Source organism: Asterias rubens, chromosome 3, assembly GCF_902459465.1.
Source record: "Asterias rubens chromosome 3, eAstRub1.3, whole genome shotgun sequence".
Taxonomy (NCBI): Eukaryota; Metazoa; Echinodermata; class Asteroidea; order Forcipulatida; family Asteriidae; genus Asterias; species Asterias rubens.
The window spans coordinates 9914393-9986481 of NC_047064.1; the positions used below are offsets into that span (position 1 = coordinate 9914393).

Sequence of the window (72089 nt, forward strand, 5' to 3'; positions counted from 1 at the left end):
GAAATGCAGAGACCATCTAATGTGTGATGTCAGATGATGTCAAGTTTCCGAATAATTACACAAATGTTTTCCTTCCTTGTGTTTTCCGATCTCAGTGAGTCTATACATTGCCTGTATAGCAACCGGACTTTGTGTGAATTCACCGGTACCAATCTACTTCGAGCTGACGGCAGAGGGCGTGTACCCGGTATCAGAGGCTAACAGCACTATGGTGATGGCGTTTATGAATAACGTTGCATGCCTCATCTTTCTGCTGATTTTTATGATTCCAAATATAGGTGAACAGAGTGGATGTAACTAGAGAAAAATCACAGTTATGTGTTACGGGTGATACATTTTGCGCCTTGATCAAGGCTATGCTAGCCCCAGCCCTAGTGCTCGCAGTCGCCCCAGGCTTGCTTATAAGCCCATAGCCCCAGCACCTGCCCTAAACCTTGCCTACTAGCCCTAGCCCCTAACAAAGCCCCTTTTCCAGCCTAGTCCTAGTGCCAGACCCTGTGTATCCCCAGCCCTGTACACCTAAACCTAACCCAATCCTAGTATGTATGGGGTGAACAAATGGTTGTCGGAACACACGCGCGAGACGGATCCTGTATGTGGGATCCCGTATGTGGGGTCGAGACCTGCTGTTCTTCAGTTCTTCCCTTTTCTGAAGAAATTCTGTGGGATTCCATAACAAAGAAAATCTTGTGAGAGCATTATTCAAAGTACCCCACAGGTTGGCGTGTGTAGAGCATGGTGCTTGGACCTAGATCAGTCACCCTTCTGGCATGCGCTGCTGCCCAAACTTAAACCCGAAACCCTACAATATTTTTGAACATGCTGTTTCTTGTGTTTCTTGATTGTCACATTTCATCTGTCCATAGGTGTGACGTGGATGACATGGTGTCTACTGGGCTCAGTTGCTATCTGTATACCATTGCTTCTCATGTACAAGGAACGCTATAATCGCCTGGATTTGGACACGACAAAAGATACTCGTCATGTCGACGCCTAGTAAAAACCTTTACTTGCAGCCCGCCTTGTAACATGAACATCTTACAACACCTTCAAGGCTTGTGAGTTAAGCTTAGCCCGCGGAGAGTGGCCTCAAGCCAACTGCCGAGGCATCTCCGTCCATGACCGCCTTTCACCTACATCCTACATTCATACGGAGACAATCAAAAGTACAGCTGCCAACTGCACTTTGGCCCAATCAAATCTACCGGTCTAGCTGCTTTTGTCCACGGCCTGGATTTGCAGAGTTCATTTGGTTTTACCGTAGTCAGCGATATTATCCCAACACGATGTGTCCGCAACACAAATTACTGGGGTAGAGATATTATCACTTTAACAAAACTGTTTTGAATCAGATATTTACCCGGTAGACTCGCAATTGCCAAGTCCCTCCAACTGCACTTTGGCCCAATCAAATCTACCGGTCTAGCTGCTTTTGTCCACGGCCTGGATTTGCAGAGTTCATTTGGTTTTACCGTAGTCAGCGATATTATCCCAACACGATGTGTCCGCAACACAAATTACTGGGGTAGAGATATTATCACTTTATCAAAACTGTTTTGAATCAGATATTTACCCGGTAGACTCGCAATTGCCACATCCCTCCGGGTCGGCTTCCCAATCAGTCAATGTTGCACCCTCTACTGGCAACGTTATCTATATCGCCAATCAAGGCTCTAGGAGCCATAGCCTGAACATCCGACGTCACATTTTGAGGCTCGTGAAAAACACCAGAGACCAGAATCAAAAACTGCCGTGTGTTTTAACCTTTGACCTCATTAATTTCACATACGCAATATCGCTGAAATCCGGAGCGAATAATGTCCACAATTAAGTAATGCTTAAAAAATTATGTACATGTACTTTTTGTTAATTGTTTTAACCTCCTCGCATTATGTGAAATGAAATATGATGTCCACCTATTAAATTATTTTCCGAAATACTTTTTTTTTTCCGAGTAATTGTCTGACAGTGTACTGTTCATCATATCTGACTACAAAAATTTTTATATTTAAAAAAAATTTGCAACATTTCATCTGCATTTAAAATCATTAAAAAACTGATTTGAAAATAACAACACAATTTTTTGTGAAAGCTATAATATAATAAATTGTTGAGTTCTTGTTTGGGTTGTAAAATTGTTTTTGAGAATGTGCATTTTCAATTCAACTTGAATCCTTGATTCTGATTGTTCAATCCATACTGCAACAAGGGTGAAATAACACACACTGGTGGTTCTGTATTCTGGTCATTAAGGGGGGGGGCACTTCAGAACTAACAAGTCACTACAGAATTAACCTTGGATCAATTTGAGCGGTGTAAAAAACATTTTGTCAACACAAAATAAACCAACAATAAACACTGATATTCCTTATTTCTTTATAATACCTGGTTTATTGGATCATGCGCCATTGCCAGAAATAAAACTATACACTTGAACTGCCCTGTGCCACCGCCTGTTTAATCTATGCGATACTTCCAGAGTTGCTGGCAATACGGGGCCACAAGTCGGCACATTCCTTGGCCACGGGTCCTGTGATGGCAGAGCCTGTTAAACCACAAGAAAGAAAGAAGGGCAATTAGTATGGTTAGCTTAGAGCAATTCCACTGCAGTTTACTCACTAAAACTACAAATGGTCAACTAGACTTTAGTCTCCACTTCTTTGGGGCAATCTTAATTTAACTACATGTACCAGTGATCATCTACAAGTCTGGCAATATTTTTTTTAATCAAATAATAAAACATGAAATACATGTAGTAATAATTTATTGAATTCATATCAGCTCTCTACAGCACCATCCTGTTTGAGGGCGGTAACAATAAAAATACCACAAGAAAACTACCCAGAAAAGGTTTAAGAAGTACACCAGTAAAAAAATAAGCAAAATAGAAATCAAAGACATTTTGAGAGAAAAAAGTACATGAACACCATATAACTGTAAACAAAAACCCAGTCAATATCCCATTCCACAACAAGAACAGGCCGTCTATAGACTGAAAACGTTCCCTTGTACTTTTCTTTAACGGTACAGGCATGTTTCCTGGTCCTTGGAAAAAGTAGGAACATTTTAATTTGACAAATTTTGACAGAAATCATGCCTGATGTTGCAAGGTCACAATTTATGGCCGATTTTTAACAACTCACAAAGGGTACAAGCTTTAATTGAAGGTATTGCACAAAAATTAAATCTATATCCTTTGAAGGACATTATTTCACAAATCAGTTTTAACAGATACGTGTACTCAACTCAATTAACATTTGTTTCCATGTTGGTTAAAAAAAAAGAGAATAATAACCATAACAATTATTTCAGTCAGAGACAGACCAGGGCCCAATTTCATAGAGCCGCTAAGCACAAAAATTTGCTTAGCATGAAATTTCTTCCTTGATAAAAACATGATTACCAACAACATTTCCTTTTGTTGCATATAACGTGTTACTGGTCTTCAGCTGATGTTTGCTGATCCTGAAAATCATGTGGAAATTTGGTTGGTAATCCTGTTTTTATCGAGGCAGACATTTCATGCTAAGCAAATTTTGGTGCTTAGCAGCTCTATGAAATTGGGCCCTGGGCCCAATTTCATAGAGCTTCCGAGCACAAATTTTGCATAGCATGAAATTTCTTCCTTGATAAAAACAGGATTACCAACCAAATTTCCATTTGTTGCATATTGCTTGTTACTGGTATTCAGCTGGTGTTTACTCATCCGGAAACTCATGAGGAAATTTCGGTGGTAATCCTGTTTTTAATGAGGCAGAAATTTCATGCTAAGCAAATGTTTGTGCTTAGCAGCTCCATGAAATTAGGTCAGGGACAGATCAAGAAAGTATTTAATGAAAATGAAACGTAAAAAATACAACGCGATGGATATGGAGCAAGCAGATACAGGGCATATACGGAAGCCAGAAAGGCTCGTTTCGAAATGCCTGACAAATAGAACAAATAACGTGGTATAATAACAATAATGAGGACGGAAATTGGAATAAAAGAAACAGGCAGGAATGCATACAAGAAAGGGAAATAAGATCAGTATTAGGAAACCAGCAGTGTTCTAAAAGAGACCTTAAAGAGACCCGCATAAGTTCAAGTCTAAATACATTGTTTTTGCAATTAAATTATTTGTCGTTTACTTATTAACCCCTTGAAGGCAAGGCGTCTATGGCCGTTAATCTATTCCAGAATGCTGTGGACTGTGTATGTGGTAAGCCGTGGAATGCAGTCTGGCCAGTACAGCTGTGGGGAAACAAAGGCTACTATGCAGTCATGCGTGTAAGCTGGGCATTGAGGCCTGATCATACCAGCGTCAAGAAAAAAAAAACGGAAAAAAAAACAAACAGGCAGCACTATTATGTGGCCTTACAATGGGGTTTAAAGAAGTTAGTTGTTTTTCTACCTTAATCCCTTGTTTAATAAGCCCTGTATACTCAATACTTTCCAGAGTTTCGAGAACAAACAAAAAATCACAGGCAAATCCAAGGGTGGGACTCGAACCCAGAAACACAAAGGTCATGGGTTCAAACCCCAAGTGATTTGCCTATGGTGGGTTTTATTGTCCACTGAACTCAAGAAGAACCAAGATACAGTGCTTAATACATATCGGTGTAAGGATAATTTGTTATTTATCAGTTCTTGTACCTTTCATTTCTCCTTTGACGTTGACTATGACCCCCGCATTGTCTTCAAAGTACAGCACCACGCCCTCCTTCCTCCTGAATGCTTTTCTCTGCCGTATAATGACCGCCGGCATGACTAGAAGAAAATTGAAGGAAAGAAAATGAAAAATTTGCAATTTGAAAATAAAAAATAAAGATTGTATGTGGCGGGAAAAGGAAGTGAAATTTGGACTTGGTCATGTCAGAGAAACAACGCATTATATCAATAAGAAAAATTGCACAAAAGTGTGATAATAACAATAATGAAACATAGCTCATAGGCGATCCACTGGACTGGTCAAACATACATGTAGCTCTTAGGTGGCAAAGTAGGTTGGTCAAACTTAAAAAAACGATACAGAATTGGTAAGAAACAAAAACCGTGAAGATTTACATCAAACTACACGGTCTAATGATGATAGTAAAAAACATCCCTTGAAATATTTCTGTTTGAACTGTCATATTTGATAAGAAATAAATAATCTAATTTTGTGTTAGGAGTTTATCGCTCAGTGAGCGCTTTATTCATTTTTGTTTGGGCATCAATGCAATGCAAAATTTGGGATCGGTTTTCCACTAAATACTCGTCAGTTTAGGTATATATGATGGATTACATGAAGTGCTTACACTGCCATCAACTGTTTTGTAAGCAACAACCAAATTTGTAATGTTCCTTTGAATTAGGAATCAAAGTATCATCTTCAATATAGATTTAAATAAAGGTTTGGCCGACAAGCCTAAAGGACTCATAAAAAAATAAAGTTTGGGTGAGGCCCGAATGCCACATGATAGTAATCACAATGACATTAGTGGCTTCTGAACCGAGTTGAACCCCTTCACTTCCTAATAAGTGCACTGGGTGACTGGGTTTCCTTTACATGCGTTATACCAACACACAGGATCAACGGCCTAACAGCCAATCAGGTGGAAGAAACGTGGCTCATTCAGACATACCCTTTTTCCGAAGTTCTGGCTTTCCCTTCTTCACTGTAGATACGAACATGTCACCACATCCTGCAGCTGGAAGTCGGTTCAGACGACCTTTGACACCTTTGACGGCAATGACGAACAGGTTCTTACCACCTATCAACAAATTTGAACATAATAAAAGTTGATCCATCAATGCAATGTGAACCAAGTTTGTGTACAAACAAAACAAATACATTTCTTTGTTATTTTTTATTATTTATGGTGTTGAGCTAATTTTTGAAGGCCTGAAAGGGTATATTTACTGGCTGTGCAACACCAACATTACTTCAATACAGCAGGCTTGGACACTTTGTCTTTTATTTCTTTCTCACTTTGGAAACTGGTCTTTGAAAACTTGAAGGCTCTAAGAGATTTTGAGAAAATCTAAGAAATCGCATGCCTGCTGTACTCAGTGGGCCTGCATTACTCATCACTGCACGGCTACAAAATGCTGGTTTGATTTGTGCAACAAATTACTCTACCAAGCTAAATTGTTCTCAAGAACTATCTCTGCCCTCACACGTACCCAATGACCACTGGCAGGCCTGGAAACTCATCTTTGAACAAAATGAAAGGGCAAGGCCATTTCAATTTTCAAAGGGCACTTACATTGGAAAATCCTTAAAGCCATTGGACACTTCCGTTTAACAGTATTTTCCAAAGGCCCACACTTGGTGTATCACATTTAATATATAAAATAACAAACCGGTGAAAATTTAGGCTCAATCGGGCATCGGAGTCGGGATAAAATAACGGGGAAAACCCACCCTTGTTTCTCATGACATGTATTTACAGTAAATCCGTAATTCTCGTTATCGAGAATTGATAATTGTTTTAATGTTTTCCCAAAAAGTAAAGCATTTCATGGAATAATATTTCAAGAGAAGTCTTTCACCATTACCTTCTGTAAGCCCTGTAAGTTATTTGTAAATCTGTGAGCGTTTATTTTTATTTCCTGTTCCGACAGTGTATAATGGCTTCAAGTCAATGGGAAACCTTTGAAGGGCCTGAAGGCCAAGATCTTGGGCTACAAAGGCCATGGTCTCTGTAGCCTGCATGTAATTTGAGGCCTGCCCTGGGTGCAGAAAAGAAATTATAGTTTAAAAGTGTCACAATCAGGACTTACCTGTGTTGTCAGCGCAGTTGACCACAGCGCCCACTGGGAGACCCAGCGAGATGCGGAATTTGGAACCAGATGCACCACCACGTCCTGAGTGGAAAACACACACAATCATAATTTAATTAATCATCAAAAACATCTCCAAAATAAAAAATTTAAAAAATGGCATACTGTCTATGAAGTCCAGATTTTTAACAGTCAATTTTTAGCCATGAAACTTGAAATATTTTAGCCCTTCTGTAACCCTTTAATAAACTATATTAGTATTATAGCCCTGTTGTGAGGACAAATTGCACTATAATCTATTCTGTGTATAATTTTCTCTACATAGGTGCCAATCATTAATAAAATTTCAATTTATGTTTACAAGTTGCTATTTATAACGGATTAAAAAATCTAAAATTCATTCATAATTCTTCATTTACATAACTTTACTTTTGATGTGGTCACAAAAAAACAAATAATTATGATCCAAAAGTAACATTAATCAGACAATCAATAAACGTCATAAAAAGCAGAGTTCTGTTTTTGTTGTAAACAACATCTTGTATTGTAATGATTGCGTGAGCGCATGTGCCCATGCGAGAAAAGCAAGGCAACTCTGAACTCGCACCAAAAAACTGAAGCAACAAAATTAGTGATAAACACAACTCTAGTTCACTAAGTGACTATGGAGTAGGCTATGGTATGGTATGGATGGACTCTCGCCTCGGACCGAGACATATACCAGAGTCTGTTCGAGTTCAGGAAATTAGCGTTAGATGTCGGTGAGTAACAATAACATGAAGCTGTCTGTATTTTTAATTTGTTTATTAAAAAATGTCACATGTGGTGGCAGGATATGGAAATAGAATTCACTTTGTTGGGATTTTTTTTTTTTTTAATTCACTTTGGGAAAAGTTTCCGTATGGCGCCACCACTTTTTCATTCGATATGAAATAACATAGTATCTAATTTACCTCAATGAGATATCCCTTTTTCTAAAAATGAGTGAAAAAGTGGTGGCGCCATACGGAAAGTTATCCGTTAGTTGTTTAATGTTACTTATTTTAGTTAGGCATGTATGTTTAGTAATTTTATTTGTGGCTGGGTGTTCATAAAAATCATCATAGCAAAGAAATTGTAGAAGGAGATTGTTCAATGTTTGGCCATCGTTTGGCTGGCCTGTTGCTGGCCTGGCTGTCACATGCATGTGCTGTGGTGGTTGGCAAGTTAAGTTTACAATTACTGGAGTCAGGACGTAAAATAAAACCCTGGATTGTATAATTATTAATTCTCAGTTTACTCCAACTATTACCTAAGAAATCATAAGTCTCCTAGACATATGTCTTTTTAAATTACATTGTTAATGGAGTAGACGATACAAACACACACTTTCTAACATGTATGCATATCCTATGGCCGTGCAATAGTCGCAATGGTCGTACAACCCGAGTGCAATGTACGCAGCGCTGCTGTGTGTAATGCCGATTACTGTAGGTTTCTAAACGGCATAATAGAAAAAAAAAAGCTTTTTAAAAGGGCGTTACACAAGTTAACCAATAAACATTTATTTACGGTTTTGAAATAAGTAGAATCTTCAGATATCATAGTTTCCCCATATATTTGAAAATTTCACATATTGAGCCACATAAACTGGATGATCACAGATTAGTAAAACCAAAGTAATTTGCCACAAACCTCTCTTCGACATGTTGGAGTAAAGAGAGCGAGTCTACGGTGGGTTGCCGCTTGAGGGCGCTATACATAATGTTCCTATTTTTATTGGCTGCATTTTTTTGCGCTGCGCTGCAGGACCGATTGACCGTGGTTAGGTCGCTTTGACAACCCCCTTCACAAAACTATAATTATAACAACATTAATTATACAAATAATAACAACATTAACAATGATAATAAGAAGAAATTAATTAATAATATAAGTTCATTAGTAAAGATAAAAACAGAAACAAAACCATAAAAAAATAACTCAGTCCATACCACTGGTCCATGCAACTTTAGAATCTGTTTTTTTCAACACCAATATTAGTAAAAAAAATTAAAAATACTAATAAATTATCAAATTATTTTCACTGACTCACCATTATAAAAAATACTAATAAACTACCATTATTATTTTCACTGACTCACCACTGATAATTTTACCATACGTGGGACACTGGGGATACTCATTTCTCGGAGCGCTATATTAATAGCGCCCACAGACAGACTGATAGTAAAGATCTCGTCTCCGGCCTTTTCAGCGCTTATAAAAGTTATAGACCTACCATCTTATTGGTATTTTTTCAGTGAACAATCTGAGGGGGACGGTGTAAAAACAGTTTTGTGTGTGCAATTTATATATATATATTTTTTAAACATTGAATTACGAGAAAGGCTATGTTACTCTGGTTATTAATTAAAATCTCAAAAATCCATTTAATATAGGGGGAAGACGGACATCTCCGCCTCCCTGTCGCCATTGATGAATAACATTATCATTATTATAACACCCCTTACAAGTATTCTGCCCTTTCATTGGTTTAGAGCGCGTCACATGACATGTCTTAGTTTTGCTAGAAGACGGCCGTGTGATAGTGCGTCGGTTTGCCGTGCGCTAGTCTGAAGACTAGCACATGCTGGCGTGCAGTATATACCCAGACGTCCGTTGCGTGTACGAGGATGATAAATTAATGGTCTGTAACCATTTCGGATTGCACGACACTACATGCCATCTTGTCTTCTTCCTCCAGCCCATGTGAACTTCCCATCAATAGGGAAGAATTTCAGACAGACGGATTTCCCTGGGACACTGGCCAAAACAATGTTCTTAATATATACATGCCCCGCATTAAAGGAACACGTTGCCTTGGATCGGTCGAGTTGGTCTTTGAAAAGCGTTTGTAACCGTTTTTTTTTTTTATATAAAATGCATAAACAAATTATGGGTAAAGAACAGTAAAAGTAGAATACAATGATCCACACAAACATGCCACGAAATTGCACGGTTTTACCTCGTCGACTAACACGGTCGGCCATTATGGGAGTCAAATTTTTGACTAAATGGCCGACCGTGTTAGTTCGCAAAGTAAAAGGAAACCACGCAATTTCGAGGCAAACTTGTGTGGATCATTGTATTCTACTTTTAAAACATCTTTCCAACCATAATAAAATTATGCATTAAAAAAGAGATGGGTTACAGACGCTGTTTATAGACCAACTCGTCCGATCCAAGGCAACGTGTTCCTTTAATTATTTCACATGACGGACATGTGCGAGAGACTTACATTATTTTTTTTTACTCCACAGTGATGCCTTTCTCGGAAATCGCTCATTAACTGGCAACTTCACTGGGAATCACCAAAAGAAAAAAGCTTTGTATAGGCATATAAAAGGGACCAACGGATGGGATTAGGAAGCCTGAATCGTCTTCTTCTTATCCTGCCGTTTTAGGACAGTCCACCACATCACGTATTGTGGTTGTTTTGTGCATCGCCCGGATGACTGGATTCAGAAAGTTTCTTTAAGCGGATTAAACTCTTTCCCCGACCGCCCACTCATCACCTACAGTCTTTTTTTCAAGTGGCCAAGGGACATTGGATGCAATTGAGGTTGCAATTTTTGAAATCCTTGGTTTTAATAGTAAGTTTCACAATGATCCTGCAACCAAAATAGCGAATGTTTAAGGACCTTCACGTGACTTTATCGTTTACCACTTTGCAACAGAATTGAAAACGATTCTGAACACTTTGATGGAAATGATGTACTCTTTTACAACACTTAAATAAACATACCGTGACGTCATCACACAATGGGTTATGTTTTTGTTTTCTTAACAAGTACATGTATAATTATTATTATCTAATGATCGACCCCAAAATTGCATTGTAAGGAATAGGGCGCCCTCCCTCATCCATATAGAGGTGAAACAACCGCTATTCGTTGAAGCCAACCAGTTCTAAGCAACAAAGAAGATAATTAATCAGTCACATAATGGTTCATTTATACTTTCTTGTGGATCGTATAAAAGACAGTCAAAAAATGCCTCAGTGTGTACCAAAGTTTACCCTGTATAAAGCACACGCTGCAATGGGAGCCTTTGGAACGCTAGGTGGCAGCAGACCTACCATGTAAATTTCCATTGTTTACGTAGTTTTGAACATGCGCACATTACCGAGAACAATGGAATTTACCTGGTAAGTCTGCTGCCATTAAGCGTCCCAAAAGTCTCCTATTGGTTGTCTCCAAGTTGCCTTGCGTGAAGGAAACAATGTCAAATCTATTTCCTCACGTAATCGGCAGATAATTGATAACACCGGAGGAGGTATTTGAGGAATAAGGACAGCCTAACAATGCTATCTCCCAGGTCTATACACACTAGAAAAATCATGGGATTATAATCTTTGGAGGACAAGATAGAGTTTCATTACTGCCATCTCACTGATCCTGTTGATTACATACAGCACACTATTGGTAGTAAATTATTACTCAAAATAATTATTGGAATATCTAATTTACTCGAACGAGCAACGGAGAGCTGTAGTATTTTAATAATCTTGGGTGGAAAATTACTTGTTTCTTAAAAACTAAGTTTACTTCAGAGGGAGCCGTTTCTCACAAAGTTACACTATCAACATGCAGCTCTCCATTGCTCTTTACCAAAATTACCAATAATGTCCTATACCTTGTTCAGGAAAGGGTCCATGTATATACTTTTTGTAGGACATAAAAAACACAATGTCCACAGATTTACATTAAACTTATACAGTTTAATGTTGAAAGCTTTCCTGAAAGTATTAAGTGCTGAGGTTCTGTAGTTTTTGAGAATTAAGTAAAACACTGTCTTGAAAATAACTTTCGTCTCAGTGATCATGAGACGAAAACTTTTTTAGCAGGTAAAAACGCATTTTCATGACATTGTTTTACTTATTTATCTAAAACTACAGCACCTCAGCAACTAATATTTTTAGGTACGCTTAATTCTACTTTCATTATGTTAAAACGGTGTAAGTTTAATGTAAATATGTGTAAGTTTAATGTAAATCTAAAGCCATTTGACACTTTCGGTAAACAGTGTTGTCCAATGCCCACACTTCGTGTACCACAACTTAAATATAAAATAACAAACCTGTGAAAATTTAGGCTCAATCGGTCATCGGAGTCGGGAGAAAATAACGGGGAAAACCTAACCTTGTTCCCCCACACGTTTCGCCGTGTCATGACATGTGTTTAAAATACATCCGTAATTTTCGCTATCGAGAATTGATAAATTATTGTTTTAACGTTTTCTCAAAAAGTAAAGCATTTCATGGAATAATTATTATTTCAAGATAAGTCTTTCACCATTACCTTCTGTAAACGCTGTAAATTATATGTAAATATGTGAACTTTTAATTTTTTCTCTGTACCGAAAGTGTATAAAAATCAGACCTATGAAATTGAATACGAAATTGTTTGTGTTGTTTCTCGAGGAAGTGAAACAAAAACCAGTTTCAGTGTTAAGTCATTGTCTTCACCGTATGGAGTGATACAGCAATTTTCATGGTGGTATAATGAGACAAATGCATTTTTTTTTGGCCAAGTCGCGATTGATGGTTTGTGTCGTAATATAACGGATATAACCACATGTGTATGTTCGATGTTCCATAAAGCCACCCAAAAGATGATGCGCCACTCTGCCGTAGTGTGGGGTTTAATGACCCCAAACTTTCACCCACCTACGTAGTCTTGGTTCCAAGACCTTCGCATGGTTTAATTCACAGCGATTGCTCCCGGGCAGCGCGCCGTAGCGCCCGCTAGCTCTGCGTACGTCTATCGTTGGTTCGATTTCCAGTTCCGCAAAAATGAACCGAAATCATGAATTCTAGTTCCACCGAAATGAATTCGAGAACTTAAAGAAGGTGCACCATCTGTCGGGTAATAATATCGTTATACGAGTATGAGAAAGTGACGTCTTGTACAAAGACTAACCACATATATAGCTGGTCCCAATACCATGCCAATACTAAACGGAAACTAGTGTTATCGGAAAGCCATATGAGTACCGATGCGTTACAACAGTTCAAGCCTTTTCTATTTACTGGAAAGAAGTGCTATAAATAACTAGCATTAGCAGCAGGTTCAAGAACCAGTGTGAATCGGCGCAGCAGAGTGGATAACATCACTGGAAAGTTGTGCGGTATGTACTAACCATTTGTTACAGATGTCGTTAGGGCGCAAACAATGATTATTATCTAAATCGGAATTAGATGTGCCTGTATACATTTTCTATAAAAAAACATACCAATACAAGGTTGTTGTCGGATATATTTTGTGCAAGTTCATGGAGCGCTAAAGTGATGTGAAAGTACATTGTGATAGATATCGCTTGACTTGGACAATCATTAATCAGAATCCTTTGCCTATAACTCATTTTCTATAAAAACAAACCAAGTAGCCATACTGTACTATGGTTTCATTTGTTGTCAGATATTTTGTGCAAGTTCATGATATGATTTGAAAATCGATACTTAAAAGGCAGTGGACACTATTGGTAATTACTCAAAACAATTATCATCATACAACATTACTTGGTAACGAGTAATGGAGATAGGTTGATGGTATAAAACATTGTGAGAAACGGCTCCCTCTGAAGTGCCATAGTTTTCGAGAAAGAAGTAATTTTCCACGAATTTGATTTCGAGACCTCAGATTTAGAACTTGAGGTCTCGAAATCAACCATCTAAACGCACACAACTTCGTATGACAAGGGTGTTTTTTCTTTCATTATTATCTCGCAACTACGACGATCGCTTGAGCTCAAATTTTCACGAGGTTTGTTATTTTATGCATATTTGAGATACGCTAACTGTCAAGGCTTGTCTTGTGACAATTACCAATATGTCCACTGTCTTTAACGGAAACTGGAAAACGCTAGCGTACATTTTTTTTAAAGGAAATTGAGGGTATGCTTGACTTTTTCAGAACATTGAATTCTACGTAGTGTCAACCTTATAATAAAAGCACGCAGTGGAAGTTTTAAGACAAAAGTGGAAAGAACGGTCAATCGGTCAAATTTTTTTTTCTGTTCCGAAAGTGTCCAATGGCTTTAAAGACACACTATTGGTACTTGTCAAAGACTAGTTTTCACAGTTGGTGTATCTCAACATATTATGCACAAAATAACAAACCTGTGAAAATTTGAGCTCAATCGATCGTCGAAGTTGCGATATTATTAATGAAAGAAAAAACCCACCCGTGTCTCACGAAGTTGTGTGCTTTCAGATGGTTGATTTCGAGACCTCAAATTAAAAATCCGAGGTCTCGAAATCAAATTCGTGGAAAATTACTTCTTGCTCGAAAACTACGTTACTTCAGAGGGAGCTGTTTCTCACAATGTTATTATACTATCAACCTCTCCCCATTATTCGCGATCGTAATCAAGGTTTTATGATAATACTTATTTTGAGTAATTACCAACAGTGTACACTGCCTTCAAAAGGCAAAGGGACACCTGGCCAGATTACCCCCCTCCTTTTAGCGGTGTTGTACCATTGCGCATGATTTTACCCGTGGCTATGAAAACAGCTAGTGACACAGATCTCAAATTTGGCCCCCTGTATGCCTCGCCAATGTCCATTTATACAAATAAACTTCTTCGAATAACGCAACGATCGTGAATCCTGTGGTAGTTTTTTAGTGGGCCAATTCGATGGCATTAAACCTGGGACAATAACTCCTCAACAAAATATTCAAGATCACGCATGGCTGACCAAGCCTCAATCCGTATTATCGGGCTACCTAAATTATTCACGAATACCGCCTATTGTTACTTTGTTGTGACGTCATTTATTTTGTTCATCATCAGAGTACACCCACACAGAGTTTACCCAACTTGGTATCACCACCCCGTCGTACATTTTATTATACGACGTATAGTATCGTACGTGTGCTAAACTGTAATACGCTTTATACATGCTATCATAGTGTGCGGTGTATATGAACGACACGGATTCACTCATAACTGTTTGTCTGCATCTAACTCACTCAGAAGTAACACAACTTTGCTGAGGATCTACCATTGCAACGGCCAGTTTATATTCTGGACGAAATCAACATGAACACACGTCAACTTCCGCTCGGTTCTTTCCTGTGTGCTGTGTTCATCCAACAAATTCTGCTTCTAATGGTAGCGCCCTCAACGCTGACGACTGTTTCGGCGGCAACAACAAGCAGGAACGCCGACGACGATGGTTCGTTGTTGATTGGAGCGTTCAACATCCAAATACTGGGGCAAGCCAAATTTAAGAAGGTGGAAGTTGTCGAAACACTGGTGAAGGTGAATTGGGGGGAAAAGTTTCCGTATGGCGCCACCACTTTTTAATTCGAAATGAAATAATATAGTATCTAATTTACCTCAATGAGATATTCCTTTTTGTAAAAATGAGTGAAAAAGTGGTGGCGCCATACGGAAAGTTATCCAATTGGGGAATTGGTCAACAACTTTTGACAAACTTTTACTATTTTGAATTGAATTGTGAATGGAGGGCAATATTTTGCTCCCCTGGAATAACATCCAATAGGTAACGACGAACACAGTTGTTTCTAAACCGTTTTTCGAAACGAAACTCATCCACCCCAAACTTCTTTATGGCGCGACTAGTTATAGCAGACAAATATGAATATCATAAAAATAATCTCCATTCTGTGACTGATAAGAGAATGATTTTCCCCTGAAGATTCTGAGGCGATATGATTTGGTGCTGATCCAGGAGATACGTGACAGTGCACAGACGGTTATTGGACAAATTCTGGATGCCGTCAATTCGTAAGTAACTTGATTTGTTGTAACTTAACACCACGGGGAAATTTCTTTTTAAATAAATAGTAAACTTGCGGGTACAACCATGTATATTAAATCTCTTTTGAAGGAGTGTTTGCACTAAAAAGAACCGGTTTGGTCTGGACTTTCCGAACAGAATACTCTGCTCGTTTTCAGGAGGGAAAAGGGTGCGATTAGGAGCTAAATCCATGTTCATATAATTTCAGGTTATTAAAATTAAAAAATTGCATTTGTATTTGCAGGGGTCTAAGTGACAAGTACGAAATGGTGGTGAGTGAAAGACTTGGACGTACCAACAGCAAGGAGCAGTATGCGTATTTCTACAAGTAAGACATTATAATAATAAAACCCACCCATTAAAGCCATTATACACTTTCGGTACAGACAAAAATTAAAAGTTCACAGATTTACAAATAATTTACAGGGTTTACAGAAGGTAATGGTGAAAGACTTATCTTGAAATATTATTCCATGAAATGCTTTATTTGTTTAGAAAACATTATAAACAACATACATTCTCGACAGCGAGAAATACGAATTTATTTTAAACACATGTCATGACACGGCGAAACGTGCGGATACAAGGGTGGGTTTTCCCGGCATTTTCTCCCGACTCCGATGACCGATTGAGCCTCAATTTTTACAGGTTTGTTATTTTATATATAAGTTGTGGTGCACAAGGTGGGGGCCTTGGACAACTCTGTTTACCGAAAGTGTCCAATGGCTGAAATGTACAGGCATAGTCGTTTTGGGGAAACTATTTATTATCACGTGATGTCATTGTAAACCACGCCTATTTCTCAGATGATTAGTAACAGCAAGAAGTTGAGGGGGGGGGGTAAGGACAACATTATTTTACAAGTACAGTACAGGATACGGTGACGTTTGAATGTTTGACAACGTTTAATCTGGAAAAGGGTAGCGTGTATCAAGGAATCCAAAACAATGGCGGTACTAATGAACAAAACCCATAGATGAATACCAACTATAGACGTCTTCATCTTGGTGTTGTTCCTCGTATCGAATAACAAAAATAAATGCTAATCATCAATTTACAAATAGGAACCAGACTATTTTGTTCTTCTAGCCTCGCTTTGCCAACATTGATATCAATGGGAGAAATTCAAGATGGCTGCACCATGATAAAGGTCTATAGCAGTAGATTATTTATGGTACAGTTTATGTAGCAACTGTACAGGGAAACGTTCAGTGAGTCTTAAAGGCAGTGGGTGGCACGGTTGGCTTGTGCGTAAAGCGCTCGCCTCTCACCAAGGTGACTCCCGGTTCGATTCCCGGTCGGGGCCATATGTGAGTTGAGTTGTGCGTTGGTTCTCTGCTGTGCCACGAGGGTTTTCCAGACAATCCGGTTTTCCTCCCTTAGGAAAAAATCAAACACTTTCGATCTTGGCTGTGCTCGTGGTCATAATGGGTTGATGTGGCTGGCAGCTGAATGCGCCCTTGCATGCCTGCTTCTCGAACCCGTTGTAGCCGCGTCCTTCGCAATTCAGCTCTTAGCTGCGAGTAAGGACGATTAGCCCCCAAATTATTATCACTATTGGTAATATTACTCAAAATAATTATCAGCATAAAACCTTACTTGGAAACGAGTAATGGGGAGAGGTTGATAGTATAAAACATTGTGAGAAACGGCTCCCTCTGAAGTAACGTAGTTTTCGAGAATGAAGTAATTTTCCACCAATTTGATTTCGAGACCTCAGAGTTTGAGGTCTCGAAATCAAGCATTATTATGAAAGCACACAACATCGTGTGCCGAGGGTGTTTCTTCTTTCATTATTATCTCGCAACTTCGACGACCAATTTGAGCTCAAATTTTCACAGGATTGTTATTTTATGCATCTCGACATATTATGTCGAGATACACCAAGTGAGAATACTGGTCTTTGACAATTACCAATAGTGTCCATTGTCTTTAAACCTTTTTTCTCAGAAATAATGCTTTCTATTGTTACTTTATTTTTCAGATCAAGTTAGTTTGGGAAAGGGTATTAAATGTCTAAGGGAATTATAATAAAGTACGGCAGTACTCATGAAAAAAACATGGTTGAGTAATAAAGACCTATATGTATTTTGGGTTCAGTTTCTGATTGGTTTATCTATAGCAGCTGTATTATTGAAAAACATTAAGTCTTAAACCATCTTTTTCATTTTTATTTTCAGACCAAGTAAATTGACTCTGATTACAAGTTACGTGTACAATGATGAGAGGGGCGATGTGTTTGAGCGGGAACCATTTATCGCATATTTCGAGTCTCCAACAACAGGTAAAGTCATTGGTACACACTGACCGATCCAAAAATATGTCAGACTGAAAATGCTGTCAATCAAAATTGCATTCAACATGCTTAGTTATTTTCTGTACTTTAAGACAATGACACCTTTGTTAAAGGCAGTGGACACTATTGGTAATTACTCAAAATAATTATTAGAATCAAACCTTTCTTGATGACGAGTAATAGGGAGAGGTTGTGAGAAACGGCACCATCTGAAGTGCCATAGTTTTCGAGAAAGAAGTAATTTTCCACGAATTTGATATCGAGACCTCAGATTCAGAACTTGAGCTCTCGAAATCAACCATCTAAACGCACATACCTTCGCAAGTTTGATGACCGATTGAGCTCAAATTTTCACATTTTCGTTATTTTATGCATAAGTTGAGATACACCAACTGTGAAGGCTATAGTCTCTGACAATTACCAATAGTGTCCACTGCCTTTAACTGTCAAAGACCGTCTTCTCACTTGGTGTATTTCAAAATAATAAAACGCACAAAATAACAAACCTGTGAAAACTTGAACTCCATTGGTCGTTACGTAACTTCAGAGGGAGCCGTTTCTCATTGTTTTATAATTATCAAAAGCTCTCCATTGCTTGTTAACAAGTGATTTTGTTTATAACAATCGTTTGAGTAATAACCAATAGTGTCCACTGCCTTTGGGCAGCTCTGTGAATTTTGGCCCCAGGTTGTTAATGAAGCAATACCCAAATGTTCTTTAATCATATTTTTGTATCCCATTATTTTTGTCAGCTGTGGACAGATTTGCGATGTTTGGTATTCATATCAAGCCAGCCGAAGCTGTCGAAGAAATCAACCGACTGGTTGAAGTTTACGATGACTTCGTAAACAGATATAGACAGAAGGTAATTAGACCTTTATCACGGTGCAGCCATCTTGAATTTCTCCCATTGATAATCATTGCTACCAAACCGAGGTTATGGAAGAACTAACTAGTCTGGTTCCTAATTGCAAAATGATTGTAGCATTCGTTGTTGTTTTTCGATACAAGGATCATGACCAAGATGGTGGCAGCATGATACAGTTCATACACGGGGAGTAGTTGGGGGGGGGGGGGGACATGTGTTGGCTTTATATTATATGTACGTCGGATTTAACTGCAAATCTCAAGAACCATGCAGGCCATGTGAAATGATGCGAGGTCAGAGGTGATTATGTCCGTGAGCTCAACAGCATATATCTGGCATACTCCAGGAGCTCGTAGTGTGACGTCAGATGTTCAGACTACTAAAAATGTCCCAACTGACAGCCGGTGATGAACGGACTTCAGAGGAACTATAGTGTCGTTTGATGGTGGCGATGTTGGGGAGGGGCCATGGCGCTAGGGGGCCTAAGACCTTGCATCTCGTGATTTCTCTTGATTTGTCTTCCCTGGCTAATGTTTTAATGACAAACATGATTCAATATATGGTTTACAACTTGGATTTTAACAATTTAAGGAGATTTATTTGGGGGGAAGTTTTTATAACTTTGTTTTCTGTCTTTTAAGAACGTCATCATCGGTGGCGATTTTAATGCAGATTGCGGCTACGTGTCAAAGGGCATCCTAAACGACGGCTTAATACTGCGTACAGACACTCGATTCAACTGGATTATTCCCGATGACTTAGATACCACAGTGGCAGCTTCAGACTGTTCATACGACCGGTAAGCTAATGGACTCTTGCAAAGTGCTCAAAATTGGAATTAGAGTATATGCTTGGAGACTGGGTTTTTATCAAGACGACTCGAGTGTCAGTGGTAATAAAAAGTAAGTACTTGAGTTCCAATGAAACGTTTCTCGAATAGTATTCGAATAGTACTCGAGTATGAATACCAATCAAAACGGTACTTAAGTAGTACTCGGGTACAAGTACCAACGAAACAGCAAGTAGTACTCATGAGTACCATGTACGAGTACTACGCAGGCAATGTTCGTCAAGTATAACTAAAACTGCACTGCAGGAAATATCCGTACAATTTACGGCACTTATACATACCTCTGGCAGAGTGGTAGCTAGGGTGCCAGATAAAGTGCCGTAAGTTACACGGTGGAAGTGTTGTAAACTACCCCTTCAAGGCACTTTACCTGGCACCCTTGCTGCCAGGTAAAGTGCCGTAAATTTTACGGATATTTTTTACAGTGTGGTACGATGTTTGTTAAAACTTAAGATTGAAAACGTTTTTTCGATAATCATTCGTATTTGCTCATTATGGAATCCAAACAATGGTAATTTTAATATAGACCTACCTTGAAGTATTATAATAATCAACCGAATTCATAAAAGGAAACAATGAATGCAACCCATTTTGACGGATTTTGCTCCGATCCCCTTTTAGATTTGTAATTGCTGGAGACGAACTCAACGACAACATTGTACCGGGACGAACGGGTGCTTTTTACTTTGATGAGCAATATGGTTTGGATTCAGGCGAGGTATGTACCCATCAGACACAAGTCATTTCCCCATTTGTAAAGCTTGCAAAGAAAACACAAAAAGTTCAATGAATTATGTCCATAGTGTTTGGTGTTTTATAATGTCGCATATGGCCCTACTTTGTTTACTTTCTGCTTAGATGTTTTTTTTCAAGTACGATGCCATTGTGGTTGAATATTATGTAGTTTTCTGATTACAATTTCTGTAATTAATATTATGTATTTCCAGTAGTTTATTTATGATTGTGCTTTATTAATTTTGTTTGTATTGCATGTATTCAAAATGAATTTCCTCCATGGCACTAGTACTAGCAAACGCACTCGCCGTTACAAATGTGGTCCTGAGAATGGTACAGGTTGGGGAATGCAGAGCATCACAAACCGATAGTTTTATGGCAATGGCACAACACGGGATTGGGACTTGAGTCAAGTCTAGATATAGACTTGTCCATTGTTGATAAACACACCGCGGTGGTTTGTATTGACGGCCGATTGATAGTAAAATCTGTTATCGTAGTAACATAAAGTTTTAACCAGATTCAACATTTTCTGCGGGCTCTCAATAATTAAAAGAAATATATACCATGATTGGCTGCTTTGCTTTGAAACAAATTTAACACTACTGTATTGAATATCTGTTACTTCGGTATAAATTATAGTGATCTGGTTTTTGTTTTGGCATTTAAACTCGAGCTGTGACGTTGAAAAAGAAAAGGTTTAGTTTTGTAAATAATGGTGCCAAAGTTAACGATATCGGGTTTATTTATTGACCAATCTTACAATTTAGTTTTAAATTTTATGTAGCAATTTGTTAAGATTTTTGAAAAAGTTGCACGCTTATAGTTGATTGTTTATTGCATGGAAAAAATCCGCCAATGATAAACGGTAGTTGAATAAATACAAACAAATGAACTTGTAATACTTAACAAAAATATTCGTATAATTTACGGCATTTTACCTGGCAGCTAGAGTGCCGGGTAAGGTGCCGTAAATTCCACTGTGAAACTACCCCTTCATGGCACGTTTTACAAAACACCCACCAACAATTTTCGGCACTTTACCTGGCACCCTAAAGCTGCCAGGTAAAGTGCCGTAAATGTTACGGATATTTTTGACAGTGTGTGCACAATGCGAGAATATGACTGTAGTAGGCCTACATTTGTTATCCTAAGGAAAGACGTCGATTTGATAATAGCGTTGTACCATTACCGAGGATTAACAGTAACTAAACTATTTTCTGTGTTTTGTTTTGCTCGTTTTCAGACCCGACTCGTGAGTGACCACTACCCTATCGAGATGGTTATTCAAGGAAATCTGACGTACGTATGACAACATTAATATTAACGAGGTTTAGCTTCACGTTACGCGAGTAAACGCGTGAACATCGGAAAATTATGTTGTTTCTTGGTGACGTCACCACGTGGGGCTTGTTTCAAGCTCACCTGCACGCGCGTAACCGACGTACGTACGAGATGGTAGCATTTACGTCGTATTCTAAAAAACATGTTGAGGTGTGGTTTAAAATGCCACTTTCATCTTACGTGTTTATTATTAATAATGTTTAACAGATTTTTACTCATTCATATATATTTCGTATTATATTGCATTTGTTTATTGCTGTATTACTTTGTTAAATACTTTGTGAATGAACATTGTTTGTGTGTGTTTTGGACGCATTTTGAATAATTATTTTGATTTCATATTGCATATAAAGGCATATTTTTGTGTAGCCGGAGGTATTTGAATTGAAGGCATTCGGGCCAGGCAGTTCTGTGAAGATTAACTTGTTTACATCCTTGCATTTGTTTATTGCTTTAATACTTTGTGAGTGTTCAATGTTTGTATATGTATTTTTTGATGCATTATGAATAACAATACTGATTTTGAGACCGACTTATTGACCTGGAACATACAGTTACAGTAACACGTTGCCTTGGATCGGACGAGTTGGTCAACAAACGGTTTCAAACGCTTTTCAAAGAACAACTCGTCCGATGTAACACAATGCAATGTAAAGTTTCCTCCATAGCTGCTGACTCGAATGTCATGTGTCGAAGGTGTGTCGTTCAAGCCGATATATTTACTGTAGGCCTACATAACCAATTAACCATAATACAAACACCTAGGAATGTTTGTCTGGCTGAGTATAGAAATAATCATTTATCTTGTCTGAGTTGAGCGTACAGTGTAGTTACTGGTAGTTATATTTGTTTCTTTTATTCTTGTAAAGTAAATAGAGCTATAATGGATATAAGGATTGTGTGCGTAGGTTGATATGCACCTGAAGATGAAACACGCATCTAAATTTTTGCCAAATAATATATCTTTCTTTATAATTGTCTAAACTAATTGTTTATAAGGCATTGGACATCTTTGGTAGTTACTCAAAATGTATATTGGCTGAACGAGCAAAGGAGAGCTGTTGTAAAACATTGTGAGAAGCGACTCCCTCTGAAGTAACGTAGATTTTTAGAAAGGGATAATGTCTCTCTTAAATATTTTAATCTGAAAAACACTTTAATAGGCCTGAAGCTCATTTTCAGGCATATGAAAGCACGCACAGTAGTATTGTGCAACAAGTGTGCACGTGTTGTAACTTGTAACTCCAAAGACTAATATTGAGCAAAACATTTGACATATTTAACTGTTACTTTATTTTTTATATTGTGATTAGGCTGGTTGGGATACACCAAGTGAGAATACCGGTCGTTAACAATATTATTACCAGTCGTGTCCAGCCAATTCATCTGCTAACAAGGCAATTTTTCATCTTTTCTCAGACCTGTGTCGCCATTATCGCACACCACCTCTGGCACCGTAAGTTGTTCCGGCAGTTTCCGTGCCGTGGTGTGGCTGTGCCTCCTGGTCGTCGCGGAGGAGACCGACCCGTCGGTGTGCATCGGCCGTCTGGTCGAATCGCTCACAGGCGAGGGTTCCGGCGTGACGGACCGCTGCACCGAGGACTGGATCAAACGTTATCTGGAGTTGTCCTAAACTGAACAAGGAGAGGCGGGGTTGGTGTTGGGGTTGGGGTCAGTTCGGTTGCTCACGGGTGGACCAGGTCTGATGGTGACGGAGGGTAGTTGATATATTTAGGGGTTCACTGGTCCATATAGACTTGATGACAATTTAGCGCTGCTCCAAACACACATTTTGCCGTTCATATACTAATAATATCGAGGTCTTATATAGCGCACGTATCTACCAAACAAGAAAGATAGGTTATTGCATTGCAGTGACGAATTCTGAGACCCAATTATTCAGCACCCAAGGTGCTACGGCGCATACAGCAGCCATCGTATGATAATGATGAAGGTTATTTCACAAGGAGGGCGCTGTTTCATGCAACAATGAATCGGCTATCGGATAGATTAAAAGCCATGATCAAAGATTTTGAACCAAGTCTGAGGGCTCTATTATTCAAATTGGGGAAATCGTACACCCAAACCCCCTCCCCCGCCGGGAAAACCGCCCAAAATAACATGCACACAAAATACCCATTCTACAAAACATTGATATTTCAGTGCGCTAATGTGGTGTTGCTGTCGCTTTAAAATTTATAATTTTTTAAGGACATCTTGTATATTAAATGTCTAAAACATGAGTTTAAATTTGCGGACTCATTGTTGTTTTACAGTTGTTTTGAGTACAACTTCAAATTTATGGTGGTGGTTTTGTTGTTGACAACATCTAATTGTATAATTGATCAACATTACAACATAATTAAACAGTCTAAAGCAACGTTATTTAGTTATTTGATTATTTATTTTCATTTGGAAACTAAAATATGTAGTGGTACATACAGTACCAGCAAGTGATGAGCGAGTGGACTTTTACAGATACATGATGTAGATACCAGCTTTGTCTGGTGTGCCATGATGCGGTAATGTTTCGCTGGGATGTGTTTTGAAAAAACGCTGCGAAGTTTCGCAGCGAAGTGTACTAAGCGCCCTATAATTATAACTATAGGACTCCCATTTAAACATGTTGGAGTGTTACAGTAAATACATGGCAAAATAAACTGTGACATATGTATTGTGTTCCACAGCAAGCGAAGTTTCGACGCGGTGAAGTGTACCAGGCGCCCTATCATTATTACTATAGGACTGTCATTTAAAACGAAATGAGTGACACAATAAATGGGGAAATTAAGTAATGACACATGCCTCTTTCATAACAGTAGGGGACTTTTGGAACGCTTGGTGGCAGCAGACTTATCAGGTAAACTCAATTGTTCTCGGAACTCAGAACTAGGTAAACAATGGTATTAGTCTGCTGCCACCTCGCGTTCCAAAGTCTCCTATTCATAATGGAAACGAGAAGGAATTCAAAAGTTTTTTTTTTAACTAATGGAATGCCCAAATGGGTCGTAACAGTACTTTGTGTGTACCGTCGTGTAACGAAGGACAGGAAAGTTTTCATTTTGTTAAAGACAGTGGACACTATTGGTAATTGTCAAAGACCAGTCTTCTCACTTGGTGTATCTTGACATATGCATAAAATAACAAACCTGTGAAAATTTGAGCTCGATCGGTTGTCGGAGTTGCGAGATAACTATGAAGGAAAAAACACCCCTGTCACACGAAGTTGTGTGCTTTCAGATGCTTGATTTCGAGACCTCAAGTTCTAAACTTGAGGTCTCGAAATTAAATTTGTGGAAAATTACTTCTTTCTCGAAAACTACTCCACATCAGAGGGAGCCGTTTCTCACAATGTTTTATACTACCAACCTCTCCCCATTACTTGATACCAAGTAAGGTTTTTTGCTAATAATTATTTTGAGTAATTACCAGTAGTGTCCACTGCCATTAATGACAGAAAACATTTGAAGAGTTCGCTGCCATGACTGTTGCACACGCGTCTCCAATGGCAATAGCCAATGGTAGAATGCTCATCTTTAAACTGCAATACAATCATAATACATCAATAAGTTATAACTAATATATACACAGCCTTTTTAAGACGCCTAATACGGTTATGCAAGTACACATTCAGTATTTTACTGCAAGTATATGTGGGACTACATTTAAATTATGAGACCAGCTCCTTCTTTAGCAACATGTAATGATTTTGAACAGCGCAATATGCAGCCAATCAAACCAGGAACACCGGTGCGAACCCCTTCGCTTTTCGATAGGTGCACTGGGTTATTTAACGTGCGTTACACAACAGACGGGGACAACGGGTTTACGTACCTTCCGAATGACAAAGCATCATGGTTAAGTGTCTTGCTTAACGGGCGTTTCGACTGAGATTTGAACCCACACTCTGCTGTTCAAAAACACTAGAGCTTGAGTCCGGTGCTCTTAACCAATAGACCACAATTTTCACTTGTAAATGTACTTTTTGGCTTGCTTGGCTGCCAGTGCAGTGAATAAATAAACCAGAATATAAATGCGGAAATTAATCCCAATTCAAGGTATAAATAGACGACAAATCTATCTCGTTAATAAACATTGACACATAATGTCTGAAAAATAATGTGGATGTACAACTGTGATTCCAGTTAAGTAAATTACAAATAAAAAGTTTGTCTTCTTTTTATGACTTCGTTTTTCTGTGGTTTTGTTCTTTATATGGAAGGAGTTTTAGACTCCTTAGGCATTAAAAATAAATTTTGAAAAACCGTGACCCCAACTTGACCTCTAGTCGTGGGACCATATCTTAAAAACTATACAACCGATTTTCAAACATTTTCAGGTAGAGACTCCTTAGGCATTAAAAATAAACCTTGAAAACCGTGACCCCAAGTTGACCTCTTCTTCCGGGTTAACCGGAAGTGGGACCATTTCTCAAGGACTACACAACCGATTTTCAAACTTTTTTCAGTTATAGACTACTTATAGGCATTCAGTATTGAACTTGGGTTAAATTTATTCAACACTGTGACCATAATGCCATGTTGACCTTTACTTTTTGTGTTCAAGCTCCTTTTGATTTAGTACCAGATACAAGACCACGTAATCACATGTCATAAAGTTGTAATGTGTGTGTTTTATTGTAGCATATAAAACTTTCATTAACAAAACATTCGGGAACAGCTGTGTGATTGTTTACAATCACTATCTCTAGTTATTATTATTGTTATCGTTCTAAATTCTTACCGCACTCGTTGTCGACACACTGACCGGGACAAGCGGAGCAAGCTTCACCTGCCTTATATGGCTTCTCTCCTTCATAATTCCCCCTGAAACACAGCACAAAGCAAACAAACAAACACATGAAGAAATCTGGTCATCAATCGTCATACATGTATTTCTAAGAGTGTTAAGACTTGATATATGTTTCCTTGGCAAATTTCAGTAATAAATCATTCAATTTCATAACCACGCCTTCAAATTCACGCATTTTTCCAAGATCAACTCAAACAAAGATTTCTGTTTGATATTAAAGGCAATGGACACCTTCCGTTATTGTTAAAGACAATTCTTCTGACTAACTTGGTGTATCTCAGCATATGCATAAATTAACAAACCTGTGCAAGTTTTTTACTCATTTGGTCATCGAAGTTGCGAGATAACATTGAAAGAAAAAACACCATTGTCGCACAAAGTTGTGTGTTTTCATATGTTTGATTTCGGGACCTAAACATTTCTGAGGTTTCGAAATCAAGTTAAAATATTTTAGTGGAAAATTTTCTTTCTCGAAAACTACGTTACTGCATAGGGAGCCTATTGTTATAGTGTTTTATAATCAACAGCTCTCCATTGCTTCTTGCGGCGCCTGATGAAACTGAATGATAATTTTTTTGACCGGTAAAAAAATGTTAAATTGGTGAAATTGACTTGCTCCTTTTGACTACTCATTTGGTCATCGAAGTTGCGAGATAACATTGAAAGAAAAAACACCATTGTCGCACAAAGTTGTGTGTTTTCATATGTTTGATTTCGGGACCTAAACATTTCTGAGGTTTCGAAATCAAGTTCAAATATTTTAGTGGAAAATTTTCTTTCTCGAAAACTACGTTACTGCATAGGGAGCCTATTGTTATAGTGTTTTATAATCAACAGCTCTCCATTGCTTCTTGCGGCGCCTGATGAAACTGAATGATCATTTTTTTGACCGGTAAAAAAATGTTAAACTGGTGAAATTGACTTGCTCCTTTTGACTGCTGATTCAACGGAGCATTCATTTTCAAACCAAATGTAATGAGCCCGGTGATGAAAATGAATGGATTTTTGTTGAAATTGGCTGGAAATAGTTGTAAAAACAAAAACAACAACAAATAATAGCAAACAAATAATGCTTCACACCTAACTCGTGCGGTGTACGGTTGGCCTAGCCTGAACATCAGGGCCCAATGTCATGGCTCTGCTTACCGTAAGCACAGAATCGGCGCTTACGGAAGCAGGAAATTCTGTGCTTACGGCAAGCGTAATTCACGGGTTTGCGGCGAATTTTGGCTTCTGCGCGTGCGTACTCCACGTTATTATAGGCATTCTACGCTTACAAGGCTGGTGCAGAAATTTGGCTCTTGCACGTAAACGGGGAATCGCAAACGTAAGCGCAGAATTTGGCGGTAAGCAGAGCCATAAAATTTGTCCCTGACGTCGCACTTCGAGGCCCGTGAATAACGCAAGAGAGTGGGCTCTAGCCTAGGTCAATCCCCGTCCATCTTCACCTTTCACCTACATTCATATGCAGACGACAGCAAGTGCAGCTGCCTTACGTCACCCCAGACCAATCAAAACACAGATACAGAAAGCTTACGTAACTGACTCACCCTGGTCCATAGTTGCACGTAACTACCCAACCATCGTCAAATGCGTTCTCGACTGTAGGGCAAAATGCCCATCCACATCCAAGATCAGTAGTGTCAGACCATACTTCCTGTAGTTAATCAATTTGTTGTAAAGATACAAATAAATACAAATGTTAAGCATTATGGGTCTTGTTCTGCCGTCTTGATAGCTTGAACATCACCAGAGAGTGGCCCGATGCAGCCTGCGTCAATCATCGCACATAATTGCCTTTCACCTATCATTCATTTTACTTACGTTGTCATATCCTGCGTAGTACATGGCATCATTACTTGCAAGAACATCTGTACGTACAACACAGTGCACACAACATGCAGACGACCGAAAGTAACATTTTACATAATCTGTGTTTTGATTGGTCCGAGGTAATATTTGTCAGCTGCACTCACACCATCTCAGACCAATCAAAGCACAGCTATGTAAAACTACGCCTGAAATCACTAGTAGTGAAAAGCAATTGGTACATGTACCTGTCTTTCAGGGGACCAGTTTACAGTTTTTATGAACCACGCTAGTGGTTATAATTCGCCGACAGAGGGCGCAATCTCCATGGCTCGGACGGGCGGGCCAATTACAAATCATAACTATAGTAGCGTGTTCACGGTTTTGACAAAGGTACCTCCGCTGCGCAGGGCTGAACAATCGTTGGAAATATGCATGCGCAAAGTTGTTGACATTTCAGTTTCAAATGTTAGCACCGTAGCTGAGAGTATTCAGGATGGGCTGAGTATACAGTGCTTACACACATCGGTGTTTATGGGTATTCGGTATTATCACCTGTGCAAGTTTCCTTCTTTAAAATCTTTGCGATTACCGCTGCTGTAAACATAGGATTCTAACTGCCTCTACCGGAGCAATATCGGTGGTCTAGTTGGTTAGACAGTTTCCTAACATTGCAAAGGCTATGGGTTCGAATCCCACCCGAGAAATATCCCTGTGAACTTGTTCACAGAGCTCGGGTAAGTACTGTACAAAATATCCATACAATTTACGGCACCTTACCTGGCAGCTAGGGTGCCAGGTAAAGTGAAGTTTTGTAAACAACCCCTTCAAGGCACAACAGAACTTCAAACGTGAAACTAACACCCTCTAGCTGCCAGGTAAAGTGCCGTAAATTTTAAGGATTTATTTTACAGTGCATACAGTGCTGCCACACATCGGTGTTTGGGTAGAAAGCCATATTCTTTATTGAAAATATTGCAAAATGTCCATCTATTCAAGCTATTAGTATGGATTAATCATACCTGTGTGTAGTGTCCGCATACTCCTGAGCATTCGTTACCATCGAAGTCGAAGTTTGCAACCTCGTCGTGCCAATATTTAGAAACCACTTGGCCATCGGGCGGAGTTTCCACCGTGCCTGACGCGACATACAAGTTTTGGCCAACGTAAGTAAATGTACTAGTGATACCGTCTGGTTGGCCGTGAGCAAAGACACACTTCTCAGACCAGGCCTGAGCCATGTTGGCTAGGTTGTCGTTCCAGACCTGTGAAGGGGTTGGGGAACAAAAGCACATCGCTTTAACTTTGCACCTGGGTGTTGTCATTAGTTGCTTCAAAAGGGTTAGGTTAGGGTAGGTTTAGTAGGTTAGGTCAGCGTTAGGGTTAGGTTAGGGAACAAAAGCCCCTCGCTTTACCGATGTATCTACCTGTTGTCATTCAATTGATAGACAAAGGGTTAGGTTTTAGGCCCAATATGCGTGTGCTTTCAGATACCTAATCTTCAGACCTGAGCCCAATTTCATAGAGCTGCTTAAGCAACAAAATTTGCTTAAGCAACAAATTCATTGCTTAGTAAAATCAGATTACCGGCCAAGACTACACTCAATTGTAATGCTAAGTAAACAACAGCTTAATACTAGTCATAAGCAATGTATATGGCAGGAAATGTTGGCCAGTTACATGTGTTAAATAAGCGAGCTAATTTCATGCTTAAGCAAATTTTTTGCTTAAGCAGCTCTATGAAATTGGCCCCTGAAGTATCTTGATATTAAATTGAGTGAGAAACTATCTCTCTCTCAAAAACTACGCTACTTTTTTGTAAAGGTCCTAGGTAGCTGTTTCTCCAGCATTTTGGACTTAACAAAAAAAAAGGGCAGTGGACACTATTGGTTATTACTCAAAATAATTAAAGCATAATAACGAGTAATGGGGAGCTGTTGATAGTATAAAACATTGTAAGAAACGGCTCCCTCTGAAGTAACATGGTTTGTGAGAAAGAAGCATTTTTCCACAAATTTGATTTTGAGACCTCAGATTTAGAACTTGAGGTCTCGAAATCAATCATCTGAAAGCACACAATATCGTGTGACGAGGATGTTTTTTCTTTAATTCATTATTATCTCGCAACATCGATGACCGATTGAGCTCAAATGTTCACAGGTTTGTTATTTTATACATAACCTGAGATACAAGAAGTGAGAAGACTGGTCTTTGACAATTACCAACAGTGTCCAGTGTCTTTAAATTTGTTTACCATTTTGTGCATATTGGCAGCTGGCGGTGATGTGTCTCCGCGGTAGGAGTTATGTGCGTCCAGGAAGGCATCTCTTTGGGCGGAAGTGAGAGCCGCCCTCTTCGTCCTCAAGAACTTCTTAGGGAGGCTGTTGGTATCCTCTGCTTGGATCCTCAGGACCGCAACTAGAAAATCATACAAGAAACAAAGGATACAATAATTTGTTTTCCTGTAATTTTCGGCAGAAAGCAGCCTATATCCCTCGAAGATTTTAAAGGAACACGTTGCCTTGGATCGGTCGAGTTGGTCTTTGAAAAGCGTTTGTAACCGTTTGTTATAAAACGCATATGATTAGAAAGATATTTTAAAAGTAGAATATATTGATCCACACAAGTATCACTCGACATTGCGTGGTTTTCTTTTTACCTCGTCGACAAACACGGTCGGCCCTTTATGGGAGTCAAGAAAAACAAGCAATTTCGAGACAAGTGTGTGTTTGGATCATTGTATTCTACTTTTAAAACATATCTTTCTAACCATTATGCATTTTAAGTAGGATTTGAAACTTTGCATGGTGGAAATAAGATATAGAAGAGTTTGCGGTAACACCATGTAATAACAATCTCTAAATGAGTTGGGGTGGTTCTGAAAAGAACCGTTGGATTAACTCGACGTTTCGATCAGTATGCTCTGATCGTCTTCTGGAGAATGCATTCTCCAGAAGACGATCAGAGCATACTGACGATCAGTATTTGTTATTACATGGTGTTACCGCAAACTCTTCTATATCATATGCATTTTATAACAAACGGTTACCAAACGCTTTTCAAAGACCAACTCGACCGATCCAAGGCACCGTGTTCCTTTAAGGGGATACACATTTCTCACTATTGCTTTGGTGCGTGTGCATTTCAGTTAATAATACTTTGATACTTTCACATTTCAACTGTTTTCAACTACCATGTTTTCATCTGCCAGACCAAACAACATTATGACTACAAATTACTTAGAAACAAATGACAGTAACTTACCAAAGACCACTGCAAACAAGACGGTGATGAGTAGACGAGCCATAGTTGCTTCCACTTAATAGCCCAGAGACTGCACACGGACTATCAAAGATGATTCTGAAAAAGAACCACAATATTTCAACACAAGTGTTAGTAGAAGATACACGTTAACGTAGTCTTTGTGTTTGTAATGGATTGTTTCAATGAAATTTAGATAGTACTTTGTACTTTTAAAACGTCATAAATATTTGCGATCAATTTCAATTTAAAGTCTGTACACATTTCATTTAAAATGTCAGATTTTTGAGCAAATGCCGTCTGTTTATTGTGAAAAATAGTCTCAATTGTGCGAGGTGAAGTCTTTATTATAAAGTATGTTGATAACCAGAATGGGTTTCATGAACCGAAAATAACACGACTAAACAATACGATAGTTAACAAGAAAATAAACAATGATATACCAATCGAGAGGCGGTACTATACCTTGTGACGACGTAGATAGTCTGGAGCAGACAACCTCAAAAATGTAGAATAAATACCTCTGGACTATGTTTTCTCTGATCACCACTTAGGCGAAATCCTTATCACATCGGTTTGCCTTGTTCGGGATTCCTGCATACGGAACTACTTTTTATTTCGTTTGTCTCCCATTCAATGACAATTGCTTCCGGTCATTGGTCGAGTTGTCTCAGTAATTTACGAGAACCGCCCCTTTCAGGGGTAATTGTTATTCCTGAAAGGGTCGAGTGTATTGTTTCAGGGACTAGGGGTGTATCATAGGTTTTTAAGGTGTGTTCTGGAAACGAGCTTGGAAAACAATTGTAGAAAATTTAAGTAATTACTCACAATAATTTTAGTAATTACTCACAATATTTTTTAGCATGAAAACTGACTTTGTATTGAGCAATGGGTAACTGCCGATAGTACATAACACTGAGTAATTACTCACTTAATTATTAAAAGACTTCTGGCCTGAAGCCTTTTATTAGGCATCTGAAAGCACGCAAATAAAGTGCAGCATGGGTGTCTTTTCTTTCATTATTCTCTTGCAACGCTAATGACAAATTGAGTCCAACATTTTCACAGATTCATTTTAAACGCTTATGTTTGGATATACACCAAGTGAGAATATTGGTCTTTGACAATTACCAGAGGTGTCCAGTGCCTTTATGGTAAAGACAGGGGCTAGCCAATGTTGGTAGCACACGCGAAGGCCTAAGTGAGTAGTGTATGGGTAAGACCTGGGCAACCCCGCGTGGGCAGCATATGCAAAGGTTTCATGCAGTTGCCAGCAGTCTTTAGTGTATGTATATTTCAAATTAGTGTATCCTTCTTCCAGATCCAATTATTTTCTTTATTTTTGTAATATGGCCTGGCCGCGTAAAAGGTTGTTGGACCAGCTGCTTGAAATCCTATTCAAACAGTGTTATCTAATGTCTAATTGTTTACAAGAAGAACATTTACACAAAAGCCCCTTCTACATGAATTTAACCTCATAAAAAAACTTCAAACAAAAGAGAGGACTGTGAAAAAAAGTTGATTTTCCTTTCTACAAAAACACTTTGTTTTGTTTTCTTTTTTTTAATCAATCGAAGTTGTATTTTTAATGAGACAAATGGCATACGAGCTGGTGGCAACCTCCTTATTGGTTTTGCTAATTGCTAATTAAAAATTCTCGTGTTAACGAGTGACAAATCATTATTGAACCATTATTTTAAACAATGCAATACAAGCTTGATGGAGCGGTTGCATTGCGCTATCCACTTGCCTGTCTAAAAGTCTGCGCACGGAGTCTGAAAATAATAGTGCCAGGGGTCGATTTCACAAAGAGTTAGGACTCGTCTTATCTCGAGTTAGGACGAGTAACTCGTCCTAAGTTAGGATTAATCTTAAGGTCTGCATGCTACAGTGCAGGGTTTGGACTCGTCCTAAGTCCTAAGATTAGTCTTCAGTTAGGAAGAGTTTTGTGAAATCGACGCCAGGTACTACACAAACTTGGGTGTTAAAATTGACACCATGTGTGTTGTCTGACTTTAATTAATAACGTGCTGTTTAAAAAAATTCGTATTTCGCCTGTATTTTGTAATACTTTTCATAAATGTTAATAGATTTGCTGTATTTTTGAATAAATTTTAAATTTGTAGTGTTTTTTTATAACCTATTTTTAGACACGCAAACCAAAAATGCATTTCACTGTGCATTTGTTTTTTTACATGTGACAATACAACATTATGTGTATAATATTCAACACCCCCAAAAGAATAAGTATCTACACCATATGTCACTAATTTATACACAGAAAAATACATTGGTATTAGTTACTTCAACACCATACGATGCTAATGTTGACTCTCTCTTCGATAGGCCTACCTACAAGTGACAACACCCGTACTACATTAAACAAGTGTTTGCAGTTTATCACAATCAAGGCCATGACAAGGCCAGGGTGGTACTTGTGGGTTAAAATGTCGAAGACCACTATCCTCACTTGTTGATATCCAAATAATAGGCCTATATATGCATTAAATAACAGACCTGTGACAATTTGAGCTATTCGTCATTGAATGTGGAAAAAAGTAGTAGCCAAAACGTGTTGCAAAATTTGTCTGCTTTCAGATGCACGAACAGGTTTCGAATTTACGGGTTAAAATAACCTCCGTCTATGAAAACAAACTACATTTCATTCTAAGTAATTGTTTTGTTTGATTGTTGAAGAAAAATTTCTCCCTCGAACATTGAATAGCCCATTACGTGTGATGATAAAGCGCGAAAGTCATTGACACTTTTGGTAGTGAGTCATAATAATTGTCAGCATAAAAACTAACCAGGTAACGAGCAATGGAGAGCGGTTGATACCATTGTGGGAAACAGCTCCCTCTAAAAAGTAATAGAGATAGAAGTGATTTCTCACTAAAATAATTTGAATTCAAGCATCTGAAAACAAACAACTTCGTGTGACGTGTTTTTTTCTTCCGTTTTTTTCTCGCTACTTTGACGAACCATTGAGTTCAAAATTTCACAGTTTTGTTTTGTTTTCAAATATGTTGGGACACACCAAGTGAGATGACTGGTCTTTGACAATTACCAAAAGTGTTCAGTGCACTTAAGGTTTTTGTTTGTTTGCAGATAGAAACCGCAAGATACGAACGTACACAAACACAACATACAACTCGTTCACCTAAACATCAAGTTTGACAAGTTCTTAGGTTCAAGTTCTTAGGTTCGTTGATTGAAAACAAGATGATCGAAATTTATTCACTTTCTCTTTAATTTTTTTTTTAATATTCAGGTTCCCAATTAAAAGTTACGTTTTTCAGCCGAGCAAGGTTAAAAGTGACAAACAAGTTTAATTAAACATGAGCGATATTAACAATTTCGTGAATATTAAAAAAAAAATAATAAAAATCTTAGAACAATGGCTATACATTGTGTAGGCCTATAACCAAAATTTAACCATAATGTGTTCCAGTTTTAAACCTTATTATGCGAGGTAAAGCGAGAAAGTAATCAAAAATATTACTTCATTTTAGTTGCACATGAGCGATACTAAGAGGCCTTCAACATTTTATTAATTAATTAATAGTTTTGTCCGACGTGCTTAGTGTGTTAGCAAGGATATCGAATACAATGGCACTTTTGTCCCAAAATGTGGTTGATAATGGGCTGTATTTATTTTTAGCACCAAAGGAGACCAAAAGGAATCCTTATTATGTGAAATGAGGGTAGGTCAAAGGTGAATATACACGCCGGTCTCTAGGCAGGTCCCTGGCGTTCTTCACCAGCCTCGAAGTGTAACGTCAGATGTTCTGGCTTGGGCGTTTGATCTGGGACAGTTTTGCGTGACTGATGCAACTGTAACCGCAACTTCAGACTTGAAATAAAGTCTTTTAAGCTGTTTGTGTGACGTCACTCTATTGTTGAAAGTGTAGCTTATTTCAACGAATCTATACTTAGCTGTAGATTCGCACGAATCTATATTAAATGTAGATTCGGACGAATCTACAGTCGAGTGTACAAACTGAAGTGATAGTTCAGCTTATAAATAAATGGTTTTCAAAAAAATAACATTCAAAATAGTATCAAGTAAAAACACTCAGCTAGATACATGTTGTATTTCAATGTCCCCAAACCATTTTATTTGTCAGTTAAACAATTTACTTTAGTTAATTAACATGTTTTAATGAAAACCTTGTAATCGATAATTTTAAAGGGACTATACGATATGCTTAAACACTTTGCAAAGTACGTTAGAGAGGTTTCGCAAGGCTACGGATACATATACAGATACTGATACGTCGACGCGACTATCGGTTTTTTTGCATTCACCTTAGCAACGGATACGGTATCTCATATCACGGTTTGGAAAAACGGATACGGTTTTGCAGACTTTCAGTTGTATTTTTGTCCCAGATCAAAAACATACTCACGGAATTGCTTCCACTGGTATCGTTCTTGATATAGATAGACACCTGTTCGTTATTTGAAAGCAAAACGATGAGAAAATGCAGTGTGTAAAACACGGGGTATAAATCGGTCACGTATGGCAGAAAGACACTCATGATGAATGAATGTGAGCGCACTCAAGTGAAACATAGTTTGCGAAACAAATTTCAACACGCGGCTGACGTGAACGGATACGGTTATCATATCCGTATCTGTATCTGTATCCGCACGCTTGCGAAACCTCTCTAATGGTGTGGCTCGTACATTCTATCCAGGAATCTTCACTTTCTCGTCCATTCTCCTTTAACAGAGCCCTGTGACCTTAAAAAAAATTTTACGAAGTTCCCGAGCATGTATTCTGAGCATAGTGAATGTACAAATGTACGCACATCAAAACCAAAACCTTGACTGCGTGTAAACATAAATATAATGTTTAAAAACAAGTTAAAAAATTCACTTTTGGCCTATTAAAGACGCCGGGCACTATTGGTAATTGTCAAAGACCAGTCTTCTCACTTAGTGAATCCCAACATATGCATAAAATAACAGACCTGTACAAATTTCAGCTCAATTGGTTCTCGAAGTTGCGAAATCACTATGAAAGAAAAAACACTCTTGTCACACTAAGTTGTGTGCTTTCAGATGTGAGGTCTCGAAATAAAATTTGTGGAAATTTCTTCTTTCTCGAAAACAACGCCACTTCAGAGGAAGCCGTTTCTCACAATGTTTAAAACTATCATCATCTCCCCATTACTCGTTACCAAGTAAGGTTTTATGCTAACAATTATTTTGAGTGATTACCAATAGTGTCCACTGCAAGCTTTAAGCAAATATATTGTAACCCCTTACTTTGGAATATCCCCAAAACACCTTCAAATAAGGGGGCGCTGTAAAACCAGTTATCTCTATGGACCAAAACCCCTAAATAAACCAACTACCCTCCGTCACCATTTAACCACCCCACCACCCATGAGCGACCGAACTGACCCTCAACCCCAACACCCTACCCCGCCTCTCCTTGTTCAGTTTAAGATAACTCCAGATAACGTTTGATCCAGTCCTCGGTGCAGCGGTCCGTCACGCCGGAACCCTCGCCGTTGAGCGATTCGACCAGACGGCCGATGCACACCGAAGGGTCGGTCTCCTCCTGGACCACCAGGAGGCACAGCCGCACCATGGCACGGAAACTTCCAGAGCAACTCACGGTGCCAGAGGTGGTGTGTGATAATGGCGACACAGGTCTGGAAAATGATGAGAAATTACCGTTAGCATAACGCCAGAGACCGGCATCCAAAACTGGCGTGTAGATTCACCTTTGACCTCAGCCATTTCACATAGAGATAGACCTTTCTTTTGAAACGTCACAGCCCGAGTTTTTGCCAACCCAGATTGGAAAACTATGGAAAGCCATAAGTGCAAATCAAGAAAATATCGCTATTTTTTGTAACAATGTAACCAAATTTTGTGATTTTCTTTAAAAACAAAACAGCTAATTATGAGAGGTATTTTATTTCATTGGAAGTTTGCAGAAAATGTTGAATTTCGTAAAACATGTGTCTTTACAATTTAGTGTTTTACTAGCATTCGGCCGACCATACCAACCAAGGCGGGTTGTTTATCAACAAAAGAAAGGTTTATATATGCAATCAAATTCTATTGCAGATTTGAGTTGGACAGCTAGCTCATGTCACTGCACTTTTATCAAAATGATTTCATTGTATCCAATGGAATTACTGGATCTAGCGGCAGGGACCTGTCTTATCCTTGCGGATCATGTCAGGGGTCGATTTCACAAAGAGTTAGGACTGGTCCTATCTTAGGACCAGTCCTAGGAGATATTAAAAACGTATGACTAGTCCTTAGTTAGGACGAGTAACTCGTCCTAACTAAGACTAGTCCTAACTCTTTGTGAAATCAACCGCAGGTCCTACATAGCCAGTCACTGATGAAAACAATTGTTAAGAGCAAACCACCTTTCAACTCCTCGGGAAAAATCTAATCATTATTTTTGTTATACTTACGTCAGATTGCCCTGTATTACCATTTCGACGGGGTAGTGGTCACTTACGCGTTTGGCCTGAAAACGAAACAAAACATAGGTGTACTTCGCAAGAAAACAGTTTAATATTCTTCACACTCCGATGGTACAGCGCTATTAATCGCATACAACATAATTCAGTTATTGCCTCGCACTGTGCACAGTCAACGGACATTACACAAAATATTACGAAACGTGTACTTAGAGCCATTATAATACACTTTCGGAACAGAAAAAAAAAGTTCACGGACTTACAAACAACTTACAGGGTTCATAGAAGGTAATGGTGAAAGACTTCTCTTGAAATATTATTCCATGAAATGTTTTACTTTTTGAACAAACATTAAAACAATATCAATGTGCGGAAACAAGGGTGTGTTTTCCCGTTATTTTGTCCATACTCCGATGACCAGTTGAGCCTAAATTTTCACAGGTTTGTTCATTTAAATAAGTTGTGATACACGAAGTGTGGGCATTTAGACAAATCTGTTTACCGAAAGTGTCCAATGGCTTTAAGTGTTATTGTTTGTACATGGTTGTTTGTACGAGTGATATAATGTTGGGATCCAACAATAATTCATTTGTTTGTGGTTAATTAAATACCGTTTACCATTGTTGGATCTGCTCCTGCAATATACAATTAATAAATAGAAGCTCCAAACTTTCTGAAAACTCATACAAAGTCTATTTAACAATTAAATTTTGATTTTAAATTGGTCGATAAATAAACCCAGTGTCTCATGGTAATCTGCCCACCGGAGATTCCTACCCTCTACGGAAGGCTGAAGGAGGTTGAATCAAAAGAGGGCGCTATCAGGAGAAGTTTGTACACAGTTCACCGTGTGGGCGGAGGGACACATATTCAGAGGGGGACAGAATCTCCTGCCACAGTCCAGCTGAATTCGCTTTCACAATTTTTTCTAAAACTACACACCGAACACTATACCAACATAATTAATTAAAAATCCTGACATATGTTGTAATTCTGATCGAGATAATAACAATATGAAATGATTTAATGTGTCTGTTACATACCTCGACGTGACTCAAACCATATTTCTCATCGAAGTGAAAAACACCCGTTCTTCCCGGTACAATGTTTTCATTGAGTTCGTCTCCAGCAATAACCAACCTAAAATGGATGGAGCAAAATCCGTCAGAAGATGGGTGTCATTGTGTCCTTTTATGTATTTGGTTGATTATTTTTAAGACTATGATATATTAATGTGACATTGCAGTTTACGTAATAAACAAAGTACAACAGATAATCTAAAAAAAAGTACTAACAACTTTTTAAATCTCATGCTTAAAGGGAGAGGACACTATTGGTAATAACTCAAAATAATCAGTAGCATAAACCTTACTTGTATTGGTAACGAGTCATAGGGAGAGGTTGATTGTATAAAACATTGTGAGATACGACTCCCTCTGATGTAACGTACTTTTCGAGAAAATAGTGATTTTCCAAGAAGTTGATTTTGAGGTCTCGAAATCAAACATCTTCAGCACACAACTTCGTGTGACAAGGTTTTTCTTCTTTATTATCTCGCCACTTCGACGACCAATATTAAGCTCAAACTTTCACAGGTTTGTTATTTTGTGCATACTGGGGTTGAGTTTATACGCCAAGTGAGAAGACTGGTGTTTGACAATAGTGCCCAGTGTCATTAAGATTTTGAAACGATCATCGTACCAGTTTGTATTTGACAAAATCGTCACAAATTGATTGTACAGCATGCGTTCGTGAGTACTACCCGAGTAACGTTTTGTTGGTGGCCTAGTCGAGTACTTCTAGAGTACCATCATACCGGTACTCGAATAGTATACTCGATTACAAATACACACAAAACAATTCTATCGAGTACCATCAAAATGGTACTCTCAGTAGTACTCGAGTAAGAGTTCCTAGTTGGTACTCCATGTATTCTCACTTGGTGTATCTCAACATGCATAAAATAACAATCTGTTCAAATTTTGGCTTAATTGGTTTATCGAGATACACCAACTGTGAAGACTAGTCTTTGACAATTACCAATAGTGTCCACTGCCTTTAATACAACATTTGTGTGCTTTGCCTAAAAGGGGCTTCAGGCCTGAAGTGTGAATAGGTTTTCTCGGTCAATTTTGGAAAATGATTTAAATGGTTTATCGATGTTGCAAGAAAAAAAAAGAAAAAAAACATCCTTTGTTTAAAGGCAGTGGACACTATTGGTAATTACTCAAAGTAATTATTAGCGTAAAACCTTTCTTGGTGACGAGTAATGGGGAGAGGTTGATGGTATAAAACATTGTGAGAAATGACTCCCTCTGAAGTGCCATAGTTTTCGAGAAAGAAGTAATTTTCCACGAATTTGATTTCGAGACCTCAAGTTTAGAACATGAGGTCTCGAAATCAGCTAACTAAACGCACACAACTTTGTGTGACAAGGGTATTTTTTCTTTCATTATTATCTCGCAAGTTCGATGACCGATTGAGCTCAAATTTTCACAGGTTTGTTATTTTATGTACATGTTGAGATACACCAACTGTGAAGACTAGTCTTTGACAATTACCAATAGTGTCCACTGCCTTTAATACAACATTTGTGTGCTTTGCCTAAAAGGGGCTTCAGGCCTGAAGTGTGAATAGGTTTTCTCGGTCAATTTTGGAAAATGAGCAGCCAATTTAACAACCAAGCTATTCTATTTCGCGCAAAATCGAATGATACTCAAAAGGGTCATTTGATTTCGTTTTGGGGTTAGTCAAATGTAATGTTGCGTCATTCAAATTAACAAAATAATCATTCAATTTAACAATTTATCAAAGCAGCATTCAAATTCGCAGACGCTTTTTGAGGCGTGTGTGTCACGAAAAAAGAATGACGCTACGCTAAATTGAACAGAGTGCTAAAGGAATTTGAATTCTGAATTTGAAACGCAGTAACGACTGGAGAGGCAAAACAGCTTTAACTCGAACGCATGAAAATGAAATTGACTGCTCATGTGCCGAATTTGACCGAGAAAACCTATATTATTTGAGTGAGAAATAACTTCTTTCTCAAAGACTATACGTTACTTCAGAGGGAGCCGTTTCTCACAATGTGTTTAACTATCAACAGCTCTGCATTATTTGTTACCCAGTTAGTTTATCCTGAAATATCTTTTGATTTACCAAAAGTGCCCATGTGCCTCTGACATGTTTCAAGTGTTAGTGTCTTACCGGTCATATGGGCAACTTGAAATTGCCACTGTGGTATCCAAGTCATCGGGAGTAATCCAGTTGAATCGTGTGTCCGTACGCAGTAGTAAGTCTTGGAACTCACCCCTATTCACGTAGCTACAACCCGCATTCAAATCGCCGCCGATGATGACGTTCTAAAAAGACGAAACAAGCTAGATACGTGAAAACTTCCCCTGTTTTACGTAACCTCTTATGGCTTTAAATCATTGTGCTCATTATGGCCATGGTCCCGTTGAAACTGAAAACAAACACGAGAAATGGAGAGAAATCGCGAGATGCGAGATATATTTAGATTCTCCTCCTAGCGCCACAGTCTCCCCCACCTCGCCACCATCAACGACACGTTGGGTGCGCCCTCCAGAGTCCGTTCACCTCCCACTGTGAGTTTCAGCGGGTCATAATAGCCTGAACATTAATCCATGTTTTTGATCTCGAGGCCGGTGTCGCATGCAATGTCCTAAAGTTCGGCCGTTTGGTATTCGCTGCAATCATAAAATACGTGAGTATTCATGCTACGTAGGTTCAGTGCATGCACGCTCGATTACGCGCGCACTGCTGGCACATACATGTACAGTCATTAGCCCCGGACACGATTGCATATGCAAAAGTGTCCGGAGCGGACAGTTTTGCATGGCGGACACAATTTGCACATACACCGGCCTCCCCTTCCACTTGGCCTCGGAGATCATTTACTCGGACTCGGCTTTAAGGTTGTGGACTCGACTACAATGTTGCTGAACACCTCACGGCACACTTCGAGGCCCGTGAATTACGCCAGAGATCTGCTGTTGAGCCCACGTACATAATCACCTCTGACCTCGCATCAATTCACATGGCTCTCATGGTTATGTAGATTCAGTATACAGTTGTTGCAAGCTGTGACGGGATCCATGGGGTTTTGTACACTCGAGGGGGAAAATGGAACCCGAGGCGAAGCTGGGGGTGCCTTTTTCCCTCGAGGGTGTACAAAACCCATGGACCCCAGTCACAACGTGCAACGATTGTTTTGTTATACCTTTGAATAATTGTTATCCCTCTTCTCGAAGTTCTGTTGTCATCTTCAAACATTATTACGACGGACTATTCATTGTTTAATAAGCAGACGAACGAGAAACAATTCCTTTGAACCCGCGGTTGTTTCGTACACAGCGCGAAACGTACACCGGTGTGCATCACTTTTCATGCTACCCGGCCCGTCGAGCCATGTAACATGCGTTTTTGTTGCGCGTCACATGATTGGTTCTCGACCAATCAAACTTCACACAACTACATTTGATGTACGTGTTTACATACAAAGCCAACACCTGTCCTCCCCATTACTCGTTACCAGGTGAGGTTTTATGCTGATAATTATTAGTGTCCACTGTAGTGGTCACTATTGGTAATTACTCAAAATAATCATTAGGAAGCATAAAATCTTATTTGGTAACGAGTAATGGAGAGCTGTTGATAGTATAACATACTTTGAGAAATGGCTCCCTCTGAAGTTACATAGTTTTCGAGAAAGAAGTAATTTTCGACGAATTTGATTTCGAGACCTCAGATTTAGAATTTAAGGTTTCGAATTCAATCTGAAAGCACACAACTTCGTGCGTCAAGGGTGTTTTTTCTTTCATTGTTTTCTCGCAACTTCGACGACCGATTGAGCGAAATGTTCACAGGTTTGTCACTTTATGCATAATTATGTTGAGATACACCAAGTGAGAAGACTGGTCTTTAACAATATTACCATTAGTGATCATTGTCTTTAAAGCTAAAGCAGCTCCATGAAATTAAAGCCAATTCTATAACACACTTGGTAGTACACATCCCGCCACCCCGCAAACTACCCTTCGCATTGTATTACCTTCTGTGTATATCTGTTTACGAAGTCATCGTAAACTTCCACTAGTCGGCTGATTTCTTCGGGAGATTGTTGTGGCTTGGTATGAATACCAATCATCGCAAATCTGTCCACAGCTGGCAAACGAATGGGATAAACAATTCATTAACAAAATAAACACAAAACCATTAGTATTTCACTTTTACTGGTATAAATTATATACTTCTGCAAAATGATAAAACAAATGTAAAAATCACAGTTTGTTTTACCAAATTTCGTAAATTTACATGTAAAGGGTTCACACGCGTAAAAAAGGGACGAATTCCGTAAATTTACAGAAATTATTGTTAATCTGTTTGTTAAAACACATGAGAATTGTTTCTGAGTAAGTTTTGGGTAATTTTACTAAACTTGCTGTATATTTAATGACGATGCGATGCGATAGCCATAGGGGCAATTTCGATGTATACACACGGCCTAATGTCGTGGGTTCGAGTTGTAGACCTTTATAATGCTTTAATAATAATAATAATAACACTTCGGGCAAAACATTCACACATTTAGGTACACATTAAAAATATATTAAAAACTTAAGTTAAAGGGTCAGTGTACTTTTTTTATAACACAAAACACATATTAAACTTAGGCCTAAACGGTTTGAAGAGAATGGTGGTCATAGAAAGCTTCCCTTAAAGACAGTGGACACTATTGGTAATTGTCAAAGACCAGTCTTCTCACTTGATGCATCTCAACATATGCATAAAATAACAAACCTGTGAAAATTTGAGCTCAATTGGTCGTCGAAGTTGACCTAGTTTTTTCATTTTTTGGACCATCACAGATTATTAATCTACTTTGGACATGCAGTCCCTCTGAAGACTTTTGTACGAATGTTCTGACATAGAATTAAAAAAATTCATGAATAAATTAAGTATAATTGTAATTCTTACCTGTTGTTGGAGACTCGAAATATGCGATAAATGGTTCCCGCTCAAACACATCGCCCCTCTCATCATTGTACACGTAACTTGTAATCAGAGTCAATTTACTTGATCTGAAAATTAAAAAATAATAGCAAACATATTTCTGAAGAATGAAAATAAGACTGAAAGTTTTCATACAGTCACTACCTACAGAAACTATACCATACAGAAGTCACTGATGAACTTGGTCGGCCTGTACTCATCCAAGGTTTTTTTTATCCATGAGTGCTGCCATATAAATAAGGGAAACATAGTGTGGTGAAGAGGTTTTTAACTAGTGGTTTAAACTCGCCGAGGCCGGGTTCTTGATAATTTTACCGAGACGATGTCGAGGTAAATTATCAAGAACCAAGCCTCATAATTTTACCGAGACGAAGTCGAGGTAAATTATCAAGAACCAAGCCTCGGTGGGTTTAAACCACTATAGTTGAAAACCGGTTCAACACACTTTTATTTCGATTCATAAATACCTTTTCGGTCAAAAAACATCAACACTTTTTGGTCAACAAGTAAAATAAATGCAAGTTTTTTTATAATTTATTCACTGATTTATTTCAACACAACACCCTTCCAGCTATGAAATGGTAAGTCCCTCGGGTAAACAACACCTTATAAGGGAATGCTGTGCGCGTCGCGCGTATCGCGTGATGTGGCACATTGTTCCAGCCGTTGCTCTCGACCAATAGGAAAGAGGAAATTGTCTTATAAGCACAGGTGCAAGCTCGCGTGTCACGCCCATGTTTCAACACTTTTTACTTGTTGTTATATCATCCGTTATAACACCCACACGTCATGTCCTCTCGACCAATCAGAATGGATAAACTGTCTTAGGGTAGCGACGAGTTCTTAACCGGCCATTTAAAACCGGCAGGGTCGTTGCCGTGTGATAAAGGCCCGAGCCGAAGGCAAGGGCCTTTATCGCACGGCAAGTCCCTGCAAGGTTTTAAACGGACGTTTAAGAACGAGTCACTACTCTTTTATTCCCATTCATAAATGCCCTTTTGTTAAAAAAAAAGCTAAAAAATACAATCATAGACACTTTGACAATTTTTTGTTGAAAATTTGAGGTTTGAAATATTGTTTTTCAAAAACTTTGTGAAGAATCTGTTTGATGCGCTTATATAAAAAGATTACGCGCTGTTACTAACAGCTATGAATCGCGTTCCGCGTTGTAATCTTGCGCGCGCGCGCTCGACACGCGGAAGCATGCCGGTTACAAACAGCTCCAGCTGGTCATTACCAACCGTTTAAACACCCCCACGTGACGCGCTCTCCACCAATAGGAGTAGACAAACTGTATGGGGTTATTTATGAATATTTAAACGATACCCTTAAAGCTTTAAGTTGTTAAACAATCTAACGTCACATCAATTTGTGATTGAATGCCGGTTCAAACTTGCTGTAAATGTGAATGCGAGTTGTCACGTCACAGCTCTGCCCTTGGAGCGAATGTCTGTGCTTCAACTGTTACGAATTATTCGTTGGGACTTGTGACGTCCAATGAATCGGGCTCTACTTTGTAAAATTATGTTTCCTTACCCCAGCTAATGACAGCTAATGCCCTTTTTCCTCGTGCGAAATCATCTGAGAAATGGGCGTGGTTTACGGTGAATGTACGTAACTATTTTCGAACAGGACCACGACCTTGTGTCATCGTTATAATATCAAAATGGGTGATGAGGTGTTACTGTTAAGAATTCTTACTTGTAGAAATAGGCATACTGCTCCTTGCTGTTGGTACGTCCCAGTCTTTTACTCACCACCATTTCGTACTTGTCACTTAGACCCCTGCAAACACAAATGCAATTTTTTAATTTTAATATCGTGAGTGTTTATCATGAACATGGAATTAGCTCCAAATTGCACGTTTCCCAATTATGTTTTCTTCTGAAGATGAGTAGGGTATACTGTTCGAGACGTCGAGACGAAACCCGCTCCTTTAAGAGCCAACACTCCCACGAAAGAGATAATATCCATGGTTGTACCCGCAAGTTTACTATTTTGTAGTTTCACACCATGCAAATATTTATCGTGACCAAACCATTTTTTTTTTAAGCAAGTCGCCCAAAACAAGGCTAAAAGCCACTCTAGGTTAAGGGCTACAAGAAGAAAACATAAACATGCAGAAACTCAGTGGAGCTAAAGGTAGTTGACATTCCTCTTAAAAGCTGCAGATCATAAGATGAAGGGTCGAGACATGCACCAGGCAAGGAGTTCCAAAGAGATGCAGAACGAGGGAAAAATCTACTGGAGTAGCTCTTTGATCTTCATCTCGGCACAGTTACAGTATAAGGATGAGAACAAGCAGAAAGCCTGGTCTCGCGCTCAAACACCCTGACAGTACCCGCAAGTTTACTATTTTATTTATTATAGGTTCACAGCATGCAAATGTTTATCGAGACAAAACCGGATCTTTTAAAAGCCAACACTAGAAGAGAACGTATGTATGGTTGTACCCGCAAGTTTACTATTATTTAAAGTTTCACACCATGCAAATGTTTTTCTTACTGAATACTGTTCGAAAAGTCGAGACCACAATGGCTCTTTAAAAAGCCAACACTCCCTCAAAAGAGATTTGTATATACCCGCAAGTTTACTTTTTGGTTTGTTATTTTATTGTATTATAGTTAGTTATAATTTACACAATGCAAAGCTTCAAACATCACGTAACGGCGCTGAACACTGCTCTATAGTTGCAAGGGTCGTGGGTTCGAATCCCACCGAGTAACATGCCTGTGATATATTTGTATACAGGACTCGGGAAAGTACTGAGTATACACCGATGCAAATTTAACATAATCTTATGCACTGAACACTGTTAGTAATTACTCAAAATAATTGTATGCGTTAAAACTTACTTAGTAACGAGCAATGAAGAGCTTTTGATAGTGTTGCACGTGGTGAGAAGTAACGTATATATTTTGAGAAAGAGGTAATTTCCCACTCAAATATACAAAGAGTACAGGCCTAAGCCTTTTATTATGCATCTGAAAGCACACACATTTCTTCAACAGGTGTGTCTTTCTTTCTCAATCTCTTTAACTTCGATGAGTACAAATCGCACTGTTTTTTATTGCATTAGTTGGGATAAACGCCAAAGGGGCAAACGACAAGTTGGTGCCACTTACGAGTTGACGGCATCCAAAAGTCGTCCTATGGCCGTCTGTGAACTGTCACGTATCTCCTGAATCAGCACCATATCATATCGCCTCAGAGTCTTCAGGAGAAAAATCATTATCATCAATCACAGAATGAAGATTATTATTATGATATTTATGTTATTTTTGTCTGTAACGTCCTAATGAAGTTTCGAAAAGCGGTTTAGAAACACTTCTGTCACTAGTTCGTCGCATTCGTCGTATTAAAAGTTAAAAGTTAAATCCACACTTAAGTTCAAAATGTGACAAAATAAGCAATATACATGTATTTAAGCGCGTAAAATGAAGAGGAAAGTGAATCATTCTATATGTAGACCAATGAGGAGTCATCAGGCTGCCAGATTAAACCACTGCTCGTAGAAGACAGCATAGAGAGACTACAAACAAGGAGACAATACAAACATGTTGTAACATTTAGTAAACATTACAATAAACATACTGGGTTGATGTGAGAGAAATGTATTTACTAGCAGGGCTATTAAAGACATATGGACACAATTGGTAATTGTCACAGACCAGTCTTCTCACTTGGTGTATCTCAACATATATGCATAAAATAACAAACCTGTGAAAATTTGAGCTCAATATTGGTCGTCGAAGTTGCGAGATAATAACAAAACAAAACACCCTTGTCGCACAAAGTTGTGTGCTTCCGCAGATGCTTGATTTCGAGATTTCAAATTCTAAATCTCAGGTCTCAAATTCAGATTCGTGGAAAATTAATTATTTTTTTGAAAACTACGTCACTTCAGATGGAGCCGTTTCGTGACAATGTTTTATACTATTAACAGCTCCCCATTACTCGTTCTAGTAATTTTTTATGCTAATAATTATTATGAGTAATTATCAATGGCTTACGACAAGACCTTGTAAAATAATTATGTATTATTTTAGCGACGAGTGTTTAGTATGAAGATAGCGAGTTATAATACAGGAAGTACCTGGCCAGATTTGTTTAATAAGCCTTTTTAAAATATGGCGGAAACAATGCTACAACACTATAAGGTTTGAGTAAATTTGTGTATAATACACCCAAGCCACACAGTACATTCCTATCAAGTCGGCCATACCTCAAAAAGGCCTATAGTGTCTTGCCTCACCTTGCACCACTGGGGCCCGTGGTTCGAACCCCGCCGAGGGCGCCAAGTTGATTGGTCTTTTAGTTACTACTTGACTGAGTGGGTTTCTTTTTATCTGTTTTTTCCCCCTCTAGAGCAACAATTGCAATAAATTCAATTCAATTCAATTCAAAGTAGCAAGTTGTTGTCAAAAGTTGCTACAAATATTTACCTTCACCAGTACTTCGACAATTTCCACCTTACTAATTTTGTGTAGCCCAAGTGCTTGGATGTTGAACGCTCCGATCATCAACGAACCATCGTCGTCGGCGTTCGCGTTTGTTGTTACCGCCGAAACAGTAGTCAGCGTTGAGGGCGCTACCATTAGAAGCAAACTTTGTTGGATGAAAACAACACACAGGACAGCACCGAGCGGAACTTGACGTGTCTTCATGTTGATTCTCCAGATTGTAATCTCACTGATGAGTTGTAAATGCTGGAGCCTTTGCAAAAAGGTATTACTTCTAAATGAGTTAAATGCAGACGACCAGTTTTAGGGTTAATCCTTGTTGGTCATGTACACCGAACACACGCTATTATTATGAGAGGTTATAATATTTATGAGTACACCCCTTCAGTACACGTACGATATAGTTTACTAACGTGGTGATACCAGGGCCTAATTCCATAGCGCTGCTTAACGGTATTAAGCAAATTTGCGCGCTTACTGTAGCAGAAAAATGTGCTTAAGCCTTAGCGTATATTTTCACAGGTTAGCAAAGAAAATTGGGCGGATATATTGCGTGTTTACCGTGGATTTGCATTGTGACGTCATTTATTTTCGTGCGGTAAGCACCGGAAGGTAAGCATGCCTTTTCGTGTGCTTACGGTTAGCAGCGCTATGAAATAGAAATTTCTCACACAACTTTCAAGATTCGAATCGACAACACCTCCACGCAGTTTTTCCTTCACAATTTCTACAATATTTCACACAATTTTCAACGAAGATGCAGCTGATGAGGAGGGTCTAAACCAGGTAGCCGATGACCGGTATTTATATAGTCGGCAAGTAGCGCCAAGCGGCGGCAAGTTCAAACCAATTTGGCGACCTTTGGCACAAACTAATCACCAAGTGGCGCAAAGTAGCCGTCTATTGTCGCGAATGGCGCCAACAGGGTGAATTTTGGAATCAAATGGCCGTGTAATGGCGCGAACTGCGCGAACTGGCGCAAACTGGCGCAACATTTTAGAGCAAGCCGGTGGCATTTGGCGCACGCCACATGGCACCCAGTTTATTCCACCTGGCGACACATGCCGAGCTGACATTAACTCGGCAATCACATAATCTTTGGCGCGAACTGGCACCAAATGGCGCTGGCCCAGTGGAGTCCTAGCAATACGAAGGAGGTGGAAACATACAGAGCTCAAGCACTCGGAAGGAAACGGATAAGTTTTACAGGGTTTCTTACTTTATTACGCCTTTTAACCAAAAAGATATTTATGAATGGGAATCAAAGTGTGTTGAATCGGTTTTCAACTAGTGGTTTAAACCCGCCGAGGCCAGGGGTCGATTTCACAAAGAGTTAGGACTAGTCTTATCTCGAGTAAGGACGAGTTTATACTCGATTTACCCACATTTTTGTACTCAATTGTACAATCCCGTGCTCATGGTGTATTACTTAAAGGTATGATACATCATTGCTTTTGGTTCTGGAAACAATGAGTTCATTCCAATTCCAGTCGTCTAGTTTTCAAAATATTTTGGTAATTACCAAAGCTGTATCGTACCTTTAACATATAGTTATTTTCCACTTTTTAAAATACAAGACCATTGGAGTAATTATACTATTGTAATAAGCCATTCCAATAGGAGACTTTCCAACGCTAGGTGGCAGCAGACATACCGGGTAAATTTCCATTGTTTACGTAGTTCTGAACATGCGCATAATTCTGAGAACAATGGATTTACCCGGTAAGTCTGCTGCCCTCTATCGTCCCAGAAAGTCTCCCATTACGGTCAGTTTCCACTTTTTCAAATACGGTCCCATGGCAGTAATAGCAACGTGTAATATACCGTACAAATCACGGCACTCTGTAACCTCGTGTACGGTTTTACACCGTATTGACAGCCTTATCACCGTAAAAATCACGCCACACCGTAACTTCATGTACGGTTTGCACCGTATATTCACAGCTTTCTCATCGTAAAAATCACGGCACACCATACCTTCATGTACGCTTCGCACCGTATATTGACAGCTTTCTCACCGTGAAAATCACGGCACACCGTAACTTCGTGTACGGCACACCGTAACTTCGTGTACGGTTTACACCGTAAACTGACAGCTTTCTCACCGTGAAAATCACGGCACACCGTAACTGCGTGTACGGCTTGCAACGTAAAAATTACGGGAATCGGTTGGCATCTCGCTGCACAACCGATTCCCGTAAATTTTACGGGAATTTGTTTACAGTGTAGTTTGAAGACATTGGACACTATACGTAATTGTCAAAGATCAGTCTTCTCACTTGGTGTATCTCAACATATGCATGAAATTTGAACATTGGTCATCGAAGTTGCGAGGTAATAATGAAAGAAAAAAACCTCGTCACACGAAGCTGTATGCTTTCAGATGCTAGATCTCGGGACTTCAAGATCTAATTCTGATGTCTCGAAATCAAATTCATAAAGAATTACGTCTCTTTCGAAAACTACGTCACTTCAGAGGGAACCGTTTCTCACATTGTTTTATTTTACCAACAGCTACCATCTAATACCAAGCATAAGATGCTATGCTAGTAATTATTTTGACTAATTACAAACAGTGTCCATCACTGCCTTCAAGTAACAATTGACCGCCCTTCCCGTTTTGTTCTCCCAGGCCACCTCCAATGCGTTATTATCGTACTAAAGGCAGTGGACACTATTACAATTTCTGAACAAAGTGCCCACATAATGGGTTAATTCTGACAGTCTACCAAAAATACCAATAGTTAATTTCAACCCGCACTTATAATCTGACACGTGATAATTATTCAACGGACACAAAGTACGTCATTAAAATTGCTGCCGCAAATGCAACTGAAAAGGGTCATTCGATTTCGTTTTATGATTATTCAAATGTAATCTTGCGTCATGCGATTTAACCAAAAAAAATCATTCAATTTACTATTCATCAAAGCAACATTCAAATTCACACAGAGCTTCTTGAGGCGTGTGATTAGTTAATTCAAATTCATTTTGGGTAGTCGTTTCTGGAATTTGTGCAACCTAAAAAACGTTTGGTTGAAAGATTGAGGAAGAAACATCATAAACATGAAAATTATCTTAATTGGAAAAACGCAAATATAGGTTTTCTCTGTCAATTTCGGCAAATGAGCAGTCAATTATTTAAACCACCAAGCTATTCTATTTCGCGCGAAATCGAATGCTACTGAAAAAGGTAATTCAATTTCGTTTTATGATTAGTCAAAATGTAATGTTGTGTCGCTCGATTTAACAAAAGAATCATTCAATTTAACAATTCATCAAAGCAGCATCCAAATTCACAGACGCTTCTTGAGGCGTGTGTGTCACGAAAAAGAATGACAATACGCTAAATTGAACAGAGTGCTAAAGGAATTTGACTCAACTCAAAACGTAATTGAATGGCCGAATTCTGAATTTGAAACGCAGTAACAACTGGAGAGGCAAAACAGCTTTAATTCGAACGCATGAACATGAAATCGGCTGCTCATTTTCTGAATTTGACCGAGAAAACCTATAATAACCCAATTCAAATACAATACAAAATTAGGTATTGGTCATCAGTTGACCAATAAAGATCCCGACTAAAGTGGTCAGAAAACCAAAAAAGATCTAACTTAAAGGCAGTGGACACAATTGGTATAATTACCAAAAATAATTATTATTCTGAAACCTTTCTTGATTACGAGTAATGAGGAGCTGTTGATTGTATAAAACATTGTTAGAAACATCTATCTCTGAAGTGACGTAGTTTTCGAGAAAGAAGTAATTTTCCACGAATTCGATTTCGAGACCTCAGATTTAGAATTTTGAGGTCTCGAAATCAAGCATCTGAAAGCATACAACTTCTTGTGACCATGGGGCGTCAATGGTATTTTTTCTTTCATTAATATCTCGCAACTTCGACGACCGATTGAGCTCAAATTTTCACAGACTTTTTATTTTATGCATGTTGAGATACACCAACTGTGAACAATAGTCTTTGACAGCTACCAATAGTGTCCAGTGTCTTTAAAACAGAAACAGATAAAATAAAGAGTTCAAAGAATTCAAACCATCATAGGGCCCGATGTAAAGTCTGCTGGGACCATACACAAAGAAAATGAGGTTCGCTTGAATTAAAGTGAAGGTACGAAACAGTTATCGAGTGCAGTTTATTTGTTTGTTTGTATTTCTTTAGTCGTACTAATCTGAATTCCCATTTTATATTTTTTTGTGACAGTTTTTATTTAGGCCCTACTAAAACTTTACTTTATGAAATTTTATTTAGTGTCCCGTTTCCCCCAATTATTTGGATCAAGATGGGACGCATGCATTGTATCGAAGACGTGTCAGCTAACTATCAGATTGGCGTATTAAATATAATAATGCATGGGATAAATAGGGTCAAATTGGGGCAAGATTGGACAACAAAACGAATGACCATTACCAGAACCGTCAGTCTTTAGAGGGACGAGTTTGGTGAGTTAAAATTGGTTTAAACAAAAAATTAATACAAAAAAATAATAATAGCCCTTTGAAGAATTGTATTTTAACAATGTAAATTGTGCCAAATTTCCCCAACCGTTCATAATTCATAATAACCTGATGAGAAATTGTCCCGTTTTACTCCGTTTTCCCCGTAAATAAACCGCTTGGGCAGTACAAAAAGCATCTACATATAAAATATTTCTGCATTCAGTCGGTCTGTGTTGCTTTCAGCCGACACTGGTAACATTTCTGTACAAAGTGCCCACATATTGGGTAATTTCTGACAGTCTTTCAAAAATACCAATCATTAGTTTCAACATACACTTACAATCTGACGCGTGAAAATTATACAACGGACACGTCATTAAAATTGCTGCCGGCGAACCGTAAAAAAAATAGTAATAAAAACAGATATGGACGAAAATTTTATAGGGTGGGTTTGCCGGAAATAATTTGCCCATGTCCCATCTTACCCCGTGTCCCATCTTCCCCTATTGTACCCTTCTAACGGTTTTCCAAATGGAAATAAAACCCAGTATTTAGTGACTTGGTTTGTTTTTATAAAAATTGTAGGCACATGTAATCTGATAAATAAAATAAATGTTTAAGCCCTAACGATATTATTTTGTCAGAAAAATTAACTTTCACACTTTAGCGCTTCAAATAAGTACATACACGTATTTACCTATGTGACACAAGATAATGTCCCCAATATGGCGAACTGTGTATCAAAGTTTCTTTTGAACCAACCTCCTTGCTAAATGTACCTCATGGGAACAGAATCTGTTGGAAAGGAGAACGCGGGCGCACCTTCTTAAGAACCCCTTGTTATGCCTTTTGCTACTTTTGACAAAATAGACGCACGATATACAAATACCAAAGTTTTGTTGTTGAAGTAAGTTATACACAATTGGTTAATACATACCGTACGATCTCTCAGTGATGTTGTGCACACAGTCAGGTCCCGTAATGTAGATCTGTTCTTTATAGTTTGCTCTGGCGCTCCCATTCAAAATGGCTCGCGAAGCTGCTGCTTAAGCTTATATAGCACATCTTTCCACTTTTTTTATATACTAAAATAGCTTTTTGATAACACTATAGTTTCCATGTAGTGTTACGTGCATCTGTGTGGTTAGTCTTGGTACAAGACGTCGCTGTCTTTACTCGTAAACGTAATGTGACGGCCTTCGCAGTCTTGGTCCAAGACGTAAGTGCTCGATATTGGGTCTTCTCTTTTACTGCCTGTCCTCCTTTTTTATAACTTGATGTATCCCCCTTTTTACTGTTTTCCAATCCAAATGTATATATTTATATATTTAATGTTTTTATCCTTTATAAGAGTTTTATCCTTTACGTATACATTTTTTGTATTTTTGTATTTTTATGTTAATTGCCAAATAAATTATAATAATAATACTACTAATAATAATAATAAAGCGCACCCTCTTACTGTATAATTTAACCCGCTTGACTGGCGATACGTCTTGGAAATCCTGCAGCGATGAGTGCACTGTGGGCGTTGCCGTTAGATGTAAATAGGGCCGTTGTCATATTTGCGTGAAGATCATTCAAATATGTATGAAAAAACAGCATGAAGTTGGGCCGGCCACGGTCAAGAGTTGTGGACAAGTCGTTTTTTGTAATGGTCTGCCGCGGTGAGATAGTCGAGTTGTGGCGGTGCTCTCGCGAGATCACTGCTCTCGCGCGAACTGCTAGTTGCCGGCTTCTACTCCCCATTGAATGTGACCGTAGTCGTGAGAGCAGTAGTCTCGCGGGGCCAGCAGTCTCGCGAGAATACCGCAGGAATCGCGGGGAGATTCGGAATGGAGTCGGAACGATATAACAGCGACAGAAATTTAAGGACTTGACCACAAGTCTAGCCGGCCACGGTCGGACGTACGAACGCGTATGACGACCTACTATTCATGATATTGGCCTGGTTTGCCGAACCATATGGCCAAACAAACGATAGGTCTATTCAGGGATTTGAATTCTACAACTCTTTTTCCCAGAAGACCAACTAATAAATTGTCGTTAAAGGCAGTGTACACGTTTGGTACTTGTCAAGGACGCGTATCCCCACTTGGTGTATCCCATCACATCATAAGCATAAAAATAACAAGCCTATGGGCTCAATTTTTGGTCATCGAAGTTGCAAGAAAATGATGAAAGAACGAACACCTTCGTTGGACGAATTGTGTGCTTTCAGAAAGGAATAAAAGACTTCTAGCTAGAAGTATTTTATTGTTTTAGTGAGAAATTACCCATTTCTCAAAAACTACGTTACTTCAGAGGGAGTCGTTTTTCACAATGTTTTATACTATCAACAGCTCGCCAATCGTTACCAAATAATTTTTTAAGTTAATATTTGTTTTGAGTAATTACCAAACGTGTTCCTTCCCTTCAAACAGAATATCGTTGATTGTGTGACGTCTGGCCACGGAGGAAGAACAAAAATGATTGCATTTTCGTTATCACACTTGTCTGTTTGTTTCATACTTCCCCCGAATGATCAGTGGTGTGGACAGATCACAGACGAGCACCATGTACAACATTTGTCGTTCACGCACTGACTTTGTACATGTGTAACTTAAGGCAGTGGACACTATTGGTAATTACTCCAAATATTTATTAGCATAAAAACTTTACTTGGTAATGAGTAATGGGGAGAGGTTGATGGTATAAAACATTGTGAGAAACGGCTCCCTCTGAAGTGACGTAGTTTTCGAGAAAGAAGTAATTTTCCACAGTTCAATTAAAATTATTTCTAAAGGGCCAACACAAGCTACTTGTTCTTCAAATTTATTTCTAAATTGTAAAACACAAATTTTTCACAGCACTGTGATTATAAAAATGGTGAAGTTCGATCAAGTTAAACAAAAAATACCCCATATCTAAGCCTGGACGACTAGTGAACTTTTTCACTCAACTATTCGCGCCTCAAATAGTTGCGATTTCAACACTAGTCGCGAATGTTGAATGCCCAAAATGCACTGTGGCATAGTGTTTGCTGCAAGCGCAATAAAGTAAAATTTACGCTGAAAGGATTGGAGAATTGTGTCACTGATGTCTAGGCCTGGGTGACTAGTGAGACTATATGTCGTTAGTCACGAAAACTAAATCATTAGACTACTGTTCAAATTTTTCAATGGATCGAATATATCTTGCCATGCTGCAAAGACTGCTACAAAAATATTGCATATTAGGAATTAAAATAAGTCGCGACTAGTGTCGTAGTCGCGACTATTTGAGGTGCGACTAGTCGAGTAGTAAATTTTGGTTGAAGCGGCTCGATTTACCGAGTATGTGAATAATGGCAGCTGCAACCAATCAAACTAAGCAATCAATAGTCGCGAATTCGACACAAGTAGCATTGTGCACCACTAGTCGCCCATCGTGGGCAGGCTGCGAAAATGACACTCATCGTGCCATTATCGTCGAAGTCTAGCATGGCATTCCCAGCAGGGTAGAACAAAAGGTACAGACTGCATCTCTCTTCTCTCTCATTTTTAGTGCCAAAGTTGTTTTAGAGCATGGCTGAAAGATTTATTTCTCCAAATAAATTTTAGTACGGGACAATAAATTGACCTTTAGCGTGCACCGTTATACCTTATCGAAAACACTCGGTGCAAACGCGTTAAGGCCGAGTCGATAACGAAAATGACAACGATCGCCGTTATCGCTGCAGTGGGACCGGGCCTTTAGTCGTGGAATGAGGTGCATGCTAAAAAAGGTTACAGTAGTCGAACAAAATAAACCCCATGTCTGGATGAGTCTTGTAGATACCAACACTAAAAAAAAGGGAGCCTCTTCTTCGTCAACATCATGTCAATACCCAACCATAATCACCTTTCACCTACATTCATATCAGAAGGAGGTTCAGTCAAAAGAGGGCGCTATCAGTCGATACTTCTACATAATCCGCAACATTGGAGGGTGGGGGTGCACACAATCCCCTTTGCTCTAATATTATCTCCTGCCGCCGATGTGCGAAAAAAGCGTGCAAGACTTGCTAACTAATCTTTGTGTGCAACAATTGTGACGTCATAAACTCAAACAGCGAACTTGCTGCGGTCAGTGAATCACCTGTGATTGGCTGACAGTTGTTCACGACGCGCACATACACATCACAGTGACCTCTCAGAGCGACGGCGGTTATTTCCCGCCAATGTGACGTCACAAACAACTATACAAGTCATCTGTGACGTCACATTGGCGGGATTGTTGACTACTGTTGCTCTGTGCTCGCGCGGTTTTAATGATTGCGACCATCTGACAACAAAGAAATACAAACACACCACCCAAAGGGTTACGTGGTGAAAACACATGCTTTATTGGAGCATTCCCAGTGATTTAAAGTGAGGTCACAAATCAAGGGGCGATTTTGGAAGAACCAGACGTTTTGGACCATTTTCCAAGTGAGTATTCCGTGTTTGATTATTGTTCCCCTGCCTAATGTACACATTGGCAGAGCAAACCAAAGAGAGTATACATGTTTATGTTTAGAATTTAACCAATGACATCCAGCACATCAAAATATGCACCAAACATCCTTGCAGTAGTATTTTTGCTTTTCATTTCATTTAAAAAAAAAAAATTGGGCCAGCAACCATGAAAAATCACATTAAAAAATTGCAAAATGCAGATTAAAGAACAAGCAACACAATATTTTTAAGAAGAAAACATAATTGTAAAAACATAAAGTAAGGTACCTAGGAACCCGGCATTAGGACTAGTCTTATCTCGAGTTAGGACCAGTTACTCGTCCTAACTTAGGACTAGTCCAAAGTTAGGACTAGCCCTACTCCTAACTCTTTGTGAAATCGACCCTAGGCCTCGGGCAAATACATGTACTGTAGAAAACCACCAGTGAGGTGGTTCTAACTTCCAATGGCTGAAAGCTCATGTGCATTGTTGAAGGCATAACATGGGAGGGGCAATAATTGTTTGATTGTTTGAATCACGATGGTTGGAATGACCCGTCAGGCATTGTGCTAATTAAGTCTTTGTAATGAAAGGAATGTTAAATTGTGGCTGAGATTTGCGTTGCGGGGTGCTGAGAATGGTACTGTTTGGGTGTGAACCAGCGGACAGCTAGGCCAGCGTTGAGGCTGTGTCGTGTCGCCCCGTCTATAGCACGGGTATAGGGGTCCGGCTGGTGTTTTAAGGCACATCTGCAACGCAAATCCTCCTGGGAATTTTAGACCCAAGGATAAGCGGTGTCGAAGCAAGACATTGTGAGTTACTTTAAAGTATAAAAGATGCAGGAATGGCGCGATACATTAAATAAGCCCTAGCCCTGGTAGGACGTCAGTCAGTGCCACTGCATGCAACGGAGGAGTCCAACCTGGGCTAAATAAGCCCCTAATAGACGCTGGACACTATTGGTAAGTGTCAAAGACCAGTCTTCTCACTTGGTGTATCTTAACATAATATGCATAACATAACAAACCTGTGAAAATTTGAGCTCAATCGGTCGTCGAAGTTGCGAGATTATAATGAAAGAAAAAACACTCTTGTCGCACCAGATCACACGAAGTTGTGTGCTTTCAGATGCTTGATTTCGAGACCTCAAATTCTAAATCTGGGGTCTCGAAATCAAATTCGTGGAAAATTTCTTCATTCTTGAATACTATTCCAACGTTTCTCACAATGTTTTACTCTCCCCATTACTCGTTACCAGGTAAGGTTTTTTGCTAACAATATTTTCAGTAATTACCAATAGTGTCCACTGCCTTTAAATCATGAAAACTCATTTTGAGTGTCGAAGCTTCATTCACACAATGATTGGGCCCGTCGATTTTGACTAGAAACAATCGTTTGATTGTTGAGGGCGCTGTTCCGTAATACCGTAAACATTTCGCTGAAAGAGAACCACTTTTGTCTTAAATAAGTTCATTCTCACACTCTCAAACGCATTTTGATTGAAGTAATTAATGTTCTGTTTTCGCAGAAAGATTGTGAGTATACCTGGTAACATGTGCCTCCCTTCGTCTATGACATCACACATTCAGAAAATATACATGAATTTGACAACATATCTAACTGAACATGTTTCTAAAAAAAAATGTTGAATCCATCTACTAATTTACTCAACACCTGCGTTTAAAGGCAGTGGCACTATTGGTGATTACTCAAAATAATTATTATCAGAAGCCTGATTTGGTAACGAGTAATGGGGGTAGGTTGATAGTATAAAACACTGTGAGAAACGGGTTCCTCTGAAGTAAGGTAGTTTTCGAGAAAGAATTTGATTTCGAGACCTCAAGTTTAGAATTTGAAGTCTCGAAATCAAGCATGTGAAAGCACACAACTTCGTGTGACAAGGGTGTTTTTTCTTTCATGTTTATCTCGCAACTTCAACGACCAAATGAGCTCAAATTTTCACAGGTCTGTTATTTTATGTATATGTTGAGATACACCAAGTGAGAAGACTGGTCTTTGACAATTACCAATAGTGTCCACTGTCTTTAAGGGTACCACATTCTGCTCTATGAGTAAAAGTCATAGGGGAACTAAACAAAGACATATCGGGATACGTCTAAAATAGCGGCCACAGTGCAAAAGACATTCAAAGAACTTCTTTAGCCCCCACCCTACCCTCACCCTGATCCAACTTCACCATTTATCAGAAAATCTTGTGCCTTCTGTCAAATAAGTACAGGCCTAGATTTGGTTACACAAAATATAGCTTTTGTCACTTATATATGTGTTTTGATGAGTGGAATGTGAATAAACAGTTAACTAAGGTTTAAAAAAATCAGTTCTTATGTTATTTACAAATTTAAGAGTAGACCCCGACCCGAGAGGGCGCTGTTCGTGACGTCAATCGAGGCAGACTTTGCCTGTAATGCGTTGAGTAAACATACATGTACATGTACGGCCCAAGTCGTGTGTTTGTACGTTTCAAAAAAAGATATTTTTTTTGTTTTTTTCCGGCAATGCCGACCAGGTGTATTGCTGCTGAATGCAGAAAAACACTTTTTGAAACGTACCAACTCACGACTTGGACGAACATGTACTTTGCACGTGTGTTTACTATACGCATTGCAGGCAAAGTCTGCCTCGATTGACGTCACAAAAGGGGTAGGCCGAGTCAGCCCCCCAAACAACTTTATATATTTTTTAAACATATAAATCGTGACAAACAATTACTAAAAAAATTGTTTTATTGTTCATAAGCATATACTCTTATGTTTGAAAGAAAAAAAAATTATATTTCCAGGTGACTTTAAATATAATTTCGTTACCGGTTTCCCGCGCCAGATTTTTATTGCCACATCTTCAATGGTATGACAACATAACCAATAGTTTATATGAGTTGAAATCTGTGCTTCCGTCTAGTACATCACATATAGAAGGTTTTTTTGGTTAGCTCATCTTTCAACATTTCATATGAAGTTCCGAAAGCCTTTCATCCTATGAAGAAAAAAAAATGTGTTTTCATCCCCAGCTTGGTGAAGAAGGAAGATACATCCTGTATTTATATAGACCAGTGTATCTGTTTCATGAGGTCAATTCTAGTAGCAAATGAACCACATTAAAGGCAGTGGACACTATTGGTAATTACTCAAAATATTTACTAGCATAAAACCTTTCTTGGTGACGAGTAATGGAGAGAGGCTGATGGTATAAAACATTGTAAGAAACGGCTCCCTCTGAAGTGCCATAGTTTTCGAGAAAGAAGTAATTTTCCACGAATTTGATTTCGATACCTCAGATTTAGAACTTGAGGTCTCGAAATCAACCATCTAAACGCACACAACTTCGTGTGACCAGGGTGTTTTTCTTTCATGTTTATCTCGCAACTTCAACGACCAAATGAGCTCAAATTTTCACAGGTCTGTTATTTTATGTATATGTTGAGATACACCAAGTGAGAAGACTGGTCTTTGACAATTACTAATAGTGTCCACTGTCTTTAAGGGTACCACATTCTGCTCTATGAGTAAAAGTCATAGGGGAACTAAACAAAGACTTATCGGATGTGTCTAAAATAGCGGCCACAGTGCAGAAGACATTCAAATAACTTCTTTAGCCCCACCCTACCCTCACCCTGATCCAACTTCACCATTTATCAGAAAATCTTGTGCCTTCTGTCAAATAAGTACAAGCCTAGATTTGGTTACATTAAATATAATTTCGTTACCGGTTTCCCGCGCCAGATTTTTATTGCCACATCTTCAATGGTATGACAACATAACCAATAGTTTATATGAGTTGAAATATGTGCTTCCGTCTAGTACATCACATATAGAAGGTTTTTTGGTTAGCTCATCTTTCAACATTTCATATGAAGTTTCGAAAGCCTTTCATCCTATCGCTGAAATGAAGAGAATTTTTTTTTTTTTTTTATCCCCGGCTTGGTGAAGAAGGAAGATACATCCTGTCTTTATAAAGACCAGTGTATCTGTTTCATGAGGTCAATTCTAGTAGCAAATGAACCACATTAAAGGCAGTGAACACTATTGGTAATTACTCAAAATATTTACTAGCATAAAACCTTTCTTGGTGACGAGTAATGGGGAGAGGTTGATGGTATAAAACATTGTGAGAAACGGCTCCCTCTGAAGTGCCATAGTTTTCGAGAAAGAAGTAATTTTCCACGAATTTGATTTCGAGACCTCAGATTTGGAACTTGAGGTCTCGAAATCAACCATCTAAACGCACACAACTTCGTGTGAAAAGGGTGGTTTTTCTTTCATTACTATCTCGCAAGTTCGACGACCAATGGGGCTCAAATTTTCACAGGTTTGTTATTTTATGCATATGTTGAGATACACTAACTGTGAAGGCTAGTCTTTGACAATTACCAAAAGTGTCCACTGCCTTTAAAATTTGCTGTTTGGATGTCTCAAGCTACGAGCATTCCGCCCAATTGTTGCAATTCAATGCCAGCGATCACCTGTGCAAATATAGCGAGGTGTATGAAGTCAACATGTTGCCTGCAGTCTTGACAGTAGAGCTTCCGTGTATAAGATGTCCATAGATTCAGAAACGGTAAAGAAATCCAATTTCAGCAATTTGGCTGCCCAAAAAATAAACTGATTGCTTGAGTGAGGGGCCGACCATGCTACCGCCGTTTCCCCTAGATAGGTGCAATGTAAAAAATGTGCATAAACATAATGCACCTACACAACCTAATACCATATACTTGACACCTGGTAGTTTCTACTCAAAACAATTATTGTTAGCATAAAGACATACTTGGTAACGAGCAGTGAAGAGCTGTTGTAAAACATTGTGAGAAACGGCTTTCTATAATACATTTCTTTCCATCATTTGCCGACAACTGTAAAAATGTGAGACCATGTTTATACAGTAAAGTCTGAAACACTATTTTAATTTGATTACACATCAGTGAAGGTATACCTCAGGCCCTGTAGTATGTTTTTTTCTTCTAGAGTTTGAGATGATGAAATTATCGAAATAAAATATCTGTCTAAGTTTCTAAAATTCGTACATTAGAAGGACTCTTGCAGAAATAGTGATCAGAGCTGCGAAACGATATTTTCTAATGAAATAACAAGATTTTTTTTTAATGGACAACATAGTTATACAGAAAAAAGTCACTCACTAAAAGTATACATTAAATAATTTTACACACACCCGGATCATTATTATTGGTTCCACAAACTAATATGAGACATAGTTTTGTGTGTTAGTTTATGTTAACGTTAAAGCCATTGGACACTTTCGGTAAACAGTATTGTCCAAGGCCCACACTTCGTGTATCACAACTTCTATAAAAAATAACAAACCTGTGAAAATTTAGGCTCAATTGGTCATCGGAGTCGGGAGAAAATAGCGGGGAAAACCCCACCCTTGTTTCCCCACGTTGCGCCGTGTCATGACACGTGTTTAAAATAAATTCGTAATTCTCGATATCGAGAACTGATATTGTTTTAATTTTGTTTTTCAAAAAGTAAAGCATTTTATGGAATAGTATTTCAAGAGAAGTCTCTCACCATTACCTTCTGAAACCCTGTAAGTTATTTGTAAATATGTGGAATTTTTTTCTTTTTTCTTTTCCGAAAGTGTCCAATGGCTTTAACGAATCAAATTGCGTATGTTGTTCCATCTGTTGATCTTTCCTGTGCTTCGCTTTTTCGGTGAAGGATTTCGTGTAGACAGTGGCGTAAAAAAGGGATGAGACACGATGGGCACTGGGGCACGATATGGGCACGCGGGGCACCGTGTCACAATGGTTAATAGGATATCAGCGTGTCTATGGAAACTATGCAGTTTTAATGTTACTATTCTCACTTAAATACAACACTGGTTAGACATTAATTACGCCCAACATTTAAATAATATTATAAAACAATTGTTCAAAAGTCTAATTTGAATAACATTTATACAGAAATCAGAAGTTGGCCTACTCGAATGTGACCAACAATTTTTAATGCATTTGTACACTTAATGAATCAATGGCGGCGCACTGCAATCCCTTGCGTCAACACATACGTAGTCTTGTCCACAAGTCGTTCAATGTTTTTGGCGGGAACTGCTCTCAGAATGCTATACTCTCGTGAGACTGCTGATATACTGGGACCAATTTCATGGCTCTGCTTACCGCCGAATTGTGTGCTTACGATCACGATTCCCCGCTTACTTGCAAGCGCCGAATTTCTGCGCTAGCCTTGTACGCGGAGAATACATAGTAGCAGGGGTACGCACGCGCAGAAGCCAAAATTCGTCGTTAAACCGTGAAATACGCTTGCCGGAAGCACAGAATTCCCTGCTTCCGTAAGCGCCGATTGTGTGCTTACGGTAAGCAGAGCAATGAAATTGGGCCCTATTCGCACGAAACTGCTACTCCTGCCACTATGGCCCTTTTCGAAACCAGGTTTCCGCTTTTGATTCGGCTTCAGGCTCCGTCCGGACGGGACGCGTCCTCTCGTCTGAAGCCCTGGCTGGGCGCGTACTCAAATTGTCAAAACAACCGGGTGCCGAACTACGAATCCAAAGCCAAAGCCGTGGTTTCGAAGGGAGCCTATGACATGGGGGTTCAGGTTTTTTTTTTTTTTTTTTTTTTTTTTTTTTTTGGGGGGGGGGGGTCTCTATAGCCAACAGACTTGTGAGAGCTCCAATACTTCACACAAGGAAACCGTGACCTTATCACCGCGAGTCAAATCGCGTGGTGAGTGCAGTTGGCTTAGGGGATTCGTCACCGGTTAATCCTAACTAATGTGGGGTAAAAAACAAATATCCGAAACCATTACTTCAACAGGAATTATTTCCTAAAATTCATACTAACAACAGCTGCAGTGCTGGTCATTAAATATTTTAGAGTATTTACCCATCCTTGACCAGCGATCAACACACCTTTAAGATGTAAACTGCATAATGAGTAAGGGAGGACATGAGTGACGAGTGATGTTTTACTTTGTCTTGAATCCTCTGGGATCTACGAGAGTCTATGAGCATAGCCTTCCAGATTTTAGATCGTGTTGACAACCGAAGGTATACAGCAGGGATTGAGCGACTCAATTTAAATAAAAAAACACCGGGATTTAGGTTTTAACGTGACATGTGACCTAATTTGGAAACCAAATTATTGTTCTAAGCGTCGGCAAAATACCATAAATTTGATCTTTTATAGAGTGTTTGTGGTGTAGTTCTCGAAGGAAAATCACTCATGGTTTCACTGAATTCAATCTTTGATTAAATTTGTCGGTTTTAAGTCTAAGTGATCACATAATAGGTTCAAGTAACACAAAAGGGCATCGACCCATAGGGAACGTTTTTACCAGCGAACAGCCACAAACTTGCCCTGCCCAAATAGAGGGCGCACTCTACATGCAATTAAAACAAGTTACTTATTACTGTTACCTTTCTTTCAAGATAAAAATAAGTTGTTTGAAGCAAAGGTGGAATCGGGTCAAACAATATTTGTTTTGTTTTTCAGGTAAAATCTCAACGTGCAGTTGTTTTTTTAAATACTTACAACATTCCTAAGAGTAAAATATGGCATGTCAATAACATTCTTATAGAAAAGTTTGCGGTAACACCATGTAATAACAATCTCTAAATGAGTTGGGGTGGTTCTGAAAAGAACCGTTGGATTAACTCGACGTTTCGATCAGTATGCTCTGATCGTCTTCTGGAGAATGCTGGACTCTGATGCTGCATGCTGATTAAGTACTGGGCGGTGGATCAGCGGTGATGCATGAAGGCGGGAAATAGAGGCCCAACTCATTTAGAGATTGTTATTACATGGTGTTACCGCAAACTTTTCTATATCTTACTTCCACCATGCAAAGTTTCAAATCCTAAATAACATTCTTGACAAGTTTGAACTTCTAATGAATAAGAAAATCGTCAACAGTATCAGATTTCGATAAATAACCAGTAAATAGAAGTAAAGGTGGAACGAGATATTTGTTCTAAGATAATTCCAAAAGCTTTACCATTTTTTAAACTGGTCAATCAGGTAGCTTTCTAGAGATATCGATTTTAATGTCAGAATCGTGTCTCACCATCTTTCAGAAATGGCCTCCATTATATTTTTTCAATCATTTCCGGACTCCTGGTAGGCCTTGCACGAATGGGAAGGCTGCTCCGTTTTTCTGCAGAATATACGATAAACTAGCCTTCACAATTTCCCTTAAATACAGATTGTTTTTCTTTCTTTTTTCCTTCTTCTGAGGCGCTATACACGTTTGGTAATTGTCAAAGACCAGTATTCTCACTTGTGTATCCCAACATATGCATAAAATAACAAACCTGTGAAAATTTTGGCTCAAGGAAAGAAATACACCCTTGTTACACAAACGTGTGTGCTTCCATATGCATAATACAAGACTTCAGCTGAAGTCTTAAGTCTTTTATTATTTGAGTGAGAAATTACCTCTTCCTCAAATAAATACGTTACCTTCGAGGGAGCCGTTTCTCAAGATATTTTATACTATCAGTAGTTCTCCATTGCTCGTAACCAAGTAAGTTTTTATACTAGCGATTTGTTTGAGTAAATACCAATAATTATTGTCCAGTGCCTTTAATATAAAAAATATTAACTAATAAAAAATGTGGAGCCTTTACACGCGATACGTGACCGTGGTTCCTCCTGTTGCAGGGCAGAGCCACACGCCATGATGACGGCCCAGAGGTCGGTCTGACATCTCAACGACATCGTTTGTTTCCTCGGGCCAACCATTATCTTAGACAGGAATCCCACACATACACACACAACGAAGAAATAATCACGTCTATCACAGAGATTATTATTCCATCTTTCAAAATGATGGCGCTTCTTTGCCGCCAAAAAGTAACAAGAAAAGATATGCCTTTAGTCTTTCCTCATTTGGTATAATTATTTCCTCTGATGTACATACAGACTCAAAGGGGTGACAATATCCGTGTCTTTCATTAAGTTGCAATTTGTGTTTAGGAAAATTCCTCTGGAAAATAAGTTGAAATATTATTCACTCGCGTCGCAGTAGAAATGAGCCATTAAAAGTTATTTTAACTATAGGTTTTCTCGGTCAAATTCGACAAATGAGCACCCAATTTCATTTTCATGCGTTCGAATTAAAGCTGTTTTGCCTCTCCAGGTGTTTACTGCGTTTCAAATCCAGCATTCGGCCATTCAGTTTCGTTTTGATTCGAGTCAAATTCCGTCACTTTGTTCAATTTAGTGTATCGTCATTATTTTCGAGACACACACGCCTCAAGAAGCGTCTGCGAATTTGAATGCTGCTTTAAATCGAATGACGCTAACTTACATTGGACTAATCATAAAACGAAATCGAATTACACTTTTCAGTAGCATTCGATTTCGCGCGAAATAGAATAGCTTGATGGTTAAATTGGCTGCTCTTTTTCTGAACTTGACCGAGAAATAAGAATTTATATTCCCTGCGATTTTGGGACGTCAAAAATCGTATCGGTGTTGCTTTCAAGGGAAATAACACCCGGGCTTTACGCAACTCAACTTCCAAAATAGTCCTGTTTGTGTGTGCTTAATAATAACCATACCCTAATGAACTGGTCTCGTGGGCAGCTCTCTTTCTGGACAAAACTGTGCCCCCCCCCCCCCCCCCGACCTCCACTTTTACCAACCCACTGTCGGTATTGATGTATGAAACAACATTTCACAATGATGTATTATTGAGTGATTATTTTGTAAATGTCAGTGGTCGTTAGTTTTGTTATGAACAACTACGTTGTCTAATTAGAAGACATTATTTTGCAATTAGTCATTTTGCAATCAGCGTACCGTTTGTTACTGGTAGATTTTCTCAATAAATATCAGCCTGTGTGTATACCTGTTTGTTAAAGAGAGTAGACACTATTGGTAATTGTCAAAGACCAGTCTTCTCACTATGTGTATCTCAACATATGCATAAAGTAACAAACCTGTGAAAGTTTGAGCTCAATTGGCCGTTGAAGTTGCAAGATAATAATGAAAGAAAAACACGCTTGTCACACAATGTTTAGCCAAAACAGGTGAAACCCTTGAAGTTCAACATCTGGGAATATTATAGCTGCAGTACCCCCATGGCATTCGTGTAAATCTGACATGGGTAAAAGGATACCTTTTGTAATTACTCCCAAAATCAATGACCATGAGTTTTACTTGGAAATATGCCTGCTTGGAAAGAAGCACTGCAGCAGTAGACAATTTTGTGCGAAAAATTTTGAGAAACGATTCAATCGATTAGTTTTTAGAGAAAACAAGTTCAATGTTAGACATGTTACTTCAACGTTTTCATGTAGACGTTTTGCACGCAACTTTCAAAATCAACCTCTCATTATGGTTCCCGTGGGATGTGTCAATTCGAAAGTGTTTATTAATAATAGGGGTACCGGGTTTCTTTGGTCCCGTGTTTGTGACTGATCTCCGAGATCAGTGGTGGTTGTTGGACGACATGTCCTAAATGTAGCACAAACGTGCAGACTGCATTCCACACTGGCACATGCGTTTTTACATGTTTTTAATTTATACTTAAATAAACAGCAACTTTCTCAATGCACAGCTCATGAGTTTCCCCGACAGTTACTTGACGTTGTTTCTACCGCCGTAAAGGACCCGATTTCATAGAGCTGCTTAAGCATAAAAAGTAACACAACAAAATTATGCTTAGTGGTATAATGTCACCAGCCAAACTGCATGTCTAACATAAAGAATTTGTGACTGGTATCCTGGTAGTTTTTTTCTCAGCAGACACTTCTGAAGCAAGATTATCTGCTTATTTAAGCAGCTCAAAGCAATTGGGCTGTGATGTAAAATCATGGTGCCATGGGCTTTAAGTTATGCCGACCCTTGTCTCAGAAACGTCTATCACATTGCAGCATGGATATAGAAGTAAAGACTATTGATTCCTTCGTGATGAAATGCTATCATTAAAGGAACACGTTGCCTCGGATCGGTCGAGTTGGTCTTTGAAAAGCGTCCTGTAACCGTTTGTTATAAAATCGATATGGTTAGAAAGTTGTTGTAAAAGTAGAATACAATGATCTACATAAATATGCCTCGAAATTGCGTGGTTTTCGTTTTACCTCGTCGACAAACACGGTCGGCCATTTATGGGAGTCAAAACTTTGACTCCCGCAATGGCCGACCGTGTTCGCGACGTAAAATGAAAACCGTGCAATTTAGAGTGATACTTGTGTGGATCATTATATTCTGTTTTTAAAACATCTTTCTAAACCATATGCGTTTCATAACAAACGGTTTCAAACGCCTTGCATAGACCAACTCGTCCGATCCGAGGCAACGTGTTCCTTTAAACACTAACTGGGTGCTTCTTTGGAGTGGAAACATGGCAGTTAAGTGGCTCCGTTCAGCGTACATAAATCAGAAGGGTGTTTTAAGGTTCGGTAGATTACCCTCCATACGGTATTAGTTCGATTCCACATTCCACCAGGAATAGTAATTGTAATACAAAAATGTTTTCTTTGCGTTTCATGCTAGGATGAACTTTATAGCTTCTCTGTTGAGCCTTCTCTTTGGGCGGTTAAAAGGGAATCCATCCAATCAACATTTGTGAAGCTTGGATAGCTCTATGGTTGAAGTGATTTTTGACCCTCACATAGTTTCTGAGTGCATTAAAGGCACTGGGGGTGGATTTCACAAAGATTTAAAGGTCCGGTCACACAGGCCTCGATAACGAGAACGAAAACGTGAGCGTTAAAAGAAAAACGCCCTTGATTGGTTGAATAAGCGTGGACGTATTTTGCGAAGAGCATTTCAACCAATAGAATGCGTTCTCTCTGCGTCGTTATCGTTATCATTATCGCGGTAGTGTGACTTGCCCTGTCAGACTCGTCTTATCTCGAGTTAGGACGAGTTACTCGTCCTATTACTTAGGACTACTTTGGACTAGCCTTAGTTTTTAGTATCTTCTAGGACTAGTCCTAAGTTAGGACTAAGTTAGGACTAGTCCTTAGTCTTTGTGAACTCGTCCCCTGATGGACACTATTGGTAATTGTCAAAGACCAGTTTTATAACTTGTGTGTAGGTCTATACATATGCATACAATTACAAATCTGTGTAAATTTTGACTCAATTGGTCATCAACAAAGTTGCAAGAAAATAATAAAGAAAACAAACACTCCTGTTGCACACAAAATTGTGTGCGGGTGTTCGGAAAAGGCTTCAGTCCTGAAGTATTTTAAAATTTGAGTGAGAAATTACCTCTTTCTCAAATACTTCACTTCAGTGGGAGTCGTTTCACTTCAGCTCTCCATTTCCCAATGCAAAGTAAGTTTTTATGCTTAACATTATTGTGAGTTATTACTAATAGTGTCAGTGCGTTTAAAGTCTCAATCTAATGGGTGAGCCAAAAACAAATATTTGGGTGAGAATAACACTACGTTACCTCAGGGGGAGCCGCTTTTCACAATGTTTTGTACTAGTATCAAAAGCTCTCCATTGCTCGCCCAACTAAGATGTTGTGCTCAGTAACACATAATTGAGTAATAGCGTATAGTGCCTTTAAAGGCAGTGGACACTTTTGGTAATTACTCAAAATAATTATTAGCATAAAACCTTTCTTGGTGACGAGTAATGGGGAGCTGTTGTTAGTATAAACTTGGCGAGAAACGGCTCCCTCTGAAGTGCCATAGTTTTCGAGAAAGAAGTAACTTTCAACGAATTTGATTTCAAGACCTCAGAGTTAGAACTTGAGGTCTCGAAATCAAGCATCTGAAAGCACACGGTTTGTTTTTTCTTTCATTAGTATATCGCAACTTTGACGACAAATTGAGTTCAAATTTCCACAAGTTTTATATTGTATGCATATTATGTGGAGATACACCAAGTGAAAAGACTGGTCTTTGACAATTACCAATAGTGTCCATGCCTTTAAGTCCCAACCTTGGGAAAACGAGGCAGTGAGGCAACATTAGGGGCTCGTATAAACGTTGTTCCCCCCAAATCGTTGATGAAGTTCGATTGACAGTGAGGAGTCACAATGTATTTATAGTACGCTAGATTAACCTCACTCTGAAGTTTTTATCTGCTGGCCTTCAAGAAATAAATAACAGAAGTATTGAAATACTCCCACATTCGTAGGGATTTGTTGTACCTGTTCTGAATAATAATAGGCCAGCCCTGCAGCTGGTTTGGACGTTTTGTTTGTGTCGGTTTGCCTTCAAATAAAAGTGTGACAAAGATTAACTGCAAACGTAATGCACAACCAGGTTCCTCAAAGTTGATTTGTGTGTATCTATTTTTACTTGTGTAAAGAGCTGTTAATCTTGTTATAGAGGTAAGACTAGGACACCACTTTGACTTGTTTGTCAGCTTACCTGTATACTTTTATAAAAGGATTTGCTTGCTTCAAATCGAAGCCGCGCAGGATGCAATCTGTGCAACGGCAATTTAACAATACGAGAAATTATGATTTCGTTTTGTGTGTGAATTGTTTTGGAAGATTTACTTACATTAATTTTTTTACAATTTAAAACAAATCTTACTTGAAATTTGTTTTTATAATAAATGGCATTAATGACAAAGTATGATCCAACATTTAAACAATTAGTTCAACCAGCAGGCGCACCCGGAAACATTTGCAGAAACCTAGTTGCAAATTCATTTACCCTTTTTAAAAATTGCTAAAATTTATTGTTAATTGCATGACGTTTGTAACCTAAAGCAGAGTTTTTATTCTATTTCGAAAAAAAATTGAGCAAAGCAACATACAGCCACAGACATAGAACCATTATCTTCTAACATTATTACTTCATAACACCATGACGTCATTATTGATTAAAATATCAGTGCACGGAACCATTGAAAGTATGCAATCACCGGCTAATGACTTCCCCCGAAGCATTTACAATCAAAAACAGTCAAAGTCACACAATATTCCCATACTTCATGAACACTTTCAAAAAATACAGAACAAATTTTGAAATAAAAGAGTAGCTAAAAGATTCTTTTGCTACATGTACCTAGGCAGAAAATAAAAAAAATTATGATAGCATATCGCTGCCAGAAGCCATGGCTTGTGGTGACATACAGAATGTAAACAGCAGGAACAAGAAACTACGGACATGATAGATTGAACAAAGACACAAATTAAAACGATGGTTATGTCAACCACTATTTTTCCAGAACCAACAACACTCAAAAAGGGTACACACATGGTGCTACTGCACACCTCACCTGACTAAAGTCAATAATATTTCGGAACAAAAAATCAACTCAAGTAAACCAAACAAAATAAATAAATAAAGACTCAACTAGTTTTACCTTGTTTATTTGTTTGTTTATTTTTTTTATTTTTTTGTTTTGCCATAACACACACGAGGAAAGGGGCTGTCAAGGCTATACAAAAGTGCCATGTTTCTTTTACTTTTCTTTTATCGTTACTGAATTTTCTAAACAAAATTTGTTGCTCTGTATAAATAAAATTGCGCCATCTTGCGATCAATTTCCGTTCCCGGGTAATTATTGCGCAAAACGCTTTAACTGTTAACTCTAAACCCTTAACAGCATATTTGTTAAAGTTATACTTTAACTGTTCTTGTTTCGTTTCTGTATGCTGATGAAGAAGCTGCATTGTTTGTTTGGTCGGGCAGTTAATATCCCCACGGACACTCGTTATACGTGCGGTTCCGTCTATCGTATCGTTTGTGCCCGGAACGTGCGGATTTCTGCTCCTCCTCTGTACATAAGGAACATAACAACGTGCGGATTCTGCC

General features: G+C 38.7%; 5 protein-coding genes across 6 annotated transcripts in view; 2 read left to right on the forward strand and 3 right to left on the reverse strand.

The window, feature by feature from the left end:
* Positions 1-1384, forward strand: part of LOC117288369 (solute carrier family 49 member 4 homolog) — an 11783-nt gene extending 10399 nt beyond the window's left edge. The window contains exons 10-11 of the mRNA XM_033769207.1: positions 96-278; positions 867-1384. Of these exons, the coding sequence (XP_033625098.1) occupies positions 96-278; positions 867-997 (314 nt within the window). The 3' untranslated portion in view covers positions 998-1384. The remainder of the gene's footprint in view (positions 1-95; positions 279-866) is intronic.
* A 980-nt stretch (positions 1385-2364) lies between these two features.
* On the reverse strand, positions 2365-8470 carry LOC117288596 (60S ribosomal protein L23). The gene is made up of 5 exons (XM_033769513.1): positions 8422-8470; positions 6748-6831; positions 5607-5735; positions 4636-4749; positions 2365-2545 (listed from the first exon to the last, which is right to left on the reverse strand). The coding sequence occupies exons 1-5, from the start codon at positions 8432-8434 to the stop codon at positions 2463-2465; spliced, it is 423 nt and encodes a 140-aa protein (XP_033625404.1). The 5' UTR covers positions 8435-8470; the 3' UTR covers positions 2365-2462.
* Positions 8471-12567: 4097 nt separating this feature from the next.
* On the forward strand, positions 12568-23874 carry LOC117288528 (deoxyribonuclease-1-like). The gene is made up of 10 exons (XM_033769421.1): positions 12568-12897; positions 14749-15036; positions 15437-15525; positions 15783-15866; positions 17719-17822; positions 18587-18699; positions 19344-19501; positions 20174-20270; positions 21534-21589; positions 23051-23874. The coding sequence occupies exons 2-10, from the start codon at positions 14815-14817 to the stop codon at positions 23262-23264; spliced, it is 1137 nt and encodes a 378-aa protein (XP_033625312.1). The 5' UTR covers positions 12568-12897; positions 14749-14814; the 3' UTR covers positions 23265-23874.
* A 1142-nt stretch (positions 23875-25016) lies between these two features.
* LOC117288300 (GLIPR1-like protein 1) lies at positions 25017-31993 on the reverse strand. Of its 2 annotated transcripts, none has more exons than XM_033769106.1 (7): positions 31979-31993; positions 31517-31612; positions 30507-30670; positions 29275-29517; positions 27994-28100; positions 26375-26457; positions 25017-25172 (listed from the first exon to the last, which is right to left on the reverse strand). In XM_033769106.1, the coding sequence occupies exons 2-7, from the start codon at positions 31557-31559 to the stop codon at positions 25168-25170; spliced, it is 645 nt and encodes a 214-aa protein (XP_033624997.1). In that variant the 5' UTR covers positions 31560-31612; positions 31979-31993; the 3' UTR covers positions 25017-25167. The 2 variants fall into 2 exon arrangements, with proteins under 2 accessions (XP_033624997.1, XP_033624998.1); XM_033769107.1 differs by having other exon boundaries at positions 31957-31979.
* A 4972-nt stretch (positions 31994-36965) lies between these two features.
* Positions 36966-48671, reverse strand: LOC117288057 (deoxyribonuclease-1-like). The gene is made up of 9 exons (XM_033768749.1): positions 48450-48671; positions 47130-47218; positions 45706-45789; positions 43969-44072; positions 43043-43155; positions 41176-41330; positions 39012-39108; positions 37960-38015; positions 36966-37179 (listed from the first exon to the last, which is right to left on the reverse strand). Exons 1-9 carry the CDS (start codon positions 48669-48671, stop codon positions 36966-36968), a joined length of 1134 nt encoding a protein of 377 aa, XP_033624640.1.
* Positions 48672-72089: the final 23418 nt, after the last annotated feature.

Bases quoted from the DNA above. Each gene is read 5' to 3' on its own strand.
- LOC117288057 (XM_033768749.1), bottom strand. From the start codon at position 48,671: ATGAAGACACGTCAAGTTCCGCTCGGTGCTGTCCTGTGTGTTGTTTTC. The intron at 45,790-47,129 runs GTAAGTGGCACC...TTGTGTTTGCAG, and splicing joins CTTTTGGATGCCGTCAACTC to GGGTCTAAGTGACAAGTACG. The intron at 37,180-37,959 runs GTAAGTATAACA...ATCATTTTCCAG, and splicing joins GTAATACAGGGCAATCTGAC to ACCTGTGTCGCCATTATCAC.
- LOC117288596 (XM_033769513.1), bottom strand. The intron at 5,736-6,747 runs GTAAGTCCTGAT...ATTTGTTGATAG, and splicing joins CAACTGCGCTGACAACACAG to GTGGTAAGAACCTGTTCGTC. The intron at 4,750-5,606 runs GTATGTCTGAAT...ATTTTCTTCTAG, and splicing joins GCCAGAACTTCGGAAAAAGG to TCATGCCGGCGGTCATTATA.
- LOC117288300 (XM_033769106.1), bottom strand. From the start codon at position 31,559: ATGGCTCGTCTACTCATCACCGTCTTGTTTGCAGTGGTCTTTG. The intron at 29,518-30,506 runs GTAAACAAATTT...ACCCCTTCACAG, and splicing joins CTGCCAATATGCACAAAATG to GTCTGGAACGACAACCTAGC. The intron at 28,101-29,274 runs GTATGATTAATC...GATTAACTACAG, and splicing joins TATGCGGACACTACACACAG to GAAGTATGGTCTGACACTAC.
- LOC117288528 (XM_033769421.1), top strand. From the start codon at position 14,815: ATGAACACACGTCAACTTCCGCTCGGTTCTTTCCTGTGTGCTGTGTTC. The intron at 18,700-19,343 runs GTAATTAGACCT...CTGTCTTTTAAG, and splicing joins TAAACAGATATAGACAGAAG to AACGTCATCATCGGTGGCGA. The intron at 19,502-20,173 runs GTAAGCTAATGG...ATCCCCTTTTAG, and splicing joins TCAGACTGTTCATACGACCG to ATTTGTAATTGCTGGAGACG.